This window comes from Lampetra planeri, chromosome 3 (assembly GCF_965212315.1).
Source record: "Lampetra planeri chromosome 3, kcLamPlan1.2.h2, whole genome shotgun sequence".
Lineage (NCBI taxonomy): Eukaryota > Metazoa > Chordata > Hyperoartia > Petromyzontiformes > Petromyzontidae > Lampetra > Lampetra planeri.
The window spans coordinates 11060764-11132852 of NC_136109.1; the positions used below are offsets into that span (position 1 = coordinate 11060764).

At 53.1% G+C, this 72089-nt stretch overlaps 1 protein-coding gene across 1 annotated transcript; it reads left to right on the forward strand.

Annotated features, from left to right (window-relative positions):
* The first annotated feature begins 239 nt into the window (after nt 1-239).
* On the forward strand, nt 240-40078 carry TRAPPC13 (trafficking protein particle complex subunit 13). The gene is made up of 13 exons (XM_078620587.1): nt 240-312; nt 8321-8389; nt 8598-8697; nt 9437-9521; nt 21102-21232; nt 22254-22326; nt 22576-22620; nt 24515-24532; nt 35377-35516; nt 37160-37355; nt 38207-38307; nt 38950-39097; nt 39885-40078. Exons 1-13 carry the CDS (start codon nt 270-272, stop codon nt 40011-40013), a joined length of 1278 nt encoding a protein of 425 aa, XP_078476713.1. The 5' UTR covers nt 240-269; the 3' UTR covers nt 40014-40078.
* The last annotated feature ends 32011 nt before the right edge of the window (nt 40079-72089 follow it).

A 72089-nucleotide genomic window follows, 5' to 3' on the forward strand; every position in this document is an offset into this window, starting at 1 on the left:
AAAGAAATCACTTAAAAAATTTTTTTTAAAAAATATGCAAATAAAATTAAAGCATTGTTTGTTGTTGCAACCTTTCTGACCCCGTGCCCCTATTGCTGAACATCTGTGAAAAATGAGCTTCATAGCTCATCGGATTATCTCCTCCAGTCTAAATCAATATTCTGAAATTGGGGGGCTGTTTGGCACTGCTGATGATAACAAACAACGGTGATGACTTGGTCACGTGACCGAGCCGGAAGTGGGGGTCGAAGGTCAACGCAGCAGCAGCAATGGATCCCGCACAGAAGATGGATCATCTTCTAGCGCTCAAAGGTGCGCGTCTTCCCTCTCTTCTCCAACTCTCTCGCTCAAACACACTCGGGCGAATGGGCGACGAGGCGGCTGCGACTCGATCGAGACGCGAACGTGGAGCGTTTCATTTAAAACAAAACTAAAATTAACTTCAATCGATCACTTTGGCGTCCCGGAAGGGTAGGCCCGAGTCGAGGCGCCCGGGAAGACGCCGCTTGCCTAGCGGCTCTGCCCGGTGCGTTGAGGGGGAGGAGGGGAGGGCGGGGGGAGCGGGGGGGCGAGGTCCGGGGTAAAACTGGAGTCGGCTGTTTTTTAAAATATAAAACATTAAACTGGTCGTTTTGGTGTTAATGAGTACGTGCGCTTAATGACGCCTCATGCACTTTGTAAAGTTGGTGAGCGTTATCTTTCTAGATTTGAAGCTTTCGGTAAAGTAAAAAATCTAATAAAAAATAGAATTAAAATTTTTTACCTACGTGACTTTACCGAAAAAACCAAAGAGTTATGAGCGTTATCTTGTTTACAATATTCTCCGGGATATTACAGACGCACTCCCCACCCACCGTTACGTGTGCGAGATCTACTACGAGCTTCGTGGAACGAGTCTTGCAGTGACATTAAACACGCACACGGTATGATGTATTATTATTGAAATGCACGGTATTTGGACCAAAATCACGCCCGAACTCCCGTCTAAGCTCTCGGAAGCTAAGCGGGGCGGGTTGAGTCTGGATAGTGCCCGGATGAGCGATTAGCACGGTTGGCTTACGTACGGTGCGAAAGAAGTTCAACATACTGTACATAAATACTGCCCATAGAATAACATTGCCCATAGATTCTACACTGCACCTCCAATTAGCACGGTTGGGCTACGTAGGGTGCGAAAAAAGTTCAACACACTGTCCATACGTATGGGACAGGGGGTTGGTAACCCGTGACCCAGAGCCGCACACAGAGCTGCTTCGTGACGTTTATTTCAGAATCGAATTATTGTATTTATACTGCAGGAGGAATCCGATGAGCTATAAAGCTCTTGATCACAGATGTCCAGTTAGGGGTCACGGGGGTAAGAACGTTGTCAAGGAGCCTCCCCACCCGTCTCATTCACCACATTGCATTTGAAGGCTCTTGAAATATTGAGATGTTATTTTTTTATTGGTAGGAATCTCCTGGTTATACCAGCCCACAGGGGATTATTGTGTCCGTCCGTCCGTCGTGCAGGGAGGGGCTGGGTGGGGAGGGAGGGGCTGGGAGGGGAGGGGGAGGGTGGGGCTGGGCGGGGGGTGGGAGGGGTGGGGCTGGGTGGGGAGGGGCTGTTTATCGGCAAAGTTTTGAGCGTGAATGTCATTTTACAACATCGTTGCCTTGCTGTTGTCTGCCAGTCGAGTCACCCTTGAAAAAAAGAGATTCTTAGCTCAATGGGCTTTCATCATCATCATGCGTTGTGAGGTCAGCGTTGTTTCACAATTTGGTTCCGGCTCAGCATGACAGAGAGCCGGTGGGAAAAGCCACCAGTTCGTTGTGGGCCCCACGCTGTGGCTCGGCTCTGATGTAACGATGGAAAATGGGCACATGGGCAGAGAACCCTGCCGGGCTTTAATTTCTCAGTAGAATATGGGGGTGCCACTGTGGCTAGGAGATGTTAACTACCTCGCCTGGTATACAGGAGGTCGTGGGTTCTATCCAGACCCTGACGATGCCTGCTGTGTATTTGGAGTTTGCGTGTCTCTCTCTCTCTCATCATCTTCACGGTGGCTAGGAGATGTTAACTACCTCGCCTGGTATACAGGAGGTCGTGGGTTCGATCCTGACCCTGACGCCTGCTGTATATTTGGAGTTTGCACGTTCTCCTAATGGTTGCGTGGATTTTTCTTCGGGTCCTCTGGGTTTTCCCTCCACGTTTACAGTAATTTGGCTGCTATACATTTCCACGTGATAATAAGCCACTTTGTTGAGCTATCATTTGTGGCCAGGTCGCTTCTGACAGAAAGCTACACAGCTCATCAGGGTGGCCTTACCTGGTAAAATAGAAATAGTACTAAATAGTAAAATTTTGTGCAGGGTCGCTCGTAATATATTGCAAGAGGTTGCCGTTTGATTAGCGGCCGCATCCAAAGGGAGAGAGAATGGAAATCGTTGTTCTGGGTTCTGGGGTGTGGAAACATCTTCCCGTGTCGCTGACCTCGGACAAACCCGGCACGAAACGATGCTGCCCTCACCCCCACTCCTCTTGGCCACGACATCAAAGATCAAAGATCCCCCGTATAGCCTTAACAGACTGTAGGGGCAAGTGCTGTTAGCGAGCACCTATGAAGGCCGGAACGGTTCACGAGGGGGTGGGTGGCCAGCGCCACGCCCGACCGCCACGACATGCACACACACACACTGTCGGCCGCTTTGTTTAAAAAAAAACAACGGCCGCGGGTTTTTAACGCAGAGGAGAGCCGCCTCGCGCCGTCCTCGACGCCCGATTCCCCGCCCTCTGAGCCCGGCCTGGAGGTGACGGTGCACGCGTGGAGTGGCTTCCCCGGGCTGCCGCGGCCGCCGGACAGCTCCTCCTTGCGCCGCGCCGAGGACACCCTGCGCGGCTTCCCGAGCAAAGAGGCCCTGCCGCGGTTCCGCCCCTGGTTTGGGGACCGCGGCCAAGGGGTACCGCGGGCAACGGCGAGGTTGCGGCCGCCGCCGTGGAGGCCCGAGCGCCGCCCGCCCGCCGTCTCCATCGGGGGGGAAGGCTCGCCGTCGCGGCGACGTGGAAGGAAGGAGGAAGGGCGGGAAGAGGAGGATGAGAATAAGAAGAAGAAGAAGCAGGAGGAGGAGAAGGAAGTGGTGGCACTGGTGGGTCTCGGTCGCCGGGATGTGGGCTTTACGCGGACGTGGTGCGTGCCGGTGCCCGTGCCGAATTGTGACGTTTCAACCACTGGGAGCCTCGCTGGCTTTGGCGGCGGCGGTGGTGGTGGTGATGATGACGACGATGAAGAGGACACGGAGATGAAGCGGGTGCTAGAGCGGCTGGGCTTTGAGCCCGGCCAGCGCGTGCGCTGGGTACTCGGCTGGCAGAGTTTCAGCGGTGGTGGGGGTTTGGAGCGACTGGGACAAGGAGGCGAAGATGGGAAGGGGACGCTGACGGGTAATCCGGAGCGGATGGGAAATTCGGGGAGGCATCCAGAACGGTCGCAAAAGCCAGCAGACAATCCGGGAGCACTGTTCGGTCAACGCGAGCAAGCAGGAAAGTCCCAGGTTTATCTGGAGCGAACGGACGTGTCGGGACTTGATTTGCAGCAACCAGCAGGGAAGTTGGAGGGGTGTCTGAAGCAGGCGAGGAACCCGGCAGACAATCGAGAACCAATGGCAACGCCCGAGAACAACCGAGAACTCGCGGCAATCTCCGGTTCGGAGCGAGCGAGACCTCTGATAGACCGTCAGAAACGTGAGGGCGCGCCCGCGAGTAGTCCCGAGCGAGCGGGAAAGTGGGATAGGCGCGCGGAGCTTGCGGAGCCCACGGATACCCCGGTGACCCCGGCGGCCACGGCGGCGGGCAACCTCAATTGCGCGGGGGTGCCGACGCGCAGCAGCCCGGTGCAAGAGCGGGAGTGGGAAGATGGGCACGGTGGGCGTGAGGCCGACGCCGAGCCGCGCGGGCGGGCGGCGCTGCGGGGCGCGTGGTCGCGGCTGTGCGGGGCGATGGCGCGGGGGGAGATGCGTGGGTGCCACGGGCGGCTGCGGGTCGACCCGCCCGAGCTGTGGATCTACTGCGACGCTGGCGCGGCTGCCACGGCGGGGCGGCGCGCCAGGGCGCTGCTCGGCGCCACGGGCCCCACGGCCCTCGCCGTCTACACGCACGGGGTCGTCTTCGCCCGCCGTGGCGCGGGCGTTTCTTTGCCGTAAAGTGAAAAATTATTTGCGCCGGGCGACGTTGCAGAGAGAAATCGAGTGCAAACCCACCCAACCCCCAAACATAATTACGATCTTCTTTTTGTACGGCTGCTGATGTAGATGCAGAGCATCGACTACGATTTCACATTCAGGTGGTCCAAGTCAGACGGCCGCATCAGGAGTAGCGGAGTGGTAGCATATCATCGTTGCCGTGATGCCTCCTTCCATATTTGTGGATCGGGGCATTGCGTCGTGATACGTTGTGTACGGTCTGTTCTGGATTGCCACAGTCGCACACCACCACTGGAGAATTTTTAATTCTTCCATTTGTGCATCAGCTATCCGCATCTGCTGCCATGGTTTGTGCAGTGGATGCGGCTGAAGATGTATCATGAGCAGCTTCGTGGAAGATCAAACCCAGGGGATCTTCCGCGTTGAGTCTTTCACAAGGTGGTGTTTGTTTGCGAGTTCGTTTAAACTCAATTCAGCTCTACCAAGCTTCATCAGGGGTTGAATTCGCAATTGTTTGAGGTTAAGCGCACGGGTAAACCCTCAGTTAAAGCACAGTGCAACAGTCGCATATCCGACCGTCACAGATCCGTCTTCGCCGATTGACTGCCAACACCCGGTTGACTGCACGGCGTAGCTGTCATTTTTCTATCGACGTTTTACAGATCCAGGCCATTTCGCATGCACTGTTGTGGTCTTAATCTCACGTACATATTCGCTCACTTGTAAGGAACCGGAAAGAGAGGAAGACCGAACAGAGACTATAGCCTGACGCGGCTGTGCAGTGATGAGAAAGAGAAACTGGCATTATTTGGATACATGTAGGATGGACGACAACATGAAAATTAAAAGCGTGTTGGTGTTAGGAAAGGAACAGGATAGATGTGGCCACTACTTGATGCATATTGCCACTACAAGACAGAGAGGAAAGTTGAAACAACAAAGGACAAAATGTGCAATGGCCACCTACTCCGGGCTATCTGCCCCATGCATCGTGATGATGATGATAATGTAAAGCTCGGTAGAGCATTTACTCTTTGCACTTATTGTTTTGTTATCCAGTAACTTATTTTTGCACGGTGGTGGTACTGTTGATTTTCTTGTATCGGTGTTCACATATTCACATTTTTTTCACGCAACGTCTTGTACTTGGGGTCCCCCAGGCAGTCGGATATGCAACATCGGACCGTAAATATCCGCACAGCGACGCCTCGTCTTTGAGCCTCAAGAACTCGTTGCGGGAGGCTCTTGCATCGGGGGATTGTTGGGCTCCCTTTCAATCGCTTTTCTTTTAACGTGTAAGCTCATCGTGACCTCGGGAACTTTCGAAGTTTTAAATAATGTTGCGTCGTTGCGAATGTCACGCTTAATTTGTGGCTCTGGGCACAGTCCGGTCTCCTAGAACGCCGCGTGCTGTTGTTGTTACAACGCGAATTGAATAAAACGCGATGAATGTATTCGGGAACACATTTCTTTACAACGCGGATGTGAACTGGATGTGACGCGACCGAGAGAACGGAACTGCGTCTCGCGCGAGTAGGAACAAGCGTTCTTACGGCTGCCTCGGTGTAGCTTCACACAAGGCATTGGGATGCTGCTAGATGCTTCTAGATGCTACCCACCACGTGCCTCGGGCTTTGTTCGGGCCCTGCGTTACGCGTCTCGCGCGCCATCGCGGACTGTTTCTTTACCCCCTATATATTATTGCAACGCGAATTTTTCCATAGGAGAACACAAGACTGCAGATGTCACGGTTTGATATTTGTCGTCGCTGTTATTTTGCTCGTGTGCTGCAGTTTAACGCAGTGGGGTTCTCAACCTTTTTCCTTTGCTACTGTTACCCCCCATTGTTGAGTTTTGTTTCAACCGAGTAACCCCCCCCCCCCTCCTTTTGCCTGACCCAACGTGGTGCTGAGAATTCCATGTACGAACAAATGTTTTCGTATGATAATAGGTTTTTCCCCTTTTTTTCTGGCAACAAAACAGCTGTGTTAAGATGTTAAAACACCAAACTGTAACCTTGTACAAGGAATCATGTCTGCGTTAACCACAATACTTGTGGTCAGAATGCAAAAAACCAAACATACTCTGATAATATATACATTGTCTTTGAAACTGATTGTTCCACACCAGAGACAGCTTTCTTTTGAGCCTCGTCTCAAAACGGTGTTAGACCAGAGGATGCCAAAAGGCGAGGCTCAAAAGAAAGCTGTCTCTGGTGTGGACCAATCAGTTTAAAGGGCAATGCATATATTATCAGAGTATCTTTTTATTTACATTCTGACCGCAAGCATTGTGGTTAATGCAGACATGATTCCTTGTAAAAAGGTTTCGGTTTGGTGTTTTAACATCTTAACACAGCTGTTTTGTTGCCAGACAAAAAGGGAAAAAAACTTATTATCATATTTTGGTACTGGCAAAGGAGGTCCCATCAATGTTTTCACCAGTTGTCTATTTTGTCAGGTGTATCCTAACTAAGCTCGTAACTGCAAGCGAATAAGAAATCAACGGGACGCTCTGCACGCGTGACGTCATTTGTTCGCGCTCGCTGATTACTCTTGGAGACCCGCGTTGTTAACCATCGGTGAGTTTAGAGAGGTCTTTTTTCTCGTTCTAGGTTACCCCATACGTATAGACATCTCATCGTAGCTAATTGATATCGGCAGGTTCATACGCGATCATTCACCAACGACTCACATTTTATAAATCGCCTCGCGTAACCCCCTAGGACATTGCCACGTTACCCCCCCCCACCCACCCCGGTTGAGAACCGCTGTTTTAGCATAAACCGAAACGCTCTGAACGGCTTCTCGAGGTTCAACCGATCTTTTAAATTTTCAGTGCTGGAATTTAGCCAAAGTAAGTGCCAAACTAAGCACAAAAAGCAGTTCTAAAGAAATACGTTTGCAATCCAGATGTCTAAATGTAAATTATCGTCATCAATTCGCCGCACTTGAAAACCCAGATTAACCACAGGCGGTGGCTGGAACCAGGATTCGAACCCAGGTTCCCAGCGGTCCCGGCCAGTGGATAGATCAAGGCTGACCATGACGACGATGATTGGCGGAAACTCGAAGCTAATTTGCAACCTACCCACGCCTGGCTCATGTGATCTGCATTGTGTCACATTTATTTTCTTGTCACGGTTCATGTTGAAGTTTCGTAAAAATTGACTGCCATGTGGTGCATGTTTTAAGTTGTTTGTTTGTGTTGTTCATGTTTAAGTTAAAATAAAAGTTTCATATTTTTTATATCGGCGTTTTGTGAATTATTCTCGCACCTACAACTCACTACAGTAATTGCCTGAGACTCCCACAGGAGAGAGTATCTGGAGTGATCCCAGATGAGTGAGCGTGCATATGATGCCACACTGCCTCATTCTAGTCACCCATTCAAGCCCTAACCAAATACCAACTCCTGCTTTGCATCTGCAACATGGCTAAGGCTGTGGTATTTACGTGTGTATGTTGAACTTCTTTTGCACCGTACATAGCCAACCGTGCTAATTGGAGGTACGGGGGAAGATCAAGCTCTAGACAAAAAGCAGTTCTTAAGAAATTAGCTTTCGATCTAGATTTAAAAGTGCATAGCTCCAGCGGTTTCCTAATATCGGAAGGAAGAGCATTCCAGACGGCCGCAAAAGGCGCATCTGAAAGCGCGCGATCTGGGTGACCGTCTTCGTCCGATGGCTATCTTGGGCGCCAAGATGGCGAGATGTTAACTACCTCGCCTGGAATACAGGAGGTTGTGGGTTTGATCCTGACCGTGACACCTGCTGTATGTTTGGAGTTGTCATGTTCTCCCTGTGGTGGCCTGCATTTTTATTCGGGTGCTCCGGTTTTCCCCGCCACATATGCCGCATGCGTCGAGAGTATTTGGCTGATGTAAATTTCCACGTAATAAGCCACTTCGTTGAGCTATCATTTGTGGCCAGGTCAGTGGCTTCTATTTGGTCAAATAAAAAAAAATTGTTTAGAGTTTTATCTTGAAGGAGTCTACGTGACAATCGATTCTTGCCGCTCACCTCCCCCCTTATCTCCCCGCCGTCTCTCTCCTCTCTCTCTGTCTCTCTCCCTTCGTCCCTGCATCTGCCATCCGGACCCCAACCTGTGTCCCCCCCCCCCCCCCTCGTCGTGCCCTTTTGCAGTGATGCGCCTCACCCGGCCGTCTCTGCACATCGCCCTTCCCGTTTCTTGCGAGGAGAGGGACCTAGCAGGTGAGTGTTGCGCTGGTGGAGCAGATGAGAGGGGCATGCGACTGTCACGCTTGGATGGCATCTGACATTTGCTTTGTTGGTGTGCGTGCATGGCGGCCAGGCATGGTGCTGGCCAGCCTTCATCAGCGCTAATCGCAAAGCAGCACTTGCCCCGACAGACTGTTAAAGGCTATACGGGGGGTCTTTGTCTTTGTGTGTGTGTGTGTAGGGGGGCTGTTGGGACAGTGCCCCCCCGACCGTGCAGCGTTTGTCAGTGGGGGGGACTGCACGGTGCTGGGAGACATGCTGACTCTCCCACAGAACTTTGGGTAAGAATTCCCACAATCCCATTCTCGAGAGCTAGATTAAAACAAACGTTTTCCAGGTAAGGTCTACGTAGCTCTTTGTGCAGAAGCGACTTGGCTATCACAAATGGCAGCTCAACCAAGTGGCGTATCATCACCGTGCGGAAATGTATAGCAGGCAAATGCTTCTAAACACGTTTACGCAAATACTCTAAACTGTGAAAAATTTCCACGTTATGATCAGCCGCTTTGTTGAGCTATCATTCGTGAAAGCGATGTCGCTTCTGAACAAGAGCTACATAGCTCATTGGGGCCTTGCCTGGGAAAATAAAAACAAATAGTCAATAAATGTGTCCCTCTACAAAATTGTATTTATCAAGTATTTTAAACATTCCATCAGCAGGGGGCTGTCTATAGGTGGGTGCGGGGCTCCGGGGCAAACCGCACTAAACTGAACTGTTATTTTTATTTCACTAGGTAAGGCCCACTGATCTATAGAGCCCGTTTTCAAAATCTGAATATTTATTTACGCTGGAGAATCCGATGAGCTATGAAGCTCTTTTTCACATGTCCAGTAGGGGCTCTGTGTACGAACGTTAAAACAACAAAAGAGAGACCAGGCTGTCACAAACGATAGCTCAACGGAGTCGCTTATCGCCATCGTGTGGAAGTTCATAGCAGTAAAAACCTTGGTGGGTGTTGTCTAAGCAGGTCTGTTAAAGGGCGACGCGTTTGGGGGGTGGGGATCTTTGTCTTTGTGCAGCAACATCTTCCTGGGAGAGACCTTCTCCAGCTACATCAGCGTGCACAACGACAGCAGCCAGCTGGTGCGCGACGTCTCCATCAAGGTGAGGGTCGGGACGCGCGGCCTGGGCCGTCGCCACCAGTGTGTGCGTGTGTGTACGTGCGTGCATATGCCGGTTGGAAACATTTAGGCTGGCCTGCCTACGATCCATCCTGGGTTTAACCAGGCTGGATTGTGTGAGGAGCTCACAAATCCTTGAAAGATCTGGGCAAAGTCCCATCGGTGAGCTCCTCTAGCGTTCAAGGCTGCGTTGACTGGGTCATGTAGCCCGCATGCCCAGCCACCGCATGCCTAAACAGCTTTTGTTCGGCTGGATCGAGGGGGCTAAACGGGCGCGGCACGGGCTAGAGAAGAGATGGAGTGATGTGGTACAGGAGGACGTGGAGCTGAGTGGACTTGCCGATGACTGGTACCAGCGGTGTCAAGATCGGCCTCTGTGGAGGAGGCTCGTGAAGGATGCTACTGGGCAGTTGGAGGCAGTCGCCCTCCAACAACAACGGAGGGCGGAGGAGCGACGCTCACAACAACGAGCCGAGCGCCGGGTGGCTAAAGCACAGCAAGTTGGTACAGTAGGGGGCACAGGTGGTGCATCAGCCAGTCATCCCGGTCATCTCGGTCAGTCGACCCGTGGCACCTGGGTCTGCCCCGTGACCTCCTGCCAGCGGGCGTTCGACACCTCACGTGGCCTCAAGGTGCACTTGGCCTGGCACAAGCGTCGTGGTGACGTCACCGCCACTTAGTGGCGAAAGGCGGTTGTTGTTGCATACGTAGAACTTCTTGCGCACCGGAGGTGCTGCGTTGAGTCTATGGGCAGCATATACGTGTGTATGTAGAACTTCTTTAGCACCGTACGTAGCCCACCGTGCTAATCGTAAGTGTGGCGTTGAGTCTGTGGGCAGTGTTAGTCTATGGGCGGTATATACGTGTGTTTGTAAAACTTATTTCGCACCGTACGTAGCCAACCGTGCTAATCGGAGGTTTGCAGCGTTCAATGCGTTGGCGTGTGCAGCAGAAACCGCGTCCAAGCCGTCGTCCATCCTTTTGGCCCCGCCCCCCTCCCCCTCCCGATGCGTTGTACGTTGGCACTCCGTGCCGTCTTTGAGCCCCGCCCCCCTCCCTCCCGATACGTTCCATTCATTGGCTACCACATTCTGAGGAGCTCCCCCCCCCCCCTCTCCTCCCCCCCTCAACTTGCTTTTAAGGGATTACATCTTGAATCATTGCCTCACTTGATGCAGCTAATCCGGCTGTGACGGTCCCACCTGATGACGGAGACATGTGTTGCCTCCGAAACGTCGTGATTTTTTATGTTATTTTATTTTTTAGTAATTTTGATGTTTTACCTACGTGACTTTACCGAAAAAACCTAAGAATATAGCGTTGAGTCTATGGGCAGTGTGTATGTGTTTATATGGAACTTATTTCGCACCGTACGTAGCCAACCGTGCTAATGGGAGGTTTGCAGCGTTGAGCCTATGGGCAGTGTGTATGTGTTTATGTGGAACTTCTTTCGCACCGTACGTAACCAATGGAGGTGCGGGGGAAGGATAACAAGCTAAACACAAACGAATCTATAAAACTGTGAACTATTTTTATTTTACCGGGTAAGGCCCCACTGAACTATGTAGATCTTTTTCAGAAGCTACCTGGCCACAAATGGTAGCTCAACGAAGTGGCCTATCATCATCGTGTGGAAATCTATATCGGCCAAACGCTCTTAAACGCACGTCGATCGTAAATGTGGAGGGAAAAACCGGAGGACCCGGAGGAAAATCCACCAGGGAGAACATGCAAACTCCAAACATACAGGAGTCGTCAGTTCTAAAGAAATTAGTTTTTAATCTAGATCAGTGGTTCTTAACCTGGGTTCGATCGAACCCCAGGGGTTCGGTGAGTCAGTCTCAGGGGTTCGGCGGAGGTTAAGACACACACCTGACTCATATGATTGTGCACCAGTAAAACATATACCTATGTTTTGAATTTGAAAAAATAATTTTATTTTTCCAATTAAGAAGGGTTCTGTGAATGCGCATATGAAACTGATGGGGTTCAGTACCTCTGAAGTATTGGAAAATGACGGCAGGAAACTCCTTGACGGGAACACACTTCTTTTATTAAATCTTGACTTGTAACGATACAACGCGTGGCCTCTCTTCTTCACAATGCGGTCACCATACAACGGTACAACTCGTGACCTCTTCTCTCCACCCTACGCTTCTCTTGACTCTCTTAGATTCTGTGCTGCTGGCTCTCTGTGCCTCGTGTAGACTCCGCGCCTCGGCTACACTCTTCTCTCGTCTCGTGTAGACTCTGCGCCTCTGCTACACTCTCCACTCGCCTCGTGTAGACTTTGCATCTCTCTCTCTGGCTACACCGTATGCATACTCGGCTCGTGTAGACCTTTCTCTCTCTCTGGCTACACCGTATGCATACTCGGCTCGTGTAGACCTTTCTCTCTCTCTGGCTACACACTATACATCACTCAGCTCGTGTAGACCGTTCTCTCTCTCTGGCTACACACTATACATTACTCAGCTCGTGTAGACCGTTCTCTCTCTCTGGCTACACACTATACATTACTCAGCTCGTGTAGACCGTTCTCTCTCTCTGGCTACACACTATACATTACTCAGCTCGTGTAGACCGTTCTCTCTCTCTGGCTACACACTTATACCTTACTCTCCTCTACTCTCCATTTCTCTCCTCTCCGGGCTCTATCTCTGCACCTTCGTCTTCATTCTTAGATGGTTCCACTTCTGCCCCCCTACTCCTCTGTGCATCACCTTATATCTCTCTTCTTCCCGGGAGACGGAGCGGATGCGGACCTCAACGTCGGCACCGCTCCTCAGTTACCCAATCACCACGCGCTATCTCTACGATCCGGTTCAGCCCAGCGCGTGTTTCCACTCCCCGACCAATCACACCGCGCTGCCACCCGATCACTCCCTCTCAGCGCGTCACCGGCACACAGCCAATCAGCAGCACTACCCCCACCCGCGCACTGACGCCTGCTCCTCCCCGTCAGCGCGCGTCACCACACACACACCCGTACATACGCGCTGGCACACGACGTATACACCCAGCGCGTATCACCACTACATCACCCCCTCCCACATAGCTCGCAGCCGGCCCGGCTGCTAACAACAACCAACCGCGACGATAAGACGACAACCAACAAAAAAAACCCGTAACCCCCCCAGTGTGCCCCGTAACATAACAACAACAAGAATAACTATGTACAGATTGACAATGAACACGAAAAGTCAACAATAACACGATACAAGCAAATTCCAAAAAACGAACGCGCCCCACGTCCCTGCGACTACACGCAGTGACGAGGCGCTCCAACTGCCCCGACTCCTCACGAGGCAGGTCATGCAAAGTAGCACGACCTGGCGCGAGTCCGTCTGGCTGGTCCGTCGTATGGGGCGGGACACTGACGACCGTCCGGCGGTTCCGGCTGCTCCAGACGGCGCGGAACGGGCCTGAAAGGGCCGGCCCCGCCGCGGAGATCCGGCCGCCGGTGATCGGCAGCTGTCAGTTCCGAGACACCTGGGAGCAGATCAGGCGAAAATACGTGTGGATCAGGCAGAGACATTTCCCCTTCTGGGTCGCCGGTCACGTCACACGCCCGGCCATCACGACACAAGGGGAGGCCATATGGAGGCGAGAACGGTTTCAGTCGGGAGGGGTGAACGTACCAACGGCGCTTTCCCCACTTTATCTGAACGCACTGGGGCCGTGCAACGCGCACGACCTCCATGGGTCCCCTCCACGGTCTCAACAATTTAGGCGACGTAGCCAAGGGTGCCTGAGGGCAATGCAGCCAGGCCCTGTCACCTGGTTTCCATTCGTGCATGGACACCTTCCGTGCCCGCAACCGTTCATTAGCAATTTGGCGAGCCCGCGAATTAAGCCGTGCGGCCTCCCTCGCCTCTGTCAGCTTGTGAATATTAAACTTAATATGTTCTGCCAAATTAGAATTAGTTCGTGGAGCGGACAGGCCAAGTTGCGTTTCCATTGGCGGGTCAGCTTCCCGACCGTACATCAAATAGAATGGGGAAAACCCCGTAGCTGCATGGGGGGCCATTCTATACGCGGCAAGGACTCCCGGGACCTGCAGGTCCCAATCTACATGTGCCTCGCACACCTGCTGGCACAGCATGGAAGTCAAAGTTTTGTGGAGTCTCTCCACCATCCCGTCTGTCTGCGGGTGGTACGGGGAGGTACGCACCTTCTTGGTACCCAACAAATCGCACACCTCTTGCAACAATTTACTCGAAATTTTTTTACCTTGGTCGGTCAGCAGGCGTTCGGGAGCCCCCTTGTCCAGGACATAGCCCTGGACGAAGGCATCCGTCACAGCCGCTGCCGACTGGTTAGCGAGAGGCCACGCCATAGGCCATCGGGTAAAGTATTCGACCCCCACTAACAAATATTTATTCCCTCTCGGCGTGACTGGGAAGGGCCCCAAAATATCGAGTGCAACGAGCTCGTTGGTACGCGAGACCTGAATAGATTGCAGCAGTGGATTAGCTGCCACGGGCGGTGGTTTACGCCTGGCGCACTCAACGCACCCCTTCAGAATATGTACCACATCCCTTCCCATTCCCGGCCAGTAATAGTCACGCTGAAGCAGGGCAAGCGTCTTGTTAACTCCCAAGTGCAAGAGGCGTTCGTGTGCCGCCAAGACAACCCTCCCCCTCACAGCGGAAGGCACCACGAGTGCGTTCCGCCGGGACAAACTGTCCCATTTCAATAACATGCCCTGCTCAAGTACATAGGAGCCGGTACGCTCCTGGTCCCCCTCGGGACCCCCAACCTTGCGGCGCAATGCTAGCAGCGAGCTGTCCGCCATCTGGAGGCGGCCCCATTCGCTGAGCGACAGCGAGAGCAGCGAGTCCCGACCCTGAGAGGCAGTGGAATCATCCCCACTCGGTGCGCCCGCTGTCGCAGCCAGTGCCCCTATCTCCCCCGCAAGCGTCGGTTTACAGCGCGCCGATCCCGACAAACACGCGCATTCATCACAAGGCAACAACCGCGACAAGCAATCGGCATTCGTGTGTCGCAACCCCTTACGGTACGTAGTCGTAAACTGATAGTCCTGGAGGACTTCCAACCAACGCGACAACTGGCCCGAGGGCTGGGCGACCCTCAATGAATACTGTAGCGCCGCGTGGTCCGTTCGGACTGTAAAGTGACGACCATACAGATATGGCCTAAACTGCTGCACAAAAAAAACAATGGCAAGCAGCTCGCGACGGGTGACACAGTAGCGCTGCTCCGCCAGAGACAACACCCTACTACCGTAGGCGACAACTCTTTCGACACCCCCAACGACTTGGGATAGCACCCCCCCAATGCCCGTGTTGCTAGCATCCGTGTCCAGCAAAAAGGGACTGGCAAAATCGGGATAACACAAGGGTGGGGCACCCACCAAGGCGTCCCGGAGGGAGCGAAACGCGGCCTCCTCCTCCGGTCCCCATTTGAACTTCACTCCTTTCGCCGTTAGAGCGTGCAAGGGTTTTGCAATAGTGGCGAAGTGCTCAACGAACCGCCGATAATAAGAAGCAAACCCGATGAAACTACGCACGTCGGAAACGGACGTAGGTGTCGGCCATGAACCGACACAATCCGTCTTCGCGGGATCGGTGGAGATCCCCGAAGAATCGACAATGTGACCCAAGTATCTAACGGACCTACGAAGGAGGTGACATTTGGCCGGTTTAAATTTCAACTTAGCCGATCGCATTCGCAAGAACACCCCTCTCAATCGCCGGAGGTGTTCCTCAAACGTTTTACTGAAAACAATGACATCGTCCATATAAATCAAGCATGTATCCCACTGCAAGCCCGACAAAACCAGCTCCATAAGTCGCTGAAACGTCGCTGGAGAGGAGTGAAGTCCCATGGGTAACCGGTTAAACTGGAACAGCCCCCCTGGAGTCCGAAATGCTGTCTTAGGTTTCGACTCTTCGTCGAGCGGCAACTGCCAAAACCCCGATAACAAATCAAGAGTCGAAAAATATCGCGCACCAGACAATGCATCGAGGGACTCATCCATCCTGGGGAGCGGATACGCGTCAGCCACAGAGATCTTATTCAGGCGACGGAAATCAACGCAGAATCGCAGGGACCCGTCCTGCTTCTTAACCAGCACAATAGGCGCTCCCCACGGGCTAGAGGAGGGTGAAATAATATCGGCTTCTAGCATATCGTTAACAGCCGACTGAACATGTTCCTTCTCCACGGGACTCAGTCGGAAGGGATTTAGCCTGACCGGCGCCGCATCGCCCGTTTCAATGTGATGGTGCAACAAATCCGTGCACCCAATGTCATACTTATGTTTACTGAATACATCAGAGAATTCAATGAGCAACTCGCGCAGCGCACCCAACTGCGCCGCCGACAAATCGTCCGAGGCGGCACATAACGAATGGACCCACTCAAGGTCTTCCCTTGGCTCAACGTTCCGCGCGGGGCTCGAGCCCACCTGCGCAACCAACCCATCATCCCCAGGAACCTGCGCCGCGTGAGCCAGCACGGTGCCCTGCGGGATGACAGCTGGTCGCGACCCCGCGTTCAAAACCATCACAAACGGATCCCTGTCAGCCCGCACCAAAGTGTGAGCCACCGATAAATCAAGACCCCCGACAGCCTTGTTAGAAGGACCCAAAAGCATACTCTGTCCCGAAGCCTCCCTCACCCATGGTTTTCGCAACCGGAGGGGAATCAACATCTGTGAACCCGGGGGCACTTGCACTGTCTGCGTCGCCACCGCTTGTATCGTAGCGCACGCCGTCCGAATGTCAGTAGGGCCCGTCAAAAATGAAATCCGGCGACCCGATGGCAGTTCAATGCATCGTTGATCGATAAGAATTTTAATGGGCATTTTAGCCAAAAAGTCAGTGCCCAAAAGACACGGAACTGCCAAGGAAGACGAAACGAAAACGGGTCCCGATAATTTGATATCTCCAATGCAAATGGACGCCCTAACCTGACCGATAATGCCCAACGATCCCCCATTAGCGGCGTAAAATGGCACATCCACTGGAAGCAGCGGACGACATTGGACTGGAAGAATATTATAAATGAGGTCCGATATAATAGTTGCCGATGCCCCCGTGTCCACTAACACCCTAATCTCAACCCCATCAATAGATCCCGTAACAACGGACGAACCCGCCGAAGCAGCCACAATTCTATGCCCCAATTCCGCCCATTCAATGTCTCCCTGGTCCCGGCCGAACCCCCCTCGCCGAACCGAATCCCCGAACCTTAACCGGCCCTCCTCCGCCGCAACGCGGCGTCCCATGTGTGCCGAATAAACAGGCCGAGCGTGTGAGGTGCCGCGACTTGCCGGGGATTGTAGAGATGACTTGGGCTCTCGGTCGTCGTCCAGCCGAGCTCCCATGGCGCGCTGCCGCGGAGCGCGGCACCCGGACGCCACGTGGCCCTGGAGGCCGCAGTTATAGCACGTGACGAGGGTCGGAGTAGATCTTGGTTGCTCCGACTTTCGGCCCGATCGCAGAGGCGACCGGGCCCCCGGCCTCCAGTCCCCTGGTCGTCCCGTGGCGAACGCCTCCTCTCGTGGGCTGACGACTTGGGGTTCGGCGACCACCAAACCCGGGGCTGCGACGACAGCAGCGTTGCAACCAACGCCTTGCTTCCGTTGTAGGGCCTCGTGCGCTTGAATACTCGTGGCGACTCTCAAAGAAGAAATATCAATCTCGTCAGCTGTGTTGATAGGGACCCCCAGGTCCTGCGCCAACTTAAGCAGCTGCTCCAAAACCATCGCGTCTTGGCCCTCCTCGTCCATCCGAGGGAACGCAGGAATCAGCAAGAGCCAGCAACGCCGTGCGATAGGCCAGCGCGGTCTCCGTGGCCGCTTTCCGTCTTGCGTAGAAATGATGGCGGCACGCCGAGGGAGGTCCGTAGACCCTGGCCAACAAACCCAGCGCATCCTTCAGCGTGGAGCGGTCCGACTTCCGTGCAGCCCTGAAGGCCGCGAGCGCATCGTCGTCCAGCATGGCGGGCAACGCCCGCAGCGCCGTAGCATCGGACCACGCTGACATCTCTTGATGCGCCAAAAACCTTCGCTGAAATTGGCCCCAGTCTCCGCCTTCCGCCTTGAAGGCTGACAACGTGGGCAGGCGCTGCTGAAAAATGAAGTCATCCGCCTCGTGGTTCCTCTCCGCCTCTCCGTCGGTGTGTAAGATGGCGGCTCCAGCAGCAGACGTAAAATGGCGGACCCCCTCGCGCGCTGATGACGTCGATGCGCGCGCTTGGGAACCCACCACCACGTGGCGCTCGCCGTTCCCGCCAAAAGTAGGCCCAGGCGCAATGGCGGGAATCCCCCATTCGTTTTGGCGGGAATCTGCGGGGCGACCTTGTAAAATGTCCCCCACCGTCCCCGCTCCTCCCGACGAGCTGATCTCCGCCAAGATGGACGCGGCGGCGAGCAGCAGCTCCGCCAGTCGGGAGTGCGCCTCACGAAGCCCGGCGTCGGTCCCCGGTCGCTCGGCCGGCGCCGTCGACGGATCCTGTAGCGTGGGCAAGTCCTCCTCCTCACCCCCCGCCACCAGCGGCCCCGAGTCGTCCAGGTTTTCCTCGCGGTCAATCCCGTGGGTCCTACGGGTCTTCCTTGTCTCCATGCTTGGAAGCCCGTTTCACTTCTGACGCCAGATGAAGTATTGGAAAATGACGGCAGGAAACTCCTTGACGGGAACACACTTCTTTTATTAAATCTTGACTTGTAACGATACAACGCGTGGCCTCTCTTCTTCACAATGCGGTCACCATACAACGGTACAACTCGTGACCTCTTCTCTCCACCCTACGCTTCTCTTGACTCTCTTAGATTCTGTGCTGCTGGCTCTCTGTGCCTCGTGTAGACTCCGCGCCTCGGCTACACTCTTCTCTCGTCTCGTGTAGACTCTGCGCCTCTGCTACACTCTCCACTCGCCTCGTGTAGACTTTGCATCTCTCTCTCTGGCTACACCGTATGCATACTCGGCTCGTGTAGACCTTTCTCTCTCTCTGGCTACACCGTATGCATACTCGGCTCGTGTAGACCTTTCTCTCTCTCTGGCTACACACTATACATCACTCAGCTCGTGTAGACCGTTCTCTCTCTCTGGCTACACACTATACATTACTCAGCTCGTGTAGACCGTTCTCTCTCTCTGGCTACACACTATACATTACTCAGCTCGTGTAGACCGTTCTCTCTCTCTGGCTACACACTATACATTACTCAGCTTGTGTAGACCGTTCTCTCTCTCTGGCTACACACTTATACCTTACTCTCCTCTACTCTCCATTCCTCTCCTCTCCGGGCTCTATCTCTGCACCTTCGTCTTCATTCTTAGATGGTTCCACTTCTGCCCCCCTACTCCTCTGTGCATCACCTTATATCTCTCTTCTTCCCGGGAGACGGAGCGGATGCGGACCTCAACGTCGGCACCGCTCCTCAGTTACCCAATCACCACGCGCTATCTCTACGATCCGGTTCCGCCCAGCGCGTGTTTCCACTCCCCGACCAATCACACCGCGCTGCCACCCGATCACTCCCTCTCAGCGCGTCACCGGCACACAGCCAATCAGCAGCACTACCCCCACCCGCGCACTGACGCCTGCTCCTCCCCGTCAGCGCGCGTCACCACACACACACCCGTACATACGCGCTGGCACACGACGTATACACCCAGCGCGTATCACCACTACACCTCCAACAAGGTTAAGAACCACTGATCTAGATGATTTAAAAGTGCATAGCTCCAGCGGCTTCCTAATATCGGAAGGAAGAGCGTTCCAGACGGCCGCAGAAGCGCATCTGAAAGCGCCGCGCGATGCAGCGACCGTCTTCGTTCGATGGCCGGCCAAAAGCCGCCGTTGTTGACAATGGCCGGAGTTCTCTAGCGATGGTTCATGCTCCTTGACGAGATCATCCAGGTATTGTGGTTCATTTGTCCAAACACTTTTGTGTGTGTAATGTGAGGATATATCTGGGTCGCTGACGGATCACAACTCGTCACGATGATTGGCTCTGCCGGTCCTGGTCCATAGCCAATGGAGGGAAGCCTAGGGGCGTGGCCCTGACGTAATAGAAAGGTGACAGCTATAAGTAGAGGATTGGTTCTGCTGGCTTTGGCCATAGCCAATGGGGAGACGAGTCAGGGGCGTGGTCCCGGGAACCTACGGTGGAGTCTGGAAGATTCCATAGAGGCTAACCAGGATTGGTGGAAAGGTACCACGTGACCCGGGTATTAAATAAGGGTGGAGACGAACAACACGTGGTCAGAACGGGAACGGACGAAGGGGAGAGGCCACGCGAGAGCGGGGGTCCAGGCTGCCACGTGGTTGCACACGTCTCTCTCTCTCTATCCCTCTCACGCTGTCTGTCAGCAGCGTGAAGGAGTGTTGTAATTGTAATGCGGGCGTACACGGCCTTGCGGATATGACGTCACGGGGGGGAGGAGTTAGGTCACGTGAGAGAGAGGGGTGAGGTCTTAAGGGAGAGATACCGGAAGAGACGGGAGAGTGTTGGGGACAGAGACACAGTGAGGCCACGCAGGGCGGAGGTTGGGGAGTGGCGAGATCGCCACACACACAGTAAGACTCGGCACCGTCGGCCAGCGGTGACCGAGCACGGAGGAACGGGGAGCAGCGGTGGAGCTGCAGTGAGAGCAGCCGGAGGGCTGCACCAGGGACCTGCAGCGGAGCTGCAGGAGAGCGGAAGGCTACGGGAGCGAAGGCAGCTGTGGAGCTGCCAAGCGGGGAGGCTCTGAGCGAGGGCCGTGTGGGACAAGTGTAAAGAACCCAAATAAAGGACAACGGAGACAGACCCAGTGATCGAGTCCTTTATTACATAATGAAAGAGGAATAAAGACCGGATTCCAGAAGTCGCTTCAGCGACCTTTATTACGTGCGTAACGAGTGGATCTATGCACGTTTAAATCTCGACTGAAAACTAGTATCTTTAGGACTGGCTTTGTTGTTGCGTGTAGTCTTGTCGGCCCTCCCCCCGCGCCTCCGGCGGGCAACGTTTGGGCTCCGTACGGTGGGCACGGAGCGCTTTAGTCGGGCAGACCGCGCAACGGAGAGTTGACGTACTCTTAGGTTTTTTCGGTAAAGTCGCGGAGCATGAACCACCCGATGACGGAGACTTGTGTTGCCTCCGAAACGTCGTGATTTATTATTTTACTTTATTTCTATTATTACTTTTAGTCATTTTTTGTAATTTTATTTTTTTACCTTACGTGACTTTACTCGAAAAAACCAAGATCCAGGATGGTCATGTCTATGCGCCGCTTCTCGGTGGCAGCCCCAACAGTCTGGAGCACCATCCCTCTGCACATTCGCAGCATCACCTCAATCGCCTCCTTCAAGAGAGACTTAAAAACTCACCTCTACAATCGTGCTTTTGAGCGACTCTGAGCTTGGCTCCGCACCTCTGAGTTGCGGCCACTACGTCTGCAAATTTGCGCGCGTTACAAATTGAACTATTATTATTATTAGTATGAATCCTCGCAGTCACGAAAACGTCAAATATAGGAGAGTTAACGGTTTTGCTGTGCCCCCCCCCCCGCCCCGTACCCCGTACCCACCCCGGCTGGTTGAGGCCGACCTGCAGACGAGCAGCCAGAGGCTGAACCTGTCGGGGGGCTCGACGCTCCCCGCCGCCGAGCTGCACCCGGACAGCTGCATCGACGACGTCATCCACCACGAGGTCAAGGAGCTGGGAACTCACATGTGAGACAAATGCAAAGGTCCCCCCCCCGCCGTGTAGCCCCTAACAGACTGTCGGGGCAAGTGCTGTTCGCGAGCAGCGGCACCTATGAAGGCCGGCACGGCCTACACGAGGGGGTGGGTGGCCAGCACCACGCCCGGCCGCCTTTGTCTCCATAGTGGCGATGTTTACACACCGCACCAGGTACTCATTTCAGGCTGAGGCGACCTAGGGCAGGCCCAGGTTCGTTTCAGATAATCGTCACCAGTGTTGGTGTGGCCTAAAAGTGGCCTAAAATACAATGTTTCGCTCCGGATGATCGCTGAAAAGTATGATCTGTGTTTTGATTTAGTGTGCTGAATTTAAAGGTGCATTGAAAAATTTTAATACTCCGACTGATGCTCCTGCTGTTGTGGAGTGACTCATGCAGCCAGCTATGGCTGCAGAGTTTGGTGGTACATGTTGTTTACGTCGTTTATTGTGAAAATTTGGTCACAGTTCCTATGATCACTGTTTCATTGCTTTTATGGCTTTATTTTGGTGATTTTCGAAAAGTTTTTGGTTTGGCCATGTTTGTTTTGTTGTAGTACAGAGTTAGACTGATGGCCTTAATCTAAGTTGTCTTGTGGTTGTTGTTGTTTGACTTGAATCCCACTGGGATTTTTGCACACAGTGTTGGTGTACGGTGATTTTTCTGCAATATTTTGCTGTCTTTTCTTGGATTTTCTGTTTGCACTTAGTCACTTTAAGATGTTTTCTTGTTCATGTTTTTGTTTTTTGTTTGTTGCGGTTGCACTCGATTCAAGGGCCGAATGGCTCACAGGGCTATACCTAACAAATTAAACTTGAAACTTGAAAACTTGGTGGCCGTAAGCGGGAATCGAACTCGGGTCGCTGGGTTCGTGGTGCAGTGCGCTAACCGCCCTGCAGCGTTTATACGTGACAGCAGACACATGCACGTACAGGCATGCGCGCACGAGGCGTGTTATCCCCCTACCCCATGTGGTTCAATCACCGCCCGCCCCTCGGCTTTTCCCGTCACAGCCTCGTGTGCGCCGTCAGCTACGCCACGCAGAGCGCGGAGAAGCTCTACTTCCGAAAGTTTTTCAAATTCCAGGTGAGCTTCGCACTCCCGCCGACCCCCCTACTTCCCCCCCATCTTTGCCCTCTCCATTCGCGGTCACTGAGAAGTAGATTCTCAGAAGCGGTTCTTTGATATCCGCTTCCGGCAGGGCCATTCTCTCCCCCCCCGCCCGCCCCCCGCCCCGCTAGCACGATCGGGATTGAAATCTGCGACAAAGAAAAAAATAAAACTTGAAGTTCTTTCGACGTAAAATGGTTCAACTTTCATTTTTTTCCGCCGCAGGTGTTGAAGCCTCTCGAAGTCAAGACAAAGTTCTACAACGCCGAGGTAAGGCCCCACTGAGCCGTATCGCTCTCGTTCAGAAGCAACCCGGCCATCACAGAACGATAGCCCGACGAAGTGGCTTATCATCGACGTCGCGTGGATATTTATAGCAGCCAAACAACTCTTTAACATGCATGACGTCGAGTCTAAATGTGGAGGGAAAAACCGTGAGGACCCGCAGAAAAATCCACGGGGTCACGGGGGGAGAGAGAGAGAGAGACACACATAAACTTCAAATATACAGCAGGCGTCAGGGTCAGGATCGAACCCACGACCTCCTGTATACCAGGCGAGGTAGTTAACATCTCATAGCCACCGTGATGATGATGATGAGAGAGAGAGAGACACACAAACTTCAAATATACAGCAGGCGTCAGGGTCAGGATCGAACCCACGACCTCCTGCGTACCCGGCGAGGTAGTTAACATCTCATAGCCACCGTGATGATGATGAGAGAGAGAGACACACAAACTTCAAATATACAGCAGGCGTCAGGGTCAGGACGAACCCACGACCTCCTGTATACCAGGCGAGGTAGTTAACATCTCATAGCCACCGTGATGATGATGAGAGAGAGACACACAAACTTCAAATATACAGCAGGCGTCAGGGTCAGGACGAACCCACGACCTCCTGTATACCAGGCGAGGTAGTTAACATCTCATAGCCACCGTGATGATGATGATGAGAGAGAGAGAGACACACAAACTTCAAATATACAGCAGGCGTCAGGGTCAGGATCGAACCCACGACCTCCTGCGTACCCGGCGAGGTAGTTAACATTTCATAGCCACCGTGATGATGATGAGAGAGAGAGACACACAAACTTCAAATATACAGCAGCAGGCGTCAGGGTCAGGATCGAACCCACCACCTCCTGTATACCAGGCGAGGGAGTTAACATCTCCTAGCCACCTTGATGACGATGAGAGAGAGAGACACACAAACTTCAAATATACAGCAGGTGTCAGGGTCAGGATCGAACCCACGACCTCCTGCGTACCCGGCGAGGTAGTTAACATCTCATAGCCACCGTGATGATGATGAGAGAGAGAGACACACAAACTTCAAATATACAGCAGCAGGCGTCAGGGTCAGGATCGAACCCACGACCTCCTGTACACCAGGCGAGGGAGTTAACACCTCACCACCACGGTTGTGGCTGCCATGACCGATCCTGAGGTTGGTTGCGGTCAGGACTCAGACTCGGGGATTCCGTAGCGCTGTGCGCTAGCCACTACCACCAGCCCTCCGTGCCCCAAGTATCAAATATGTTTGGTATGAAATCCAAAGTCGTCGCTATACGTGTTTGGATAATGCATGTTATGATTTTGTTGTTGTTGTGTGATTTTTCAGGCTGTGGATTCTCGGTTGCGTTGTTTGGTTTAATTTTGCTCATTGTAACCGCTTGAATTTTATTTTTCTCATTCCCCACCCTCATTCCCTCCCTCCCACCCCCACCCCTCTCTCCTTGTGAATCCCCCCCCCCACCGCACCCCTCCCAACACCACCTGTGCCTCTCACAATTTTCCAACATCTTTTTTATCCACTCCCCATCCCTCTCTTTCTCTGTCTGTGCCTCTTTCTGGATCTCTCTCTTTGTCCGACTGCCAATCTCCCTACGTTTCTCTGTCTTTCTCGTCATTTCTTTTCGCATCTCTCCCTTTACTTCTGTCAATTTCCCTATGTCTCTCTCTCTCTGCATGTCTCTCTTTCTCCGTCTCGCTCTCTGTGTTTGCCTTGGGCCCCTTGCCTCTATCTCTCGACGTCTCTCGTACGTGTCCGTCCACGTTCCTGTCCGCTTCACTGTCTCCGTCTGCGACTTGCTGTCTGTATCTGCGACTCTGTCTCTCCCCATACCCCACCCACCGAACCCACCCACCCTCCATCCCTGTAGGACGAACTCAGTGCAGTGGTAACATCCTCCACCCTCCCCCGCATTGTCCACCCCCCTGCTTATCTCTACCCTTGGGTTTGATGGCCCCGGTGGTGCCACCCACCTCACCCCCCGCTCCCCCCCCCCCCTGCCACCGCCTTCAGCCTAACCGCAACGCCGGACGCTGCCCCCCCACTAACCCCAACCCCCCGCCGCGGGTTTTCTACCGTTTCACCGTAGCCGCGCGGGGGGCCGCGTGCCGTTTGCGTCACCGTGGCCTTCTGCGTGCGCTGCTGCTGCTGGTGGTGGCGGTGGCGGTGGTGGCGGTGGCGGTGGCTCTCTGCGAACCCTGCGTGCGTGCGTGCGTGTGTGCGTGTGTGCGTGCGTGTGTGCGTGCGTGTGTGCGTGCGTGGGGAGTGGTAGCGTAATGGCGGTACGAACCCGGCTATGGCCTGAGTTGGATTCCCGCGCTCACGGCTCAACACCAGTGACGATTGTCTGAACCGATCCTGGGCCTCCCCTAGGTCGACTCAGCCTTAAACAAGTGCCTGATGCAGTGTGTAAACATCGTCACTGGGGAGACAAAGGCGGGCGGGCGGGTGTGGTGCTGGCCACCCTACCCCCTTGTGTGCCGTGCCGGCCTTCATAGGTGTTCGTTAACAGCACTTGCCCCAACACAGGGATATACGGGGGATCTTTGTCTTTGTGTGTGTGTCTCAAGACACGTGCTGTCGCGTTGACATTCTGCACTCTGCATGGCGCCCCCCCCCCCACCCCCCGTCGGCCCCCCCCCCCGCTCCCCCCAGTCTACCCTCACCTACCCCACACCCCCCGGGTTTGTAGTGCAGCAGCACTGCCCGCTGCTATAACCGCTACGCTACCACACTGCTGCCAACGCGGCAGCAGCTGCAGCGACTTTGCGACAGCAGAAGAATCATCGCGTAGAATCATCGCGGTTGCGGCAGCGTCGTCACGGCAGCGGTAGAATCATCGGGGCAGCGGTAGAATCATCGGGGCAGCGGTAGAATCATCGGGGCAGCGGTAGAATCATCGCGGGAGCGGTAGCGTCATCGCAGCAGCAGACTCTCTGGGTTCCGTGGACCAGGAGGCTTCTGTGCGGCGCACGCGGCTCGCTGTCGTAGCTCCGCCGCTGAAGTCGTCTTCCAGTTTCCCCCACTTGGGTGCTTTGGGCCTTTCGCTTCAATCCCCAACGGGGGGGGGCCGCGTTGCGCCGATAGCTTTTGCTCTCCTCCGCAACCACCGCCACCACCACTACCACAGCAGCCCCTGCTGCCACCGTCACCATCACCGCTGCCACCGCTGCCACCACTGCCACCACCACTGTCGCTGCCACCGCTACTACCGCCGCCGCCACTACCACCACCGTCACCACCATCGCCACAGCTGCCCCCGCTGCCACTGCTACCGTCACCATCACCGCTGCCACCACCACTGCCACCGCTACTACCACCGCCGCCACTACCACCACCGTCACCACCATCGCCACAGCCGCCGCTTTGCCGTAGTTTTAATTGACGGCAGCGGGGGGTGCCATTGGAGTGGTGGGTGGCCGTGAGCGACGCATGAGACCCATTGGAGAGCCGCGCCTCTGTGTGTGTTGTGTGCGTGATGTGTGTATGTTACGTGTGTGTGCGTGATGTGTGAGGTGTGTATGTTACGTCTGTGTGTGAGATTTCTCTGTGTGTTGTGTGCGTGATGTGTGAGGTGTGTGTATGTTACGTCTGTGTGTGTGTGAGATTTCTGTGTGTGTGTTGTGTGCGTGATGTGTGAGGTGTGTGTATGTTACGTGTGTGTGTGTGTGAGATTTCTCTGTGTGTGTTGTGTGCGTGATGTGTGAGGTGTGTGTGTGTTACGTCTGTGTGCGTGAGATTTCTCTGTGCGTGATGTGTGCGTGATGTGTGAGGTGTGTGTATGTTACGTGTGTGTGTGTGAGATTTCTGTGTGTGTTGTGTGCGTGATGTGTGAGGTGTGTGTATGTTACGTGTGTGTGTGTGTGTGAGATTTCTGTGTGTGTGTAGTGTGCGTGATGTGTGAGATGTGTGTATGTTACGTGTGTGTGTGTGTGAGATTTCTGTGTGTGTGTTGTGTGTGTGATGTGTGAGGTGTGTGTATGTTACGTGTGTGTGTGTGAGATTTCTGTGTGTGTTGTGTGTGTGATGTGTGAGGTGTGTGTATGTTACGTGTGTGTGTGTGAGATTTCTGTGTGTGTGATGTGTGCGTGATGTGTGAGGTGTGTGTATGTTACGTCTGTGTGTGTGTGAGATTTCTGTGTGTGTAGTGTGTGTGATGTGTGAGGTGTGTGTATGTTACGTCTGTGTGTGTGTGAGATTTCTGTGTGTGTGTGTTGTGTGCGCGATGTGTGAGGTGTGTGTATGTTACGTCTGTGTGTGTGTGAGATTTCTGTGTGTGTAGTGTGCGTGATGTGTGAGGTGTGTGTGTGTGTTACGTCTGTGTGTGTGAGATTTCTGTGTGTGTGTTGCGTGCGTGATGTGTGAGATGTGTGTGTTACGTCTGTGTGTGTGTGAGATTTCTGTGTGTGTGTTGCGTGCGTGATGTGTGAGGTGTGTGTGTGTTACGTCTGTGTGTGTGTGAGATTTCTGTGTGTGTGTTGTGTTCGTGATGTGTGAGGTGTGTGTATGTTACGTGTGTGTGTGTGTGATTTCTGTGTGTGTATTGTGTGCGTGATGTGTGAGGTGTGTGTATGTTACGTGTGTGTGTGAGATTTCTGTGTGTGTGATGTGTGCGTGATGTGTGAGGTGTGTGTATGTTACGTGTGTGTGTGTGAGATTTCTGTGTGTGTGATGTGTGTGTGATGTGTGAGGTGTGTGTGTTACGTGTGTGATGTGTGAGGTGTGTATGTTACGTGTGTGTGTGTGAGATTTCTGTGTGTGTGTGTTGTGTGTGTGATGTGTGAGGTGTGTGTATGTTACGTCTGTGTGTGTGTGAGATTTCTCTGTGTGTGTAGTGTGCGCGATGTGTGAGGTGTGTGTATGTTACGTCTGTGTGTGTGTGAGATTTCTGTGTGTGTGTTGTGTGCGTGATGTGTGAGGTGTGTGTATGTTACGTGTGTGTGTGTGAGATTTCTGTGTGTGTGTTGCGTCCGTGATGTGTGAGGTGTGTGTGTGTTACGTCTGTGTGTGTGTGAGATTTCTGTGTGTGTGTTGTGTGTGTGATGTGTGAGGTGTGTATGTTACGTGTGTGTGTGTGAGATTTCTGTGTGTGTGTTGCGTCCGTGATGTGTGAGGTGTGTGTATGTTACGTGTGTGTGTGTGTGTGAGATTTCTGTGTGTGTGTTGTGTGCGTGATGTGTGAGGTGTGTGTATGTTACGTCTGTGTGTGTGTGAGATTTCTGTGTGTGTGTTGTGTGTGTGATGTGTGAGGTGTGTATGTTACGTCTGTGTGTGTGAGATTTCTGTGTGTGTGTTGTGTGCGTGATGTGTGAGATGTGTGTATGTTACGTCTGTGTGTGTGAGATTTCTGTGTGCGTGTTGTGTGCGCGATGTGTGAGGTGTGTGTATGTTACGTGTGTGTGTGTGTGTGAGATTTCTGTGTGTGTGTTGCGTGCGTGATGTGTGAGGTGTGTGTATGTTACGTGTGTGTGTGTGTGTGAGATTTCTGTGTGTGTTGCGTGCGTGATGTGTGAGGTGTGTGTATGTTTCGTCTGTGTGTGTGAGATTTCTCTGTGTGTGTGTTGTGTGCGTGATGTGTGAGGTGTGTGAATGTTACGTGTGTGTGTGAGATTTCTGTGTGTGCGTGTTGTGTGCGTGATGTGTGAGATGTGTATGTTACGTCTGTGTGTGTGTGAGATTTCTGTGTGTGTGTTGTGTGCGTGATGTGTGAGGTGTGTGTGTGTTACGTCTGTGTGTGTGTGAGATTTCTGTGTGTGTGATGTGTGCGTGATGTGTGAGGTGTGTGTATGTTACGTGTGTGTGTGTGAGATTTCTGTGTGTGTGTTGTGTGCGTGATGTGTGAGGTGTGTGTATGTTACGTGTGTGTGTGTGTGTGTGAGATTTCTGTGTGTGTGTTGTGTGTGTGATGTGTGAGGTGTGTGTATGTTACGTCTGTGTGTGTGAGATTTCTGTGTGTGTGTTGTGTGCGTGATGTGTGAGATGTGTGTGTTACGTCTGTGTGTGTGTGAGATTTCTGTGTGTGTGTTGTGTGCGTGATGTGTGAGGTGTGTGTATGTTACGTCTGTGTGTGTGAGATTTCTGTGTGTGTGATGTGTGCGTGATGTGTGAGGTGTGTGTATGTTACGTCTGTGTGTGTGAGATTTCTTTGTGTGTGTTGTGTGCGTGATGTGTGAGATGTGTGTGTTACGTCTGTGTGTGTGTGAGATTTCTGTGTGTGTTGTGTGCGTGATGTGTGAGGTGTGTGTAACGTGTGTGTGTGTGTGTGAGATTTCTGTGTGTGTGTTGTGTGCGCGATGTGTGAGGTGTGTGTAACGTGTGTGTGTGTGTGTGAGATTTCTGTGTGTGTTGTGTGCGCGATGTGTGAGGTGTGTGTATGTTACGTGTGTGTGTGTGAGATTTCTGTGTGTGTTGTGTGTGTGATGTGTGAGGTGTGTGTATGTTGCGTCTGTGTGTGTGTGAGATTTCTGTGTGTGTGTTGTGTGCGCGATGTGTGAGGTGTGTGTATGTTACGTCTGTGTGTGTGAGATTTCTGTGTGTGTGTTGCGTGCGTGATGTGTGAGATGTGTGTGTTACGTGTGTGTGTGTGAGATTTCTGTGTGTGTGTTGTGTGCGTGATGTGTGAGGTGTGTGTATGTTACGTCTGTGTGTGTGTGAGATTTCTCTGTGTGTGTAGTGTGCGTGATGTGTGAGGTGTGTGTAACGTGTGTGTGTGTGTGTGAGATTTCTGTGTGTGTGTTGTGTGCGCGATGTGTGAGGTGTGTGTATGTTACGTCTGTGTGTGTGTGAGATTTCTCTGTGTGTGTTGTGTGCGTGATGTGTGAGGTGTGTGTAACGTGTGTGTGTGTGTGTGAGATTTCTGTGTGTGTGTTGTGTGCGCGATGTGTGAGGTGTGTGTATGTTACGTCTGTGTGTGTGTGAGATTTCTCTGTGTGTGTTGTGTGCGCGATGTGTGAGGTGTGTGTGTGTTACGTCTGTGTGTGTGAGATTTCTGTGTGTGTGTTGTGTGCGTGATGTGTGAGGTGTGTGTATGTTACGTCTGTGTGTGTGTGAGATTTCTGTGTGTGTGTTGTGTGCGCGATGTGTGAGGTGTGTGTATGTTACGTGTGTGTGTGTGAGATTTCTGTGTGTGTGTTGTGTGCGCGATGTGTGAGGTGTGTGTATGTTACGTCTGTGTGTGTGTGAGATTTCTGTGTGTGTGTTGCGTGCGCGATGTGTGAGGTGTGTGTATGTTACGTCTGTGTGTGTGTGTGAGATTTCTGTGTGTGTGTTGTGTGCGCGATGTGTGAGGTGTGTGTATGTTACGTGTGTGTGTGTGAGATTTCTGTGTGTGTGTTGTGTGCGCGATGTGTGAGGTGTGTGTATGTTACGTCTGTGTGTGTGTGAGATTTCTGTGTGTGTGTTGCGTGCGCGATGTGTGAGGTGTGTGTATGTTACGTGTGTGTGTGTGTGTGATTTCTGTGTGTGTGTTGCGTGCGTGATGTGTGAGATGTGTGTGTTACGTCTGTGTGTGTGTGAGATTTCTGTGTGTGTGTTGTGTGCGTGATGTGTGAGATGTGTGTGTTACGTCTGTGTGTGTGTGAGATTTCTGTGTGTGTGTTGCGATGTGTGAGGTGTGTGTATGTTACGTGTGTGTGTGTGAGATTTCTGTGTGTGTGTTGCGTGCGTGATGTGTGAGGTGTGTGTATGTTACGTGTGTGTGTGTGAGATTTCTGTGTGCGTGTTGTGTGTGTGATGTGTGAGGTGTGTGTATGTTACGTCTGTGTGTGTGAGATTTCTGTGTGCGTGTTGTGTGCGTGATGTGTGAGGTGTGTGTATGTTACGTGTGTGTGTGAGATTTCTCTGTGTGTGTTGTGTGCGTGATGTGTGAGATGTGTGTGTTACGTCTGTGTGTGTGTGAGATTTCTGTGTGTGTAGTGTGCGTGATGTGTGAGGTGTGTGTGTGTTACGTGTGTGTGTGTGAGATTTCTGTGTGTGTGTTGCGTGCGTGATGTGTGAGATGTGTGTATGTTACGTCTGTGTGTGTGTGAGATTTCTGTGTGTGTGTTGCGTGCGTGATGTGTGAGGTGTGTGTATGTTACGTCTGTGTGTGTGTGAGATTTCTGTGTGTGTGTTGTGTGCGCGATGTGTGAGGTGTGTGTGTGTTACGTCTGTGTGTGTGTGAGATCTCTGTGTGTGTGTTGTGTGCGTGATGTGTGAGGTGTGTGTATGTTACGTCTGTGTGTGTGTGAGATTTCTGTGTGTGTGTGTGTGTGCGTGATGTGTGAGGTGTGTGTATGTTACGTCTGTGTGTGTGAGATTTCTGTGTGTGTTGTGTGCGCGATGTGTGAGGTGTGTGTATGTTACGTGTGTGTGTGTGAGATTTCTGTGTGTGTGTTGCGTGCGTGATGTGTGAGGTGTGTGTGTTTCGTCTGTGTGTGTGTGAGATTTCTGTGTGTGTTGTGTGCGCGATGTGTGAGGTGTGTGTATGTTACGTCTGTGTGTGTGAGATTTCTGTGTGTGTGTTGCGTGCGTGATGTGTGAGGTGTGTGTATGTTACGTGTGTGTGTGTGAGATTTCTGTGTGTGTGTTGCGTGCGTGATGTGTGAGATGTGTGTGTTACGTCTGTGTGTGTGAGATTTCTGTGTGTGTGTAGTGTGCGTGATGTGTGAGGTGTGTGTATGTTACGTGTGTGTGTGTGAGATTTCTGTGTGTGTTGTGTGCGTGATGTGTGAGGTGTGTGTATGTTACGTCTGTGTGTGTGAGATTTCTGTGTGTGTTGTGTGCGTGATGTGTGAGATGTGTGTGTTACGTCTGTGTGTGTGAGATTTCTGTGTGTGTTGTGTGTGTGATGTGTGAGGTGTGTGTATGTTACGTCTGTGTGTGTGAGATTTCTGTGTGTGTTGTGTGCGTGATGTGTGAGATGTGTGTGTTACGTCTGTGTGTGTGAGATTTCTGTGTGTGTTGTGTGCGTGATGTGTGAGGTGTGTGTATGTTACGTCTGTGTGTGTGAGATTTCTGTGTGTGTTGTGTGCGTGATGTGTGAGGTGTGTGTATGTTACGTGTGTGTGTGAGATTTCTGTGTGTGTGTTGCGTGCGTGATGTGTGAGGTGTGTGTATGTTACGTGTGTGTGTGTGATGTGTGCGTGATGTGTGTATGTTACGTGTGTGTGTGTGAGATTTCTGTGTGTGTGTTGCGTGCGTGATGTGTGAGGTGTGTGTATGTTACGTGTGTGTGTGAGATTTCTGTGTGTGTGTGAGATTTCTGTGTGTGTGTAGTGTGTGTGCGATGTGTGAGGTGTGTGTATGTTACGTCTGTGTGTGTGTGAGATTTCTGTGTGTGTGTTGTGTGCGTGATGTGTGAGGTGTGTGTATGTTACGTGTGTGTGTGTGTGAGATTTCTGTGTGTGTTGCGTGCGTGATGTGTGAGGTGTGTGTATGTTACGTGTGTGTGTGTGTGAGATTTCTCTGTGTGTGTTGTGTGCGCGATGTGTGAGGTGTGTGTATGTTGCGTCTGTGTGTGTGTGAGATTTCTGTGTGTGTGTTGTGTGTGTGATGTGTGAGATGTGTGTGTTACGTCTGTGTGTGTGTGAGATTTCTGTGTGTGTGATGTGTGAGGTGTGTGTATGTTACGTCTGTGTGTGTGTGAGATTTCTGTGTGTGTGATGTGTGAGGTGTGTGTATGTTACGTGTGTGTGTGTGTGAGATTTCTGTGTGTGTGTTGTGTGCGTGATGTGTGAGGTGTGTGTGTGTTACGTGTGTGTGTGTGAGATTTCTCTGTGTGTGTTGCGTGCGTGATGTGTGAGGTGTGTGTATGTTACGTCTGTGTGTGTGAGATTTCTGTGTGTGTGTTGCGTGCGTGATGTGTGAGGTGTGTGTGTGTTACGTGTGTGTGTGTGAGATTTCTGTGTGTGTGTTGCGTCCGTGATGTGTGAGGTGTGTGTATGTTACGTGTGTGTGTGTGAGATTTCTGTGTGTGTGTTGCGTCCGTGATGTGTGAGGTGTGTGTATGTTACGTGTGTGTGTGTGTGAGATTTCTGTGTGTGTGTTGTGTGCGTGATGTGTGAGGTGTGTGTATGTTACGTCTGTGTGTGTGTGAGATTTCTGTGTGTGTGTTGTGTGTGTGATGTGTGAGGTGTGTATGTTACGTCTGTGTGTGTGAGATTTCTGTGTGTGTGTTGTGTGCGTGATGTGTGAGATGTGTGTATGTTACGTCTGTGTGTGTGAGATTTCTGTGTGCGTGTTGTGTGCGCGATGTGTGAGGTGTGTGTATGTTACGTGTGTGTGTGTGTGTGAGATTTCTGTGTGTGTTGCGTGCGTGATGTGTGAGGTGTGTGTATGTTTCGTCTGTGTGTGTGAGATTTCTCTGTGTGTGTGTTGTGTGCGTGATGTGTGAGGTGTGTGAATGTTACGTGTGTGTGTGAGATTTCTGTGTGTGCGTGTTGTGTGCGTGATGTGTGAGATGTGTATGTTACGTCTGTGTGTGTGTGAGATTTCTGTGTGTGTGTTGTGTGCGCGATGTGTGAGGTGTGTGTATGTTACGTCTGTGTGTGTGTGAGATTTCTGTGTGTGTGTTGTGTGCGTGATGTGTGAGGTGTGTGTGTGTTACGTCTGTGTGTGTGTGAGATTTCTGTGTGTGTGATGTGTGCGTGATGTGTGAGGTGTGTGTATGTTACGTGTGTGTGTGTGAGATTTCTGTGTGTGTGTTGTGTGCGTGATGTGTGAGGTGTGTGTATGTTACGTGTGTGTGTGTGTGTGTGAGATTTCTGTGTGTGTGTTGTGTGTGTGATGTGTGAGGTGTGTGTATGTTACGTCTGTGTGTGTGAGATTTCTGTGTGTGTGTTGTGTGCGTGATGTGTGAGATGTGTGTGTTACGTCTGTGTGTGTGTGAGATTTCTGTGTGTGTGTTGTGTGCGTGATGTGTGAGGTGTGTGTGTGTTACGTCTGTGTGTGTGAGATTTCTGTGTGTGTGATGTGTGCGTGATGTGTGAGGTGTGTGTATGTTACGTCTGTGTGTGTGAGATTTCTTTGTGTGTGTTGTGTGCGTGATGTGTGAGATGTGTGTGTTACGTCTGTGTGTGTGTGAGATTTCTGTGTGTGTTGTGTGCGTGATGTGTGAGGTGTGTGTAACGTGTGTGTGTGTGTGTGAGATTTCTGTGTGTGTGTTGTGTGCGCGATGTGTGAGGTGTGTGTAACGTGTGTGTGTGTGTGTGAGATTTCTGTGTGTGTTGTGTGCGCGATGTGTGAGGTGTGTGTGTTACGTCTGTGTGTGTGTGAGATTTCTGTGTGTGTTGTGTGTGTGATGTGTGAGGTGTGTGTATGTTGCGTCTGTGTGTGTGTGAGATTTCTGTGTGTGTGTTGTGTGCGCGATGTGTGAGGTGTGTGTATGTTACGTCTGTGTGTGTGAGATTTCTGTGTGTGTGTTGCGTGCGTGATGTGTGAGATGTGTGTGTTACGTGTGTGTGTGTGAGATTTCTGTGTGTGTGTTGTGTGCGTGATGTGTGAGGTGTGTGTATGTTACGTCTGTGTGTGTGTGAGATTTCTCTGTGTGTGTAGTGTGCGTGATGTGTGAGGTGTGTGTAACGTGTGTGTGTGTGTGTGAGATTTCTGTGTGTGTTGTGTGCGTGATGTGTGAGGTGTGTGTATGTTACGTGTGTGTGTGTGAGATTTCTGTGTGTGTGTTGTGTGCGTGATGTGTGAGGTGTGTGTGTTACGTGTGTGTGTGTGTGAGATTTCTGTGTGTGTGTTGTGTGCGTGATGTGTGAGGTGTGTGTGTTACGTGTGTGTGTGTGTGAGATTTCTCTGTGTGTGATGTGTGCGTGATGTGTGAGGTGTGTGTATGTTACGTGTGTGTGTGAGATTTCTGTGTGTGTGTTGTGTGCGTGATGTGTGAGGTGTGTGTATGTTACGTGTGTGTGTGTGAGATTTCTCTGTGTGTGTTGTGTGCGCGATGTGTGAGGTGTGTGTATCTTACGTGTGTGTGTGTGAGATTTCTGTGTGTGTGTTGTGTGTGTGATGTGTGAGGTGTGTGTGTTACGTCTGTGTGTGTGTGAGATTTCTCTGTGTGTTGTGTGCGCGATGTGTGAGGTGTGTGTATGTTACGTGTGTGTGTGTGAGATTTCTGTGTGTGTTGTGTGTGTGATGTGTGAGGTGTGTGTATGTTACGTGTGTGTGTGTGTGAGATTTCTCTGTGTGTGTTGTGTGCGTGATGTGTGAGGTGTGTGTATGTTACGTGTGTGTGTGAGATTTCTCTGTGTGTGTTGTGTGCGTGATGTGTGAGGTGTGTGTATGTTACGTGTGTGTGTGTGAGATTTCTGTGTGTGTGTTGTGTGCGTGATGTGTGTGATGTCTCTGTGTGAGATTGTGTGCGTGTGAAATATCTTTGTGTAGGATGTGGGTGTGAAGAACGTGTGCAAGATGTGTGTGCACGGGTGTTTGTGGTTGTTGTGTAGCTCTTTATAGCTATGCTTCTGTTTATGCACATGTCTCTGCGCTTGTCTGTGTGTGTGTGCGCACTGCGTATGTGTCTGTGCGCTGCACAAGTTTCTGTGTTGGTGTGTGCTGCGCGTGTGTCCATTGCGCGAGTTTCTGTGTGTGAGCGTTGTGCGCGTGTCTGCGTGCTGCAAATGTTTATTTACTTTCGTATCCGTGTTTGTTTACTTTCGTATCCGTGCGCGCGTGCGCCCCCCCCCCCCGCAATTCACCGTCTTGCTCCTGATCCCCCTGCCCCCCCCCCCGCCGCCGCCGTGCGTGCAGTGCGAGGAGGTCTTCCTGGAGGCCCAGATCCAGAACATCACGTCGTCGCCCATGTGCGTGGAGCGCGTGTGGCTGGAGCCGTCTCCGCTGTACGCCGTCGCGCCCCTCAACGCTGTCGTGGACACCGACCCCGCATCACGGTAACCTCCCCACCGCTCCTCCACCCTCCACCTCCCCCACCGCTCCTCCACCCTCCACCCTCCACCTCCCCCACCGCTCCTCCACCCTCCCCCTCCCCCACCGCTCCTCCACCCTCTCCCACCGCTCCTCCACCCTCCACCTCCCCCACCGCTCCTCCACCCTCCACCTCCCCCACCGCTCCTCCACCCTCCCCCTCCCCCACCGCTCCTCCACCCTCCACCTTCCCCACCGCTCCTCCACCCTCCACCTCCCCCACCGCTCCTCCACCCTCCACCTCCCCCACCGCTCCTCCTTCTCCTCCCTCCCCCACCGCTCCTCCACCCTCCACCTCCCCCACCGCTCCTCCTCCCTCCACCTCCCCACCGCTCCTCCACCCTCCACCTCCCCCACCGCTCCTCCACCCTCCACCTCCCCCACCGCTCCTCCTCCCTCCACCTCCCCCACCGCTCCTCCTCCCTCCACCTCCCCCACCGCTCCTCCACCCTCCACCTCCCCCACCGCTCCTCCACCCTCCACCTCCCCCACCGCTCCTCCACCCTCCACCCCCTCACCGCTCCTCCACCCTCCACCTCCCCCACTGCTCCTCCTCCCTCCACCTCCCCCACCGCTCCTCCACCCTCCACCTCCCCCACCGCTCCTCCACCCTCCACCTCCCCCACCGCTCCTCCTCCCTCCACCTCCCCAGCGCTCCTCCACCCTCCACCTCCCCCACCGCTCCTCCACCCTCCACCTCCCCCACCGCTCCTCCACCCTCCACCTCCCCCACCGCTCTTCCTCCCTCCACCTCCCCCACCGCTCCTCCACCCTCCACCTCCCCCACCGCTCCTCCACCCTCCACCTCCCCCACCGCTCCTCCACCCCCCCCCTCCCCCACCGCTCCTCCACCCTCCACCCCCTCACCGCTCCTCCACCCTCCCCCTCCCCCACCGCTCCTCCTCCCTCCACCTCCCCAGCGCTCCTCCACCCTCCACCTCCCTTTGAATCATAATTCGCGGTCTCGAAAGATGACGTGACAAAGACAAAGGTCCCCCCCCCCGCCCATATAGTCTGTGACAGACTGTTGGGCAAGTGCAGTGGTTAGCGCGCTGCGCTACGAACCCGTCGTTCCGATTTAGATATCCCGCTCACGGCCACTAACACCGGTGACGATTATCTGAACTGGTCCTGGGCCTCCCCTAGGTCGACTCAAATGAGTAGCTGGTGCGGTGTGTAGTAAACAATCGCCACTGGGGAGACAAAGGTGGTCGGGCGTGGTGCTGGCCACCCACCCCCCTCGTGTGCCATGCCGGCCTTCACAGGTGCTGCTCGCTCACAGCACTTGCCCCGACAGTCTGTTTAGGTTCCACGGGGGGATCTTTGGTGGTGGTACGTTTGTACGTACGATGACATTTTTTTGCACCGTACATAGCCAACCAGTGCTGATGGGATGGTGCGAATGTAACAAATGTCCCTTACCACCCACCACCACCACCACCCAACCACCCAACACTACCACCCACCACCACCCACCCACCCACTGCTACCACCCACCACTACCACCCACCATTACCACCCACCACCCCGCACTACCACCACGCCCCACCACCACCACCCACCAATCTCCACCACCACCACCACCCACCCATTGCCACCACCGCGCCAGGCTGTCGGAGGGGCGCTACCTGGGCCCCGGCGAGACGCGGCAGTTCCTGTACCGGCTGCGCGCCCGCCCCGACGTGGCGGAGAAGGCGGGCGCCGGGGGACTGCGCGGGGTCACCCACATCGGCAAGATGGACATCGTGTGGCGGACCAACCTGGGCGAGCGAGGCAGGCTGCAGACCAGCCAGCTGCAGCGCGTGGTGCGTGTTGTTGGGGGTGGGGGGGGGGTGAGGTGGGGGGAGGTGGGGGGAGGGGGTGGGAGGGAGGTAGGGGAGGAGGCTGAGAGAGAGAGAAAAAGAGGAGGGGGAGGTGGTAAGGTTGATGCCACGATGTTGGCGTTGGTGATGTTGGCGATGGTGATGATGTTGGTGATGATGTTGATGTGGGTGAAGTGGTGTTGATGTTGGTGATGGGGTTGGGGAGGGGAGGAGGTGGAGATAGTGGGAGGGAGGTAAGGGAGGAGGCTGAGAGAGAGAAAGAGGAGGGGGAGGTGGTAAGGTTGATGCCACGATGTTGGCGACGGTGATGCTGGCGATGGTGATGATGTTGATGTGGGTGAAGTGGTGTTGATGTTGGTGATGGGGTTGGGAGGGGAGGAGGTGGAGATAGTGGGAGGGAGGTAGGGGAGGAGGAGGCTGAGAGAGAGAGGAGGGGGAGGGAGGGAGGTGGTAAGGTTGATGCCACGATGTTGGCGATGGTGATGATGTTGGTGATGGGGTTGGGAGGGGAGGAAGTGGAGATAGTGGGAGGGAGGTGGGTTGGAGAGGTAGGGCGGGAGGAGTAGGAGCTGGTAAGTTTGATGTTGATGATGGCGATGATGATGTGGGTGAAGTGGTGTTGATGTTGGTGATGGTGGTGATGTTGATGATGGTGGTGATGTTGATGTTGGTGATGTTGATGGCGTTGATGATGTTGATGGCGTTGATGGTGATGTTGGCGATGTGGTGTTAATGATGTTGGTGATTTGGTGATGTTGGTGAAGTCGTGTTAATGTTGGTGATGTGTTGATGTTGATGATGGTGGCGGTGGTGACGTGTGTCCGTGTCTGCAGGCCCCGGGCTACGGGGACGTGCGCTTAGAGATCGAGACGATCCCTGACATGGCCCACCTGGAGGAGCCCTTCACGGTGGCCTTCAAAATCACCAACTGCAGGTCAACATCACCATCGTCAACATCACCACCATCGTCAACATCACCACCGCCATCATCATCATCGTCATTGTCAGTAGCATCGTCGTTATCGTCATTAGCATCAGCATCCTCGTCTGCATCATCAGGGGTATCAACATTGTCATCAGCATCACCAGTATCATCATTATCATTATCAGATCATCGTCGGCAGTGATTATGACGACGACGATGATGACGAAGACAATGATTATGATGATGATAAGGATGACGAACATGATGACGACGATGTCGAAGATGACGACGATGATGATGACGATGATGATGATGACGACGATGATGACGACGATGACGACAATGACGACAATGACGACGACGACGATGATGATGACGACGACGATGATGATGACGACGACGATGATGATGATGACGACAATGACGACGACGATGACGACGATGATGACGACGATGATGACGATGATGATGACGACGATGGTGATGATGACGATGACGACGACGATGATGACGACGGTAATGACGATGATGATGATGACGACGACAATGATGACGATGATGACGACGACAATGATGACGATGATGATGACGACGACAATGATGACGACGACGATGATGATGACGACAATGTCGGCGTTGTCGTTGGCGCAGCGAGCGCACCATGGACCTCCGTCTGGAGCTGCGCAGCTCGGACGCCCTCTGCTGGTGCGGCCTTCTCGCCAGGGACCTGGGCCGCCTGCCCAGCGCCTCGTCGCGCCAAGCGGCGCTCATGCTGCTGCCGGCCATGCCCGGCCTGCAGGTGAGGGAGGGGCGTGTGGAGGGGGGGTGGGGGGGCTTCGTCAGCCTTGCCCAGTCTTGCCCAGCCATACCCGGCCTGCAGGTGAGGGAGGGGCGTGTGGAGGGGGGGTGGGGGGGGGGGTTCGTCAGCCTTGCCCAGTCTTGCCCAGCCTGCAGGTTAGGGGGCCGCCAAGCTGCGCTCATGTTGCTGCCAACCATGCCTGGCCTGCAGGTGAAGGGGGTGGGGGGTAGTTGGGGGGGGGGGGGGGGGACGGGTGGGGGGGGGGACGGGTGGGGGGTGGGGCTTGCCCCACCCACAAAGAACACTTACCCATCTTCTTCTTGGTTCTTTCGGAAAAGTCACGTAGAAGGGAAATAATAAAATAACAAAAATAAAACGTAATAAAATAATATAATAATTGCCCAGTTCAAGTAGCTGTGTGACGTTCCGCTGGCGATTACAACAGCAGCAGCAACAACAACCAGCCTCATCGGGGCGGGAGGGGGGGGGTGCGATTTGCTGGAATTTCTCTTCTTGGTTCTTTCGGTAAAGTCACGTAGAAGGGGAATAATAAAATAATAAAAATGAAACAATAAAATACAATTCTCACGACGTTTCGGCCACAACGCAAGCAGCCGTCCTCAGGTGAAGATCAGGTCTGTCGGAAGGACAGCGTCTGAAGGAGATGAATCCCTGCAGTCACGAAAGCTTTAAATCGAAATTTGCCAGAATTTGTCTCACAATTGACTGCTTCTTTGCCCCCCCCCCCATCCCTCCCATCACCCCCCCCACCCCCCTCCACTGGCAGAGCGTGTCTGGAATCCGGCTGACCGACACGTTCCTCAAGAGGACCTATGAGTTCGACGACGTAGCCCAGGTGCTGGTTCTGTCGGAGGAGGACGAAGAGGAGGAGGAGGAGGTGGCGGTGGCGTTGTAGATGGGGAGACGGAGGAGGTGGAGGTGGTGGCGGAGGAGGTGCCGACATCGTAGACGGGGGACGGAGGAGAAGAGGAGGAGGATGAGGAGAAGGGGGGGCTGCCCCGCCCCGCCCCCCCCCACGCCTCCACCCAACTCCATTCTGTCTCACCCCGACCCCCCCTCGTTCTTGGGGGGGGGTCAGGAACGTCCGCGGCGTTCGCCAGGCCTCTGCGGCCGTCGTCGTCGTCGTCGATGATCTTCAAATCGATCACCTCCCCACTCCCCCCTTGAGAGAAACTCGTCAACGCACTTTTCCTCCGCTGACGTCGCCCGGGGCCTTGAGGCGGCGTGGGCCACGCCTGAACCAAAACAATACCTTCTTAGTTGTTTATGTTTTGACCAGCTAAGGAAAGGGGGCCGCCCCACCCCCCTTCCCCCACTGAGCTGTGTGTGTAGTTATTTTTTTTTCTCCCAGAAACGACCTGGCTATCGGAAACGATAGCTCAACGACGGAGTGGACTTATCGTCGTCGTCGTGTGGAAATTTAAAGCGGCGGCCAAATGACTCTCTGAGCACGTGTGACGTCGATTCTAAATGCGGGGGCAGGGAGAAAGACAAAATAAAGAAAACTTCGAGGATCCGGAGAAGATAAATCCACACGACTACAGGGAGAGAGAGAGAGAGACACGCAAACTCCAAATATACAGCAGCAGGCGTCGTCAGGGTCGGGATCGAAGCCACGACCTCCTGCATACTGGGCGAGGTAGTCAACATCTCCGAGCCACCGTGGCGCCCCACTTGACGAGTAGCCGACGGCGACGGTGAGCGAGAGGGGAGAGAGATGCACTCCCCGGTATCGCCATCACCTCACCTGAAATCAATCTCTACGCTTGACGGTGGCCATCATCGTCGTCGTCATCATCATCGTCGTCATCATCGTCATCGTCGTCATCATGTTCGTCATCCTTATCATCATCATAATCATTCTTTCCAGTGGCGTGCGCGGTCACAGCGATTATCTGAACCGATCCTGGGCCCTCCCCTAGGTCGACTCGGCCTCAAATGAGTACCTGGGTGTGACGTGTAAACATCGCCACTAGGGGGAGACGAAGGCGGTCGGTCGGGCGTGGTTTTGCTGGCCACCCTCACCTCCCTCCTCGTGTGCCGTGCCGGCCTTCATAGGTGCTGCTGCTGCTCGCTCGCAGCACTTGCCCCCAACAGTCTGTTACAGGCTACACGGGGGAATGTTCGTCTTTTTGTGCCCCTCGGGGAGGAGAGATGCCCCAAACCCTTGCAGGGCTTTGATGTGGCCAGGAGGTGGTCGGCAGTGCTGGTGAGAGTTTTATAAGCGGGTGCTGCACTGACCCATCGTCGTATATATTGATTTGTGTTTTCCAATAATAGTGGGGTTTTTTTGGGGGGTTTGTGTAAATATGAATATGATCCATACTCTTTGGTTCTTTCTGTAAAGTCACGTAGGTGAAAAAAAAAAAAATTAGAACATAAAAAATAGAAATAACTAAATTAAATAACGACGTTTTGGAAGCAACACAAGCTTCCGTCATCAGGTGGGACAACCACAGTAATTTTTGTTTCTTACTGTGGTTCCGAAACGTCGTGATTTCATGTAGTTCTATTTTTTATTTTATTTAAATTTTTTATTAAATTTTTTAACCTGCGTGACTTTACCGAAAGAACCAAAGAGTTTAAATGTGATGATGATGACGACAACGACGACGATGCCCTCGACGATAACGATGATGACGATGACGACGATGATGACGATGACGACAGCAAATTAGAAACGAGGTTTGTCACGTAAAACAAAACTCGTTAGTAAACCCCACATTTACAGAAGCCTTCTATTATGGATAGTAATGGTGTTAAAATTGGATTTGTTTTGCGTGTTATCCCTTGCTGTATGCATCGGTCAGTTTTGCGCGGGCACTGATGAAGCTAGTGGTAATTACTGGCGAAACGTCGTGCTCAGATTGTAAATGTTGTGGCTTGGCTCTCCAACACACCGGTGTGCTGTACTAGTATACTACACTATACACTACACTATACACTACACTACTATACACAATACACTACACTACTATACACTACACTACTATACACTACACTACTATACACTACACTCTACAATACACTACTACACTATACACTACACTCTACAATACACTACTACACATTACACAATACACTACACTACTATACATTACACTATACACTACACGGTGTGCTGTACTAGTGACGAATTGGCCACGTTCTGTTTACGTGACAACCCTCACTAGTTGGCTGTGTCGGGTGGTGGTGGGTTTTAACGACACATTTATATATTTACGCGATCTAACCAAAAAACCTCTATCATGCTGATTTCTACTCGCCCGTACCGTGCATGCATCCACCCACCCACCCACGCGCAATAAATAATATATTCTCACCGAAGACTTGGCCAAAGCTTGCCAATAAAGAATCTCACGAGTTTAATCGATTACAGCGCTGTCCTCCGATAACGCCGCGTGTCGTTGGATGTGCACAGGACGACAGCGCGATGAATGTGTTCGGGAACGCGATCTTTTACGTAACGCGATCGAGCAGAGCGGAAAACCCCCTGACGGTCGCGCGAGTCAGCAACGAGTGGTGGTTGTGACGGCTGCCCCCTAGCGTAGCAATCGCGCGAAGCATCGGGATGCTGCTGGATCCTTCTCGATTGCTACCCCACGGGGGCCCTGCGTTACACATCGCGCGCGTTATCGCGGACTGTTGCTTTACCCCCCCCCCCCCACGTTATATTTTGATTCATTATAACGCGACGTTTCCGTAACGTGATGTTCTTCAGGAACGCGACAACTGCCACCACCGCCGCGCGGTGCGCGTAGGAAGTAGCGTTGGTAGCGACATTCGCATCTCGCCAAACTTTCATCGTCGTCGCGACATCATTCACGCGCACGGTGACGGGGAATTGTTTTTCGCCGACCGAGTTTTTTCGCTCGTGACAGCGGCACACTTGCCGAGGACTCGCCGGATCGTTACCAACACAAAAACCCAGTCCTGAGTGAGCTGGTACGGTTACCCCCCCCTCTCCTCCTCTCCAGCCCCCATCTGGGCTAAGCGAACAGCTGACTGAGCTGTTTTTATCGTACCGTGTACACGTGACTGACCTACCTGGGGACGCAAGAGAATTATCTGGCGCTGATAACGGGGGTGGAGGTGGAGGTGGCGGCGGCGTGCGCGCATCTCCGACTTGCACAGCATCTTCGCTGATGTAGGCGATTTAAATAAACGACCCAAATATAACTAAAGACAAAGATTAAATGCCCGTGTAGCCTGAGCAGACTGTTGAGGCCAAGTGCTGTTGGCGAGTAGCAGCACCTGTGAAGGCCGGCACTGTGGCACACGAGGGGGTGGGTGGCCAGCACCACGCCCGGCCGCCTTTGTCTCACCCCCCCCCCCTCCTCGTGGCGATGTTTACACATCTCACCAGGTAACTCATTTAAGGGGGCTGAGTCGACCTAGGGGGGTGTTGGTGTCCGTGAGCGGGAATCGAACCCGGGTCGCCGGGTTCGTAGCGCGGCGCAGCGTTAATCCGCTAGCCCCCCACTCTCCCCCCCCCACTCCACCCCCACTCCCCACAGACATCGAACTTTGTTCCCCAATAGCCCTCACACCCCACGCGGAGGCTCCGAGCCTCGGACGGGGGAGAGAGAGAATTTTGACACTCGGCACAAAACACGTGGCCCGAGAATTTTTGCAAGGAGGGAGAGAGAGAGAGAAGTTCACGCGTCATTACAGCCGTGCAATAGATGGCGGTCGTGGCATCTACATCTGTAGAACATGAAGAACCAGTGGCATCTACATCTACAGAATGTGAAGAACCAGTGGCATCTACATCTGCAGAACGTGAAGAACCAGTGGCCTCTACATCTGTAGAACGTGAAGAACCGGTGGCATCTACATCTACAGAATGTGAAGAACCAGTGGCATCTACATCTGCAGAACGTGAAGAACCAGTGGCCTCTACATCTGTAGAACGTGAAGAACCGGTGGCATCTACATCTGCAGAACGTGAAGAACCAGTGGCATCTACATCTGCAGAACGTGAAGAACCAGTGGCATCTACATCTGCAGAACGTGAAGAACCAGTGGCATCTACATCTGCAGAACGTGAAGAACCAGTGGCATCTACATCTGCAGAACGTGAAGAACCAGTGGCAGCTACATCTGCAGAACGTGAAGAACCAGTGGCATCTACATCTGCAGAACGTGAAGAACCAGTGGCCTCTACATCTGTAGAACATGAAGAACCAGTGGCATCTACATCTGTAGAACATGAAGACCCAGTGGCATCTACATCTACAGAATGTGAAGAACCAGTGGCATCTACATCTGCAGAACGTGAAGAACCAGTGGCCTCTACATCTGTAGAACGTGAAGAACCGGTGGCATCTACATCTGTAGAACGTGAAGACCCTGTGGCATCTACATCTGCAGAACGTGAAGAACCAGTGGCATCTACATCTGCAGAACGTGAAGAACCAGTGGCATCTACATCTGCAGAACGTGAAGACCCAGTGGCATCTACATCTGCAGAACGTGAAAAACCAGTGGCATCTACATCTGCAGAACGTGAAAAACCAGTGGCATCTACATCTGCAGAACGTGAAGAACCAGTGGCATCTACATCTGCAGAACGTGAAGAAGCAGTGGCATCTACATCTGCAGAACGTGAAGAACCAATGGCACCTACATCTACAGGAGATTATACAACCTGTTTAGTGTACACGCCGTACAACATGTTTGAAGTAAAGTTGGACTTACGAACACATAAACTTACGGAACAGACCTCTGGAACGTAATTCGTTCATAAGTAGAGAAGTCGCAGCCTTTGACAAATGATATCTCGACGAAAGTGGGCGGCTCATCATAATCATCGTCGTCGTGTCGAAATTCGTAGCGGCAGCCAAATCAGTCTTTAAGCGCACGTGGTGGTCCTGGGCCCCTACCCTCAGGTCGACTTAGCCTCAAATGAGTAACCTGCTGCGGCGTGTAAAATTTTTTTTTGTCATCGCTCTGGGAGACAAAGTCTGCCGGACTTGCTTGTGGTGCTGCCACCACCCCTACCCCCTCGTGCGCCGTGTCGCACTCCATAGGTGCTGCTACATCTGTAGAACGTGAAGAACCAGTGTTATCTACATCTGTAGAACGTGAAGAACCAGTGGCAGCTACATCTGCAGCACATGAAGAACCAGTGTCATCTACATCTGTAGAACTTGAAGAACCAGTGGCAGCTGCATCTGTAGAACGTGAAGAACCAGTGGCATCTACATCTGCAGAACGTGAAGAACCAGTGGCATCTACATCTGTAGAACGTGAAGAACCAGTGGCATCTACATCTGTAGAACGTGGAGAACCAGTGGCAGCTACATCTGTAGAACGTGAAGAACCAGTGTCATCTACATCTGCAGAACGTGAAGAATCAGTGGCATCTACATCTGCAGAACATGAAGAACCAGTGGCATCTACATCTGCAGAACGTAAAGAACCAGTGTCATCTACATCTGCAGAACGTGAAGAACCAGTGGCATCTACATCTGCAGAACGTGAAGAACCAGTGGCATCTACATCTGCTACTCGCTAAGAGCACTTGGCCCCAGCAGTCTGTTAAGGCTATACGGGGGATCTTTGTCTCTTTGTGCTGCTGTTGTTGCATCTTAGAGCGGAGCAGGGAGAGCGAGAGAGAGACCTTCCCTCTTCAAGGTTAAACTCTTCAACCACCCCGCCCCCACTTCCCCCCTCGACCTCTCCTCCCCTCTCCCCGTGGGATTGTTGCCGAGTCGGCAAAAGCCCAAGTCGCTCACACTGAACACGCACAAAGACAAAGACTCCCCCACCCACTCACCCCGCGTATCGCCTTGAACAGGCTGTGGGGGCAAGTGCTGTTCGCGGGTAGCAACCGATGAAGGCGGGAATGGTACACGAGGGGGGTGGCTATGAGATGTTAACTACCTCGCCTGGTATACAGGAGGTTGTCGGTTCGATCCCGACCTTGACGCCTGACTGTATATTTGGAGTTTGCGTGTCTCTCTCTCTCTCATCATCATCACGGTGGCTAGGAGATGTTAACTATCTCGCCTGGTATACAGGAGGTCCTGGGTTCGATCCCGACCCTGACGCCTGCTGCTGTATATTTGGAGTCTGCGTGTCTCCCACATCATCATCATCACGGTGGCTAAGAGATGTTAACGACCTCGCCTGGTATACAGGAGGTTGTCGGTTCGATCCCGACCCTGACGCCTGACTGTATATTTGGAGTTTGCGTGTCTCCCTCTCTCATCATCATCATCACGGTGGCTAAGAGATGTTAACTATCTCGCCTGGTATACAGGAGGTTGTCGGTTCGATCCCGACCTTGACGCCTGACTGTATATTTGGAGTTTGCGTGTCTCTCTCTCTCTCATCATCATCACGGTGGCTAGGAGATGTTAACTATCTCGCCTGGTATACAGGAGGTCCTGGGTTCGATCCCGACCCTGACGCCTGCTGCTGTATATTTGGAGTCTGCGTGTCTCCCACATCATCATCATCACGGTGGCTAAGAGATGTTAACGACCTCGCCTGGTATACAGGAGGTTGTCGGTTCGATCCCGACCCTGACGCTTGCTGTATATTTGGAGTTTGCGTGTCTCTCTCTCTCATCATCATCATCACGGTGGCTAAGAGATGTTAACTATCTCGCCTGGTATACAGGAGGTCCTGGGTTCGATCCCGACCCTGACGCCTGCTGCTGTATATTTGGAGTTTGCGTGTCTCTCTCTCATCATCATCACGGTGGCTAGGAGATGTTAACGACCTCGCCTGGTGTACAGGAGGTCGTGGGTTCGATCCCGACCCTGACGCCTGCTGTATATATCATGGTAAACCTATTTTTTTCCAGTGTCAACCAACGTATGCAAAAAATAATAAAAGGCTTTTTACCCTTTCTAGCAATAAAATAGGCGTTACGATGTTCAACCACGGGAGAACGCCGTGAGTCTCACACTTGTGAGACTTTGCGATAAAGACGCCTGCTATCTCGAGTGTAGGCCAATCAGTTTCAAGGACAATGCCTTTATAATAATCATCAGAGCGATGTTTGTTTGCACGTTCATCGCAGGTCATGTGTGTGGTCAGTGCAGTCCTTGATTCCTTTGCGAGAGGAATCCATTTGGCGTTTGAACATCTTAACCCCTCCTGTTTTATTGCCACAAAGGGTAAACACCTATTCAGATTTTGCTCATGCCTGCTTTATATTTGGAGTTTCCGTCTCTATCTTTCTCTCTCTCTCTGCGGTCGCTTGGATTTTTCTCCGTGTCCTTCCGATTGTCACCCCTCCACATTTTAGCAATCAACGCGCTCGGCTTTTCCGCCGTCACGGTGACGATTCACCGACCGCTTCGCCCAACGATCATTTGCGATGGGCACGAACGCGAACTCGGGTGGGACACTCGGAGGTTCCTTTATTGTTTCTACCACCACCTCTACATAACAAAAGGCTCAGTCCCATTTACACGCACCTTTACATCAGCCGCACCTTAACAACTCTTGGAACCTCCGAGTTCAACCAGTCTACACAACAAAGGCTCATTCCTAACAGCGTGCTTCAGCCGCACCGAACCTCACAAAAAATTAACCCGTAAAAACAAAGTTTTTCACTCTAAATCCTTTATATGCGTGGCGGCTAGAGTCCTCTCGTCCTCTGGCTTGAGATGGCTGCCACCTATGGGTCAGATGATTGCCTGCCACCATTAAGCAATTGGTAATTACATATTTTAAAAAAATTCCCTAAACAGTGTAAAATTTTGGAAAAAAATTTTCACGAAAATTAATTGTCACGCACAACGAGTCTGTGTGGAAAAATGTCAGCTCGATTGGATCACGGGAAGTGGGTTAAAAAACGACCGAAAGATTTGCACGGTCGTAAGCAAGCAAGCACGCAAGCAAGCAAGCGAACTTAATATAAAGGATTTAAAAATAATATCCAGGGCCTACCTTGGCTCCTCCCACCCTCAACCAGTATATATGCAAGGACTGTTTTCTTGGAATTTCTCTCACTTGATACAGCAATCGTGCTGTGACGGTTCCACCTGAAGACGGAAGCTTGTGTTGCCTCCGAAACGTCGTGATTTTTTTTATTTTATTTTACTTTTATTAATTTTAATTTTATACCTACGTGACTTTACCGAAAAAAACTAAGAATATGAATCCTTTATTGTTGTTCATCGGCATCCACTGCGCAGGGGATCTAAAGAGTGTGGGGGGGGGGGGTGACCCGTGCAGTGGCGGACGGACGAACCCAGACCACCCACGGTCCACCGGTCATTTAGTTCGCGGGGTAGTAAAACTAAAACATCCGAGCTGAGCCAGCGGATCCGGATTCCGTTGAGCAAGAGGGGCGGGGAGGGGGGGAAGAAAATAAATCTGTTCACGAGCAGACCGGACAAACAACACGGTCAAAGTTGTGACTGATCAGCTGTTCCCAGCCATTTGGTGGCGATGCTGCTGCTGCTGATGGTCAAACAACAAAAAAAACATTTTTTTCTGGCCTGGACTTTTGCAGCTGTTTTAGACTAATTTCAGGGTGCCGATTCCAAATCTTATCTCAGATTTGCTCTATCACATCTCATTGTTATGCTATCGGCATACCCCGTTTTCATTGATTTTACCCGAAATTAACTCTGTCACTTATGATTGCAAGTTGTTGCGAGTCAGTGGCTGCTTTAGTGTTAAAATATGGTGGTGTATTTTTTAGGATAGTGTGTTTATAATATCATTTTATGTAGATATCCACATTTATTTAATATTTTTCTTCTGCAGTTTTTATTGAAAATGCAATATTTGATATCTCAACAACCTGATGTGATAGACAAAAACTGATGCCAGATTTGGAATCAGCACCCCAAAAAGAATCCATCCGACTGCCCCTTCACCACCGCTTGTTTTCTTATTTTGCCACGTGCAAGGGCTCCGCTTGAGCTGCTACGTCGCTCAATTTCTTTCAGACGCTCAACCAAGTTGGGGCTTAGCAGCATCATCGTCGTCGTCGTCGTCGCGGCCAAATAGCTCTACTGACACGCCGTGATGTTGATTAGAAATGTGGAGGGGGCGGGGGGGGGAAACCGGAGGAGCCGGAGAAAAATGCATGCGACCACATGTAGAGAGAGAGACGCAAACTCCAAAGATCCAACAGGAATTGTCAGGGCCGGGATCGGACCTACGATCACCTGTATACCAGGCGAGGTAGTTAACATCTCGCCTCTACGCGACCACAGGGAGAGACTTGACTTTTAAACAACTTTTATTGCCGCCAGCAGCAACAGCACTGGAGGCGATTTCGATATGAAACACACAAAGTCACCAGCAACACAAATAAACAAACACGATACATCCACGCGCTGTGGCGCTAAATGCACCGCGCACAACACGAAAGGAAAGTCACGTGGTGGTGGTGGTGGTGATGATTGTGGTGGTGGTTGTGGTGGTGGTTGTGGTGGTGGTGGTCATCGCACACGCCACGGTGACGAGCGAGCGCTTCAGAAGGTGAACATGAGGGTGCCGTCCACGCTGGTACAGAGGACCACAGGGAGAGAGAGACACGCAAACTCCAAATATACAACAGGAATTGTCAGGGCCGGGATCGGACCTACGATCAGCTGTATACCAGGCGAGGTCGTTAACATCTCGCCTCCACGCGACCACAGGGAGTGAGAGACACGCAAACTCCAAAGATACAACAGGCATTGTCAGGATCGGGATCGGACCTACGATCACCTGTATACCAGGCGAGGTAGTTAACATCTCGCCTCTACGCGACCACAGGGAGAGAGAGTTCAAAGTTAATTTATTAGGTATAGTCCTGTGAGTCATTCGGCTCTTGAATCGGGTGCAACCGCAACAAACAAAGAGAGAGACACAAACTCCAAAGATACAACAGGCATTGGCAGGGCCGTGATCGGACCTACGACCTCCTCCATACCACGAGGGAAACAAAGGCGGTCGGGCGTGGTGCTGGCCACTCGCTCAGAGCACTTGCCCCCAAACGTATATGAAGGCTATACGGAGGAATATTTGCCTTTGTCTTTGGCCTGATTGATTGTTATGAACAATATTATGAACAATCAATCACAATTATGCTGTCACTACACTCGACGGGTAACGAACGTGCAGTATTTTTGTTCTCAACAAAGTCAAAGATCTTGGTTCTTTCGGTAAAGTCACGTAGAATGGAAATAATAAAATAATAAAATTAAACATAATAAAATAATTCTCACGACGTTTCGGCCACAACGCAAGCAGCCGTCCTCAGGTGAAGACCACCTGAGGAAAGAACCAAGAAGATGAATCCCAGGTCTTCACCTGAGGAAAGAACCAAGAAGATGAATCCCAGGTCTTCACCTGAGGAAAGAACCAAGAAGATGAATCCCTGCAGTCACGAAAGCTTTAAATCGAAAGTCAAAGATCGCCCGTATAGCCTTAGCAGACCCCGGTGTTGATGTTCACGCACGGCACCAGGTATTCATTGGTGGCTGAGTCGCCGGGTGTTGGTGGTGGCCGTGAGCGGGAATCGAACTCGGGTCGCCGGGTTCGCGGCGCGACGCGCTAACCGCCGCGCCACCGCTCCCCCTGTTTACCGCACAGACGCACGCGCCCACACACACGACTCTTCACCTCCGTGTAATCAAGCGAGCCATAGAGGGCAAATGTGTAAACCGGTGCAATGGACCCGTGACTTCAGTGCTTAAGCTCGATAAACAAAGGCACGCGTGGGTGACGTGATGGTGGGGTTGGGTGGGGTGAGGTGGAGGTGGGTAAGGAAGGAGGAGGAGGGGGGGGGATTCGTTTCGCTGAGTAAGGGGGGCATTTTTATACCGTGAAGTTTGCCAGAACCACAAGGAAGGGCTGTACCAACTCGAGTTGGATGGGGCGGGGGTTATCTCGTGATGTTGTTAGTAGCAGCAGCAGCCGGACTGTACCAACTCGGCTTGGAGGGAGAGAAAATAGTTGAACTCGTGAAGTTTGCCAGAACAAGGGCTGTACCAACTCGAGTTGGAGAGGGGGGGGGGGTTGATCTCGTGATGTTTGTCAGTCACATCAGTAGCAGAAGCATCAGCAGCAGCCGGACTGTACCAACTCGGCTTGGAGGGAGAGAAAATAGTTGAACTCGTGAAGTTTGCCAGAACAAGGGCTGTACCAACTCGAGTTGGAGAGGGGGGGGGTTGATCTCGTGATGTTTGTCAGTCACATCAGTAGCAGAAGCATCAGCAGCAGCCGGACTGTACCAACTCGGCTTGGAGGGAGGGAAAATAGTTGAACTCGTGAAGTTTGCCAGAAGAAGGGCTGTACCAACTCGAGTTGGAGAGGGGGGGGGGGGTTTGATCTCGTGATGTTTGTCAGTCACATCAGTAGCAACAGTAGCCGGACTGTACCAACTCGACTTGGAGGGAGGGAGAAGAGTTGATATCGTGAAGTTTGCAAGAACAAGGGTTGTACTAATTCGAGTTGGATGGGGGGTGGATCTCGTGAAGTTTGCCAGAACAAGGGCTGTACCAAGTCGAGTTGGAGGGGGGGTGGAGTTGATATCGTGAAGTTTGTCCGTCACCTCCTCAGCAGCAGCCGGACTGTACCAACTCGAAGTCGGGAGGGGGGGGGGTCTCGTGATTTTTGCCATAACCACGTGCGCTTAACCAACTCGAGTGGGGAGGGGTGAGGGGTTCAGGATAGATCTCGTGATGTTTGTCAGTCTCCGTAGCAACAGTTAAAATATTTAATTTAATTTAAAATTTTTTAAATAGATTGTGGTGGGTGGGACACCAAGAGGCTGTTTTGTGGCACGAAGGGAGGGAGTCAAATGGGTTCGGTCGCGTTGTTGGGGCGGGCAGGGGAGAGGAGGCGGGGGGGTGGGGGGGCAGAGCGGGTTGGACTCGTCCAAGTGATGAACCACAAACAGGGGGGGGGGGGGTTGTGGATGGTGGCCTCAGTCGAACGCGTGGGAGGGTTTCGTGACCAAATTGTCACGCGTAATAATAGAGGGTTTTTTTTTTGGGGTGGGGGGTTAGATCGCGTAAATATTTTAATGTTGCACCCTATGAAGGCCGGCATAGGGTGCCAGCAACCACGCACCGACCGCCTTTGTCTTCCCCCCCCCCCCACCAGTGGCGATGTTTACTACATAGGTTTACTCATTTGAGGCTGAGTCGACCTAGGGGGGAGGCCCGCGACCGATTCAAATAATCGTCACCGGCGTTGGCCGTGAGCGTGTAATCGAACTCGGGTCATCGCCGGGTTCGTAGCGCAGTGCGCTAACCACTACACCACCGCTCCCCTCCCCCCCCCTCCCACACACACTACGACACGCCGCACCAGGTTTACTCATTTGAGGCTGAGTCGACCTAGGGGAGGGCCCAGGAACCGCGTCAGATGAATCGCTGTCACTGGTGTTGGTGGTGGGCGTGAGCGAGAATTGGAACTCCAGTTGAGTAATCGTGATTTGTTCGCGCAGCGCTAACCGCTGCACCACCGCTCCCCCGACAGCAGCAGCAACAACAACACACGCGCGTGCACACACATTCATCACATCCGCAGATGTAACACGCACCACACACACACAAATATCTCACACACACACATGCCTCACACACACGTACACATTGTAACACACACATCACACACACACAGGCATAAAAAAGACAAAGATCGCCTGTATAGCCTTCACATACTCTTGGGGCAAGTGCTGTTAGCGAGCACCGGTTCTCTGCCGGGGTTTGTAGTTAGCGTAGCGCAGCGCTAACCGCTGCACCACCGTTCCTCCACCCCACTCGTCCGTCCCACGTTCTCCCCAACGCCCCCCCACCAAGATAAATAGACTGTCCCACACATCTCCCACTCTCATAGAGAGGGAGGGAGATCCCCCCCCCTCCAAGATAAATAGACTGTCCCACACATCTCCCACTCTTAGAGAGATAGATGGAGGGAGATACCCCCCAAGATAAATAGACTGCCCCACACATCTCCCACCATCATAGAGAGAGAGGGAGGGAGATTCCCCCCCAAGATAAATAGACTGCCCCAAACATCTCCCACCATCATAGAGAGAGAGAGAGAGGGAGGGAGATACCCCCCAAGATAAATAGACTGCCCCACACATCTCCCACTCTCATAGAGAGAGAGGGAGGGAGATTCCCCCTCCCCCTGCCGAGATAGACTGCCCCAAACATCTCCCACTCTCATAGAGAGAGAGGGGGAGGGAGATCCCCCCCAAGATAAATAGACTGCCCCAAACATCTCCCACTCTCATAGAGAGAGAGAGGTAGATTCCCCCCCCAAGATAAATAGACTGCCCCAAACATCTCCCACTCTCACAGAGAGAGGGAGGGAGATTCTCCCCCCAAGATAAATAGACTGCCCCAAACATCTCCCACTCTCATAGAGAGAGAGGGGGGGAGGGAGATCTACCCCCCAAGATAAATAGACTGCCCCACACATCTCCCACCATCATAGAGAGAGGCAGGGAGGGAGGGAGATACCCCCCCCCCCAAGATAAATAGACTGCCCCAAACATCTCCCACTCTCATAGAGAGAGAGGGAGGGAGATTTCCCCGCCCAAGATAAATAGACTGCCCCACACATCTCCCACTCTCATAGAGAGAGAGGGAGGGAGATTCCCCCTCCCCCTGCCGAGATAGACTGCCCCAAACATCTCCCACTCTCATAGAGAGAGAGGGGGAGGGAGATCCCCCCCAAGATAAATAGACTGCCCCAAACATCTCCCACTCTCATAGAGAGAGAGAGGTAGATTCCCCCCCCAAGATAAATAGACTGCCCCAAACATCTCCCACTCTCACAGAGAGAGGGAGGGAGATTCTCCCCCCAAGATAAATAGACTGCCCCAAACATCTCCCACTCTCATAGAGAGAGAGGGGGGGAGGGAGATCTACCCCCCAAGATAAATAGACTGCCCCACACATCTCCCACTCCCATAGAGAGAGAGAGGGGGAGGGAGATTTCCCCCCCCCAAGATAAATAGACTGCCCCAAACATCTCCCACCATCATAGAGAGAGGCAGGGAGGGAGGGAGATACCCCCCCCCCCAAGATAAATAGACTGCCCCAAACATCTCCCACTCTCATAGAGAGAGAGGGGGAGGGAGATCCCCCCCAAGATAAATAGACTGCCCCAAACATCTCCCACTCTCATAGAGAGAGATAGGGAGGGAGATTCCCCCCCCCCCCCAAGATAAATAGACTGCCCCAAACATCTCCCACTCTAAGAGAGAGAGGGGGAGGGAGATTCCCCCCCAATATAAATAGACTGCCCCAAACATCTCCCACTCTTAGAGAGAGAGAGAGGGAGGGAGATTTCCACCCCCCAAGTTAAATAGACTGCCCCAAACATCTCCCACTCTCATAGAGAGAGGGAGGGAGATTCCCCCCCCCAAGATAAATAGACTGCCCCAAACATCTCCCACTCTCATAGAGAGAGAGGGGGAGGGAGATCCCCCCCCAAGATAAATAGACTGCCCCAAACATCTCCCACTCCCATAGAGAGAGAGGGGGAGGGAGATCCCCCCCCCCAAGATAAATAGACTGCCCCAAACATCTCCCACTCTCATAGAGAGGGCGGGAGATTCCCCCCCCCCACCAAGATAAATAGACTGCCCAGACAGCTCCCACACTCAGACAGGCAGAGAGAGTGGAGAGAGTGAGTGGGAAATCCCCACGTCTCTCTTTGATTTTTGTTTTTCTCTAAAGAGAGTGAGGACACGAACAGCCGTGCTGAAGTCGCCCTCGCTTGCGGGTGAGTTGAAAAAAGGGGCCCCAGACTCATCGCCCGAAACGTCGACGATTATTATTGTTGTTGTTGTAGAATGTTCGCGTTGCTTGAGTGGTTTGCGTATGTTGATCTTCTTTCGCACCGTACGTAGCTATCCGTACTCTTCGGAGGAGCAGTGTTGAGTCTGTGGGCAGTGTTGAGTCTGTGGGCAGTGTGGAGTCTATAGGCAGTGTTGAGTCTATGGGCAGTGTTGAGTCTGTGGGCAGTGTTGAGTCTGTGGGCAGTGTTGAGTCTGTGGACAGTGTTGAGTCTGTGGGCAGTGTTGAGTCTGTGGGCAGTGTGGAGTCTGTGGGCAGTGTTGAGTCTGTGGGCAGTGTTGAGTCCATGGGCAGTGTTGAGTCTATGGGAGGTGTTGAGTCTATGGGCAGTGCTGAGTCTATGGGCAGTATTGAGTATATGGGCAGTACTCTTAGGTTTTTAAAATCTAGAATCTATGGGTAGTGTTGAGTCTATGGGCAGTGTTGAGTCTATGGGCAGTGTTGAGTCTATGGGAGGTGTTGAGTCTATGGGCAGTGCTCTTAGGTTTTTTCAAATCTAGAATCTATGGGCAGTGTTGAGTCTATGGGCAGTGTTGAGTCTATGGGCAGTGTTGAGTCTATGGGGCAGTGTTGAGTCTATGGGCAGTGTTGAGTCCATGGGCAGTGTTGAGTCTATGGGGCAGTGTTGAGTCTATGGGCAGTGTTGAGTCCATGGGCAGTGTTGAGTCTATGGGGCAGTGTTGAGTCTATGGGTAGTGTTGAGTCTATGGTGCAGTGTTGAGTCTATGGTCCCTTGACTGGCCCACACTGGGGCGAGCGTGAAGGAATCGGACAAATAGGGGGGGGGTGGTGGTTGGTGGTGGTGGGTGGCGGTGGTGGTGTCACTCCGCCAACTCTGCCAACCAGGATGCACAACACAACAGGATGCACAACACACACGACATCTCTGTGCGTGTGTGGGCATGTGAGTGTGTATGTAGCGTGTGTGTGCATGTGTGTATGTGTGTATGTAGCGTGTGTGTGTGCAGTGTGTGTGTGTAGTGTATGTGCAAGGTGTGTGTGTGTGTGCATGTGAGTGTGTGTTTGTGGTAGTGTATGTGCAGTGTGTGTGTGTAGAGTGTGTGTGCAAGTGTGTGTGTATGTAGCGTGTGTGTGTGTGCAGTGTGGGTGTATGTAGTGTATGAGCAGTGTGTATGTAGTGTGTGTGTGTGCAGTGTGTGTGTATGTAGTGCATGTGAGTGTGTATGTAGTGTATGTGTGCAGAGTGTGTGTGCAGAGTGTATGTGCAGTGTGTGTGTGCATGTGAGTGTGTATGTAGCGTGTGTGTGTGTGCAGTGTGTGTGTATGTAGCGTGTGTGTGTGTGCAGTGTGTGTGTGCATGTGAGTGTGTGTGTGTGTGCATGTGAGTGTGTATGTAGCGTGTGTGTGTGTGCAGTGTGTGTGTATGTAGCGTGTGTGTGTGCAGTGTGTGTGTGCATGTGAGTGTGTGTGTGTGTGCATGTGAGTGTGTATGTAGCGTGTGTGTGTGTGCAGTGTGTGTGTATGTAGCGTGTGTGTGTGTGCAGTGTGTGTGTGCATGTGAGTGTGTGTGTGTGTGCATGTGAGTGTGTGTTTGTGGTAGTGTAGCGGTTAGCGCTACGTTGCGCTATGAACCTGGCGAGCCGAGTTCGATTCCCGCTCACGGCCAACACCGGTGGCGATTATCTAAACCGGTCCTGGGCCTCCCCTAGGTCGACTCAGCCTCAAACGAGTACCTGGTGCGGTGTGTAAACACCGCCACTGGGGAGACAAAGGCGGCCGGGTGTGGGTGTTGGCCACCCATCCCCTCGTGTGCCGTGCCGGCCTTCATAGGTGCTCGCAAACAGCACTTGCCCCAACAGTGTTACAGGCTATACGGGGGATCTTTGTATTTGCGGTATTTGCTTTTTGCATTTAATGTGGCCTTACAGCTTTTAAGATTATAAATAAATAAAAATACAACTGCAAAGTACATTGAAAACCGATGTGTACGTGTGTTGTCAACCGCTCCAACAATTACTGATGTTAACTACCTCGCCTGGTGTACAGGAGGTCGTGGGTTCAATCCCGACCCTGACGCCTTCTGCTGTATATTTGGAGTTTGCGGTATTTCTCTCTCATCATCATCATCACGGTGGCTAGGAGATGTTAACTACCTCGCCTGGTGTACAGGAGGTCGTGGGTTCGATCCCGACCCTGACGCCTTCTGCTGTATATTTGGAGTTTGCGGTATTTCTCTCTCATCATCATCATCACGGTGGCTAGGAGATGTTAACTACCTCGCCTGGTGTACAGGAGGTCGTGGGTTCAATCCCGACCCTGACGCCTTCTGCTGTATATTTGGAGTTTGCGGTATTTCTCTCTCATCATCATCATCACGGTGGCTAGGAGATGTTAACTACCTCGCCTGGTGTACAGGAGGTCGTGGGTTCGATCCCGACCCTGACGCCTGCTGCTGTATATTTGGAGTTTGCGTGTCTCTCTCTCTCTCATCATCATCACGGTGGCTAGGAGATGTTAACTACCTCGCCTGGTGTACAGGAGGTCGTGGGTTCAATCCCGACCCTGACGCCTGCCGCTGTATATTTGGAGTTTGCGGTATTTCTCTCTCATCATCATCACGGTGGCTAGGAGATGTTAACTACCTCGCCTGGTATACAGGAGGTCGTGGGTTCGATCCCGACCCTGACGCCTGCTGCTGTATATCTGGAGTTTGCGTGTCTCTCCCCTCCACCAACTCCCCCCGTGGTCGCGTGGATCTTTGTCCGGGGTCGTCCGGTTTCTTCCCCTCTTCACATTCAGAATCAACACCACGCGTGTTAGAGCGTTGTTTGGCGACTGTTATATATGTCAACACGACGACGACGATGATGATGATGCTAAGAGCTCACATCGCCAAGCTCTCACTTGCGATGGCGAGGCCGCTTCTGAAAAAAAAAGAGCAAACTGTCCGACAAGCCCAGTGGGGCTTTCCCTGGCACTAGAATAAAAAAACATGTTTTTGTTGTAAAAAAAATGTTTCGTTGTAAAAAAAAATTGATAAATAAAGGGTGACTGTGAAGCATCGCTTCCTCAACTCACCGGCGAAGCTGAAACAACCGTCCGTGGGGTGACATCGTCACACACTGTGGCGGAGGGGGAGATCCAGAGGTGTGGACTCGAGTCATGTGACTTGGACTCGAGTCAGACTCGAGTCATGAATTTGATGACTTGCGACTCGACTTGGACTTGCATAACAATGACTTTGTCCCACCTATGAGATGTGGACTCGAGTCATGTGACTTGGACTCGAGTCAGACTCGAGTCATGAATTTGATGACTTGCGACTCGACTTGGACTTGCATAACAATGACTTTGTCCCACCTATGAGATGTGGACTCGAGTCATGTGACTTGGACTCGAGTCAGACTCGAGTCATGAATTTGATGACTTGCGACTCGACTTGGACTTGCATAACAATGACTTTGTCCCACCTATGAGATGTGGACTCGAGTCATGTGACTTGGACTCGAGTCAGACTCGAGTCATGAATTTGATGACTTGCGACTCGACTTGGACTTGCATAACAATGACTTTGTCCCACCTCTGGGGAGATCCTCACGACCGCAGATTTGTCCCATAGCTCAAATGTCGCGTGCGTGGCCTGTGACCCCGTAACCCCCTGACCCCAGCGGCCCCCAACATTTTTGGCACCAGGGACCGGTTTCGTGGAAGACAATTTTTTTCACGGATCAGGGGGGTGGGGGGGGCGGTGTCATCATTGGGTCTTTCCAGCGACGTTTGTTTTTGACTCACCGCTCACACCTCCTGCTGCTACCGTGCGGCCCGGGTCCTAACAGGCCACGGACCGGTACTGTGGCCCGGAGGTTGGGGACCCCCTGCTCTAACCCCAACAACAACAACACAAGTGGTGGAGAAGGAACAGCAGGGGCCACACGAACGCTCTCTCTCTCTCTCTCTGCTGCTGATCCTGAAGCCCTCAGTAGCATCAGCAGCAACAGCAGCATCATCAGCAGCAGCATCAGCATCATCAGCAGCAGCATCAGCAGCATCAGCAGCAGCATCAGCATCAGCAGCAGCATCATCAGCAGCAGCATCAGCAGCATCAGTAGCAGCAGCAGCATCAGTAGCATCAGCAGCAGCATCAGCATCATCAGCAGCAGCATCAGCAGCAGCATCAGTAGCATCAGCAGCAGCATCAGCAGCAGCATCAGCATCATCAGCAGCAGCATCAGCAGCATCAGCATCAGCAGCAGCATCATCAGCAGCAGCATCAGCAGCAGCATCAGTAGCATCAGCAGCAGCATCAGCAGCAGCATCAGCATCATCAGCAGCAGCATCAGCAGCATCAGTAGCAGCAGCAGCATCAGTAGCATCAGCAGCATCATCAGCAGCAGCATCAGCAGCAGCAGCATCAGCAGCAGTATCAGCAGCATCAGCATCAGTAGCAGCAGCAAAATCTGGACATCCACATTGAGCAGCATCGAGTTCCTGAGCCGCCTTGCCGCTGCTGCTGTTGCTGCCCGTCACGTGGCCAGGGTTTAGAACAGAAGCACCGTCTCCACCCCCCCACCACCACCAAAAAAAATGTTCAATGACGAATTCAAAAAGATCGGCCCCGTTAATCCAAGCGTCCACCATCAATCACCGATGTCTCTTCATCTCTCTTCATCTCTCTGTCGCACGGCCAAGGTTTAGAACAGAAGCTCCCTCCCTGGCCGCCCTCCCACAAAAAAACTAAATCCAATCGCCTCAATCCTCGTGTCGGCATCCACCACCAAACACATTCCTCCTGCGGAGGGAGCTGGTAGGAACGTTGGGTTGCTCGGTCAATGGCCAGGGTCAACGGCGGCGTGGTGTATTCCGCAAATATGCCCGACTGTGAGGGCGGGCACAAGCCGGCGTGAGTAGGTGAAACGTTGAGTTTTATAAGGGCACCACGGGGTGACCAGCCCCTCCCCTCCCCACCCAGCCCCACCCCTCCCACCCCCCACCCAGCCCCTCCCCACCCTCCCCTCCCCACCCAGCCCCTCCCTGCACGACGGACACAATAATCCCCAGTGGGCTGGTGTAACCAGGAGGTTCCTACCAGTATAATCACCCATGTCTCTCTCATCTCTCTTCTCTCTCTCCGGCAGCGCGTTGAGGCGCCAGGCCTCCCGGCGGGGCCATGGGGCCTCAGCCGTGGGGCAAACCCCCGGGGCGACCGCCACCGCCACCGTCATCACCGCCACCACGGGCGGTGACGGTGACGGTGGCGGTCGCGTTCCTGGCCCTGTTGGCCGGAGCCGCGTCCACGCTGGCGGCTAGACCTCGGCACGCCGCAGCCGCGGCGCTGGCGTCTGTCCCGGCCGGGGGAGGAGGAGGAGGAGGAGGGGACGAGGTGGGGAGGGTGGACGAGGCGAAGGACACCCTCGCGCTCTGCCGACCGGCGCCCCTCTGGAGGGACGCGGACGGCGTCGACCCGATGGCTGAGCACGCGGGCTGCGTGCGCGTGCTGGCGCTGCTGGCCGGGGGCTGCCGCCTCTGACGATCGCAGGCCACGGAGTGAGTGGTGGTGGTGGTCGCCTTAACAGAATGTAGGGGGCAAGTGCTGTGGTGGTGGGTGGTAGTGTTGGGTGGGTGGGTGGTGGTGGTGGTGGGTGGTAAGGGACATTTGTTACATTCGCACCATCCCATCAGCACTGGTTGGCTATGTACGGTGCAAAAAAATGTCATCGTACGTACAAACGTACCACCACCAAAGATCCCCCCGTGGAACCTAAACAGACTGTCGGGGCAAGTGCTGTTAGCGAGCTCCTGTGAAGGCCGGCACGGCACACGAGGGGGGTGGGTGGGCAGCATCCCCACGCCCGGCCGCCTTTGTCTCCCCGGTGGCGATGTTTACACACCGCACCGGGTACTCATTTGAGGCTGAGTCGAGCTAGGGGAGGCCCAGGACCGGTTCAGATATTCGTCACCGGTGTTGGCCGTGAGCGGGAATTGAACCCGGGTCGCCGGGTTCGTAGTTCAGCGTAGCGATAACCGTTACCACTACCGTTCCCCACAGTCGGGGACACACACACTCGTACACACGCACACGTACACACACACGTACACACACACGTACACACACACGTACACACACACATATACACACACACGTACACACACGTACACACACACACACGTACACACACACACACACTCGTATACACACACACGTACACACACACGCACGCACGTACACACACACGTACACACACGCACACACACACATATACACACACACGTACACACACGTACACACATACACGTACACACACACTTACACACACACACGTACACACACACACACACATGTACACACACACACGTACACACACGCGCGCACGCGTGTGGGTCAGGTTGCGGTGTTGAGACGTCGTGGAGCTTTGGGGGCAATTGTCGGCGCACATTCTCGGATGCGAACGCTTCTGTATTTTAGACCTTTCATAGTTGCCACCGCATTCACTCGCGATGGCCGTGGCAAGGATTCCCACTCACGAATTGGCCCCCTACTCAGCCATTCCAGGGGCCGCAAACTCCCACGGCATCTGACAGCGCAAGGCGCTAAAACGAATTTTTATTGTTATTGTCGTGCATTTATCGCACACACGCAAACCCACACATTCACACCTACACACGTGTACACACACACACACCTACACACACACATTCACACCTACACACGTGTACACACACACACCTACACACACACACACCCACACATTCACACCTACACACACACACATTGACAACTACACACACACACCAACACACCTACACACACCCACACATTCACACCTACACACACACACCCACACATTCACATTTACACACACTCACACCTACACACACACACCTACACACACATTCACACCCACACACACACATTCACACCTACACACATACACATTCACACATACACATTCACACCTACACACACACACATTCACACCTACACACACGCAAACCCACACATTCACACCTACACACGTGTACACACACACGCACATCCACCCACGTACACACACACACACCACCACGCACATCCACCCACGTACACCTACACACACACACATCCACCCACGTACACACACACACATCCACCCATGTACACGTACGCACACACGCACATCCACCCACACCTACACACACACACCCACACGTACACCTACACACCCACACGTACACCTACACACACATACCAACACACACATCCACCCACGTACACCTACACACACACACACCACCGCGCACATCCACCCACGTACACCTACACACACACACACCACCACGCACATCCACCCACACCTACGCACACACACACATCTACCCACGTACACCTACACACACCAACACGCACATCCACCCATGTACACCTACACACACACGCCCACACCTACATCTACACACACGCGCGCGCACGCACGCACACGCAGGCTGGACAGGCTGCGCGCACGCCTGGATGCGCGCGGCTTGAGCGACGTGGCCTACGCGCTGCTCAGCGAGCGCGGCCCTCACTCGCGCTCCTCCGCCCGCCGCCTGGCACGACGCCTCCCCACCCCATCCTCCACCTCCTCCTCCTCGTCGTCGTCCGCGGTGACGGTCCACGCGCAGGCCTCGTCCGGCCCCGACCTGTGGACCTTCTTGGGCGGGCAGCGCAACGACATCTTCGTCTACGACAGGTCGAGGGGCCGGGGGTGGGGGGGAGGGGGGGGAGAGGGGGGGCTCTCGATGGGCACACCGCGTCCAGTAATTGCCGTGCACGTGCGCTGGTTGATCTGTGGGTGCTGCGGTGGTGGTGATGGTGGTGATGGTGGTGGTGATGGTGGTGGGGTGGTGATGGTGATGGTGGTGGTGGTGATGGTGGTGGTGGTGATGGTGGTGGTGGTGGTGGTGATGGTGGTGGTGGTGGTGGTGATGGTGGTGGTGATGGTGGTGGTGGTGGTGATGGTGGTGATGGTGGTGATGGTGGTGGGGTGGTGATGGTGGTGGTGATGGTGGTGGGGTGGTGATGGTGGTGGTAGTGATGGTGGTGATGGTGGTGGGGTGGTGATGGTGGTGGTGGTGGTGATGGTGGTGGTGGTGATGGTGGTGGGGTGGTGGTGGTGGTGATGGTGGTGATGGTGGTGGTGGTGATGGTGGTGGTGATGCACCAGCCGTGCCCCAGTCATCCTCAGTTCATCAACCCATGGCACCACCTGGATCTGTCCCGTGAACCTCCTACTCCTGCACCTAGCCTGGCACAGCAGTACAACCCATGGCATCACCTGGGTCTGTCCCGTGACCTCCTCCTCCTGCACCTAGCCTGGCACAGCAGTACAACCCATTGCATCACCTGAGTCTGGTCCCGTCACCTCCTCCTGCACCTAGCCTGGCACAGCAGTCAACCCATGGCACCACCTGGGTCTGCCCCATGACCGCCTCCTGCACCTATCGGGGCCTTTTTCCTGGTAGTTAAAAAACAAAAGGTGTCAGTTTTGTTGCCAGGTAAAAGGGTAAAAAAACAATTATCATATTTTTACTGGCAAATGAGGTTCCAATGGTGAAAGTTTAAATAGTTCAGAGTTGCATCATGGGACCTCCTTTGCCAGTACCAAAATATACGAATAGGGTTTTTTTCCCCTTTTTTTTGTGTGCGCCTTTTGTGTGCGCCTTTTGGCGTCATCTGGTCGAACGCCATATGAGACTAGGCTCTAAAGAAAGCTGTCTCTGGTGTGGACCAATCAGTTTCAAGGACAATGCATACATTATCAGAGTATTGTTTTTTGTTTGCATTTGACTGCAAGTATTGTGGTTAATGTAAACATGATTCCTTGCAAAAGGTGTCCGTTTTGTTGCCAGAAAAAAGGGGAAAAACCCCCTATTAGTTCAGAGTTGCTTTTATCTTGAGCGGCTCCGTCAAAGTGTCTCCCCCCTCGTGTGTCTCCTCCTCATTTTCCTCCTCCTCCTCCTCCCCGGTGCAGGTGCGGTCGCCTAACGGTGCGCCTTTCGCTGCCCTACTCCTTCCTGGACTTCCCCTACGTGGAGTCGGCGATCGTGGCCACCCACGCCAAGGAGGTGTGCGGGGCCTGCCCGCCCAGCGGCGAGGCCCCCGCCACCGCCACCGTCGCCACCGCCGTGAGTGCAGTGACCAGCGCGGCCGTCACCGCGATCGTTCCAGCCGAACGATTTTTATATAAAAAATAAATTGTTTTTACCTGCAGCCTGCTCGCAAATATTTTTACTCGCAGTTTAAGTAGTAGGAGACGCCTTTTGGCGTCATCTGGTCCAACACCATGTGAGACTAGGCTCTAAGGAAAGCTGGCTCGGGTGTGGACCAAACAACTTCAAGGACAGTGCATACATTATCAGAGTTGTGTTGTTTTATTTTGCATTCCGACCGCAGGCAGGTATTGTGGTCAATGCAAACATGACTCCTTGTAAAAAAGGTGTCAGTTTTGTTGCCAGATAAAAGGGTAAAAAAAACAATTATCATAGTAGGAGACTCGTTTGTGAAAAAGTGCCGCGTGAAAGGAATGACGCCACCACGATCGTTCCAGTGATCTATGTATACGTTTTAAAATTGTTATTGGTTTTGCCTGTAGCCCGCGCGTTCCCCGCCGCGCACGTGGCAACCGTCGTAGTAGAAGACGCGTTCGTGAAAAGCGCAGCGCCCCGAGCCGAAACGACGTGTCTGTAAACAACGTAGCAACGCTAAAGTTCGCCCAGATGCTACGTCACTGTGACCACTGCGATGACCGCCACCACCACCGCCCTCGCCAGCACGTCACCGTGTCGTTCCGCGCGCGCCGTACGAAGAAATCGGTTCGTTGTCGAGCGCTCAGAAGCGGCGTTATCACGGTGCCGCACGTCCCGAGTCGTGTCAAAAGTATCTCCCCGACGTGACGGATTTCACCGCGTGAACGTTCACGTGTCGTTCAACCCGCCACCGCCCACCGGGGCCAATTTAGCGAGGCGGTTGGGCCGCGTGACCAAAACGTGGCCCAAACTCGTTGCTGGTTGGGCACTGAGCGTTTGTCGCGCGTCGGAGAGAGTTAAACCGGCAGCGACATCTACGGTCCGAGTGACCGTGACGTTTCGCCGGTGATCACGACCACCGGCACCGTCGTCGTCGTCGGAAGAAGGAGGACCTCAGCGCGGAACGCGTCGCGAGCTCTTTACCGCTCGCTCGCCACAAACCCTCCCGCCCGCTCTGCCCCGGCCCCCCGCAGGACGTCGCGAAGGTTCGCCCTGACGGCATCGTCGGAGGAGGTGGGGAGGAGGAGGAGCGGCCGGCGATCGTGGACTACGACTGCAGAGACGACGACGATGACGACGACAAGAGAACCGAGGCGCACGGAGAAGAAGACGCGGAGACACGCGGCAAGATCGACGCGCTGCGACGGCAGCTCAAGAAGTCGCCTCCAAACCACCACGGCCACCACGGCCACCAGCACCACGGCCACCACCACGGGGACGGCGGCGCCGGCAGCGGTAGCCGGTGACCGCTGCCGCCCGGTCGCGTTCGTTTCGGCTACCGGTGAGCGATGGAGCGCGCGGGCGGCGGTGGCCGGTGACGGTGATGGCGGTGATGGCGGTGACGGTGACGGCGTCGCGTGACGGTGACACTGACGAACGCTCGGCCCTGCGGCCAAAGCGACGCCGGCCGCGGTCGTCGTCGCGACCGTCGGCTGACGGTGCCGCGGGGCGACGCGGCTGCCGGCGTCGTGCGCCTGACGGGGCGGTGACGTCGGCGGCGACGTCACCGGTGACGTCACGGAGGGGGAGGAGACGTGACAGTGACGGCCCCGGGCGACGGTCGCCGACTGACGCCGGACGGGCAAGCGGCAGCAGTCGTGACGCTGAGAGGCGGCGGCGGCGGCGGTTGCCGCGGGGCGGAGCTCCGTGTGACGGTGAGCGGCGGCGGGGGGCTGTCGGGAGGAATGAAAGGCGGCGACGAAGGACTGACGGTGACTGACGAGCGAATGAAAGGAGGGAGTGAAGGGATGAAAGTGACTCACCGCTGAGTGAACGGCGGGGACGAGTGGATGAAAGTGACTCACCGCTGAGTGACAGGGAGGAGTGAAGGAATGAAAGTGACTCAGCAGTGAATGAAAGGTAGGAGTGAAGGAATGAAAGTGACTGACGAGTGAATGACAGGAAGGAGTGAAGGAATGAAAGTGACTCAGCAGTGAATGAAAGGAAGGAGTGAAGGAATGAAAATGACTCAGCAGTGAATGACAGGAGGGAGTCAAGGGATGAAAGTGATTCACGAGTGAATGACAGGAAGGAGTGAAGGAATGAAAGTGACTGACAAGTGAATGACGGGAAGGAGTGAAGGAATGAAAATGACTGACGAGTGAATGAAAGGAAGGAGTGAGTGAATGAAAGTGACTCACCGCTGAATGACAGGAAGGAGTGAAGGAATGAAAGTGACTCACGAGTGAATGAAAGGATGGAGTGAAGGAATGAAAGTGACTCACGAGTGAATGAAAGGAAGGAGTGAAGGAATGAAAGTGACTCAGCAGTCAATGACAGGAAGGAGTGAAGGAATGAAAGTGACTCAGCAGTGAATGACAGGAGGGAGTCAAGGGATGAAAGTGATTCACGAGTGAATGACAGGAAGGAGTGAAGGAATGAAAGTGACTGACAAGTGAATGACGGGAAGGAGTGAAGGAATGAAAGTGACTAACGAGTGAATGAAAGGATGGAGTGAAGGAATGAAAGTGACTGACAAGTGAATGACAGGAAGGAGTGAAGGAATGAAAATGACTCAGCAGTGAATGACAGGAAGGAGTGAAGGAATGAAAGTGACTCACTAGTGAATGACAGGAAGGAGTGAAGGAATGAAAGGAGGGGACGAGTGAATGAAAGGAAGGAGTGAAGGAATGAAAGTGACTGACGAGTGAATGACAGGAAGGAGTGAAGGAATGAAAGGAAGGGACGAGTGAATGAAAGGAAGGAGTGAATGAATGAAAGTGACTGACCGCTGAATGACAGGAAGGAGTGAAGGAATGAAAGGAGGGGACGAGTGAATGAAAGGAAGGAGTGAAGGATTGAAAGTGATTAACTAGTGAATGAAAGGAAGGAGTGAAGGAATGAAAGTGACTCAGCAGCGAATGAAAGGCAGGAGTGAACGAGTGAAAGTGACTCAGCAGTGAATGAAAGGAAGGAGTGAAGGAATGAAAGTGACTGACGAGTGAATGACAGGCAGGAGTGACGGAATGAAAGTGAATGACGAGTGAATGAGAGCGAGGAGGGGTCGCGGCTGAGGCCGGGAGAGGGGGGGGCTCGCCTCTGACCTCTGACCCCGCCAACTAAGCCGCCCCCCCTCCTCCTCTGAATCTCGCGAGATGTTGACTCCCTCGCCTGGCACGCAGGAGGTCGTGAGTTCGACCCCGACCCCTCACGACGGACGCCTGCTGTATGTGTGGGAGTTTGCGGGTCTCTCTCTCTCTCCCCACGCGGTCGCGTGGATTCTTCTACCGGGGTCTCCGTGCTTAAAGAGTATTTGTCGGCTGTGAATTCGTCGGCGGGCTTTCATTTATTTGACCCGGGGAAGGCCCCCCCCCCCCCCGACCCCAACTCGATTTTCAGAAGCGAACTTGCCCACCGCGAACGATCGCCCGGCGGAGCGGGCTCCCATCGCTCCCATCGTTCAAATTCGTAGCGACCCGCCGAACACTGTCAACGCAACGTGGGCCGTCGATTCGTGCCGTGGAAGGGGGGAAGGCACCGGACGAATCCACGCGTCCCACGGGCAGAGAGAGCGGGAGCCACGCAGACCCCCAAATATACAGCGGGCAACGTCAGGACGGGTCGGTCGGTCGTGATCGAACCCACGGAGACCTCCTGCGCACCAGGCGAGGTAGTTAACATCTCGAGCAAATGAACGAATGGGTGGGTGGGAACGGAGCGGATGACGGTCGGACGAATGGACGGACCACTCAGAAGTTTGGGTGAAGTTTTGGGATTTTTTATTATTTTGCTGCCCCCCCATTTGGTTACTCGGGGTTAGCCCCCCCACCTTCATCCCTACCCCCCCGCGGGGGTCGCGCACATGAAGGGGGGAGCAGAAACTACGCCGTAGGGGCTCTTGCTGGAACGAGGAGCGGTCACGGCGGGGGTTGGTCTGTTGGGGGGGGGGGGCGCCTTGGGTTATGGGCAGAGTGGTCGAGTCGGGCCACGCACACTCACACGTACACACACACGCACACACTTACACATACACACACACGCACACTTACACATACACGCACACCCTCACGTACACACACATGTACACACACACGCACACTTACACATACACGCACACTCACACGTACACACACATGTACACACACACGCACACTTACACATACACGCACACTCACACACACATGTACACACACACGCACACTTACACATACACGCACACTCACACACACATGTACACACACACGCACACATACACGCACACTCACACGTACACACACGCACACACTTACACATACACACTCACACGTACACACACGCACACTTACACATACACGCACACTCACACGTACACACACATGTACACACACACGCACATTTACACATACACGCACACTCACACGTACACACACATGTACACACACACGCACACTTACACATACACGCACACTCACACACACATGTACACACACACGCACACTTACACATACACGCACACTCACACACACATGTACACACACACGCACACATACACGCACACTCACACGTACACACACGCACACACTTACACATACACACTCACACGTACACACACGCACACACACACATGTACACACACATGCACACTTACACATACAAGCACACACGCACACATACACACACACACACTTACACATACACACACACGTACACACACATACACACATACGCACGCACTTAAACACACACTTACACATACACACACTCACAAGCACATGTAAGACACACACACGCACACACTTACACATACACACACACGCACGTACACACACGCACACGTACACACACACACTTACACATACACACACACTTACACATACACACACACTCACACGCATGTACACACACGCACTCACACACGCGTACACACGCACGTACACACACGCACACACTTACACACGTACACACACACACCCATACACGCACGCACACGCGCACACACACACGCACACATACACACACGCACACTTGCACATACACGCACGTGCGCACACACACGCACGTACACACACGTACACACGCACACAGGCACACGCACGCACATACACGCACGCACATACGCGCATGCACACACGCATACAACGGACACGCACACGCAGTATGTGACCGAAGGTCGATGTTTTTTTCTTTCTTAATGTTGATCTTGTTTCCTAGATGTAGTTCGCGCTGTCGGATGTGAACCGTTACTCGTGTTGTGAGAGGCTGTCGTGGGGATTGTGTACACACACGCACACACGCACGTGCACACACGCACACACACGCGTACACACATACGCACGCACACGCGTACACACACGCACGCACACGCACGCACGCACACACGCGAACACACACACGCACACACACACGTACACACACGTACACACACACGCATACACACACGTACACACACACGCACGCACACGCGTACACACACGCACACACACAGACACACAAACCTGTACGCACACACAAACTTGCCAGTGTCACGCGTACACACACACACACACAAACCCGCACGTGTCACACACACATGTACACACACACACAAACCCACGTGTCACACACACATGTACACACACACACGTGTAGACACACATGCGTACACACACACGCGTACACACACACGCGTCACACTCGCGTCACACACACATGTAGACACACACACACAAACCCGCACGCGTCACACACACATGTACACACACACACGCGTACACACACACACATGTACACACGCACGCGTAGACACACACACACAAACCCGCACGCGTCACACACACATGTACACACACACACATGTACACACACACACGCGTACACACACACATGTACACACACACATGTACACACACACACACACACATGTACACACACGTGTACACACACACACACATGTACACACACACGTGTACACACACACACATGTACACACACACATGTACACACACACACACATGTACACACACGCGCATGACCGCTCCCCACGACAGCCCAGCGGACGACGCGTACAACTTAATTCTCTCTCTCTAGTCCATGAAGTGGTTTAAACATTTAAAAACAAAATAAAAAGTTAGTGGGTGACAGCGACGGCTTTCTTCTCGCTCCCCTCCCCCCCCATCGTGGGGGTGCGGAGCGGGGGAGGGGGTCACACCAAAATCGTGCGCGAGCCACAGCGGCGAGGAAATGTTAACTCCCTCGCCTGGCGTGCAGGAGGTCCGTGGCTTCGACGCTCGATTCCTGACCCTCCCCCCCCCCGCTCCCCCACGAGACGTTGACCGCCCGTTTCCAGCCTGGGTTCGATTCCCGGCGGGCAGTAGGGGGGCAGGCGAGAGGGAACCGGTGAAAGGTAGCGCCGACACACGTCGCGATCACGCGTGCCGAGGATGAACCTCCGAGCGGTCGGACGGGACGGGACGCGACGGGACGCGACGGATCGACTGAACTTGACGGATTCGACCGTTCGAGTCGCGGACGCGGCGGCACCGGCGACCTCCCCACGTGCATGAAGGGCTCCCGGGAAAAGCGCGACCACGTTACCGGGACTCCGGATGGCGAGCGAGTGAGTCGCGATGGGCTCGCCGTGCCGCCGTGTCCGTGGTGGTGGTGGTGGGAGGGCGGCGATGAAGAGACGCGTGTTAGAGACTCCCACACCGCCGTGCGGTTGTGTGTGCGGGTGGTTGTTCGGACTGTGTCGGGGGGCCTCAATAAAATCTTGAGACGCTGAGCGTTTGGTGAGCGCGTGTTTATTTCGCGACGCGTTGGCGTTGTTTGTTGGTGTTGTTGGTTGTGGTTTGTTGTTGTTGTGTGTCCCAGTGCTACGCTGCGCGACGAACCTGGCGAGACGGGTTCGATTCCTGATCACGGCCAACATCGGTGACGATTATCCGAACGGGTCCTGGGCCTCCGCTAGGTCGACGCAGCCTCAAATGAATACCTGGGGCGGTGCGCGAACATCGCCACTTGGTATAGCCATGGAAAGCGTCTCGAACTACGTGGTCAAAGATGATGTTAAGAAGTGTGGGAGCCGGAGGACATCCCTGTCGCATCCCGAAGGTGTACAGGGAATGGCTCCGACTCCTGGCCACGTAGATCTACCCGGACCTGCCGTGCCCACCATCACGAAGGCCCTTTAATGATTGCGAGCAGAGAGTCAGGGACTCCGAAATCACGAAGAATTGCCCACAATTGTGGCCTGTTGATGGTATCATAGGCCTTGACCAGGTCGATAAAGCAGAGGTGTAGGTCTTGTTGGAATTCCCTACACCTCTGCTGGAGCAGATGGAGAGTGAACGTGGCTTTTGTGGTCTGAAACCGCATTGGGGCTCCGCAAGCCTCTCCTCAGCGTGCCTGGCAAGGCGATGTTGAATAATCCTTGCCAGGACCTTTCCCGGCACAAGACAAGACACACACACATATAAAAAACATTTCACTCAAGCTCGCCGTTAATCAGTGGGCCAACGCGGCAGCGAAAATGAATCGGGGTTCAAGTTCATTTATTAGGTATAGCCCTGTGAGCCATTCGGCTCTTGAATCGGGTGCAACCGCAACAAACAAAAAACAAAAACATGAACAAGAAAACATCTTAAAGTGAATATGTGACTGAGTGCAAACAGAAAATCCAAGAAAAGACAGCAAAATGTTGCAGAAAAAATCACCGTACACCAACGCTGTGTGCACAAATCCCAGTGGGATGCAAGTCAAACAACAACAACCACAAGGCATCTTCTTGGTTCTTTCGGTAAAGTCACGTAGAAGGGAAGTAATAAAATAATAAAAATAAAACATAATAAAATAATTATTTTATTATGTTTTATTTTTATTATTTTATTTTATTACTTCCCTTCTACGTGACTTTACCGAAAGAACCAAGAAGATGAATCCCTGCAGTCACGAAAGCTTTCAATCGAAATTTAACCACAAGACAACTTGGATTAAGGCCATCAGTCTAACTCCGTACTACAACAAAGAAACGTGGCCAAACCAGTAAACTTTTGGGGTTGGTGGACCAC

Bases quoted from the DNA above. Each gene is read 5' to 3' on its own strand.
- TRAPPC13 (XM_078620587.1), top strand. From the start codon at position 270: ATGGATCCCGCACAGAAGATGGATCATCTTCTAGCGCTCAAAG. The intron at 21,233-22,253 runs GTGAGACAAATG...TTCCCGTCACAG, and splicing joins AAGGAGCTGGGAACTCACAT to CCTCGTGTGCGCCGTCAGCT. The intron at 35,517-37,159 runs GTAACCTCCCCA...CCACCGCGCCAG, and splicing joins GACACCGACCCCGCATCACG to GCTGTCGGAGGGGCGCTACC.